General features: G+C 39.0%; 1 protein-coding gene across 1 annotated transcript; it reads left to right on the top strand.

The window, feature by feature from the left end:
- Positions 1–13,250: 13,250 nt before the first annotated feature.
- Positions 13,251–66,885, top strand: RMND5A (required for meiotic nuclear division 5 homolog A; the record flags this gene model as incomplete). Its single annotated transcript, XM_084235889.1, has 9 exons — positions 13,251–13,392; positions 40,521–40,663; positions 49,550–49,684; positions 51,335–51,435; positions 59,573–59,739; positions 60,430–60,595; positions 63,690–63,792; positions 65,587–65,741; positions 66,822–66,885. 9 exons carry the CDS (start codon positions 13,251–13,253, stop codon positions 66,883–66,885), a joined length of 1,176 nt encoding a protein of 391 aa, XP_084092015.1.
- Between the last annotated feature and the right edge of the window lie 5,204 nt (positions 66,886–72,089).

The following is a 72,089-nucleotide window of genomic DNA, read 5'->3' as shown; positions in this document are numbered from 1 at the left end:
CTGTAGCTATATATTAATTCTTAACATTGGGTAGAGTGATTCCTTCCATTGTCTTCCTTTTCACAATTATTTCTAGCTATTCTTTTTTTTTAAAGATTTATTTATTTATTTATACAAGTACTGGGTACAGTCAGAAACGTGGGAAGGTGAGAGAATTCAGAGCGGGGAGCAGAGCAGGCAGAAGGACCGAAGCACACTGCTGAGGGGAGCAGCAGGCGGCAGGAGAGGTCTGCGCGCCATGTGGAACCCTCCTCTGGTGACCGGGGAGCAGCCAGGGATCGAACCGGCACTGCAGAGGCTGCCCGCAGCTTCACAACCCAGCGCTCAACCGCTGCGCCACCAGGGAGGCCCTATTTCTAGTTATTCTAGATCCTGTGCCTTTATGTATAAATTTTATAACAAGTGGGTTTGTTATAAAATTTTCTGGTGAGATTTTCACTAGAATCCATTAAATCTATGATAATCAATTTAGGGAGAATTAACATCTTTACTGAGTCTTCCAATTCATGAACACAGTATTTTTATGCATTTATTTAGATTTTTTTCTTTCATTAACATTTTGAAAATTTCAGAATATAGATCTTATATTTGCTTTATTAGATTTATATGTAATTTTATTTGGAGCAACTGTAAATGGCATTGCATTTTTAATTTGTTTCTATGTGTTCACTATTAGTATATAGAAATGCAGTTAATTTTTATGTGCTGACCTTGCATCATACAGCCTTTCTGTACTTATTAGACCTAGGATTGATTGATTGATTGATTGAGTGTGTGTGTGTGTGTATGTGTGTGTGTGGTGTATTCCTTGGAACTTTCTGCTTGGATACTAATACCATTGGTAAATAGTTATAGTATTATTTCCTCCTTTCCAATCTGTAGGCCTTGCCTATTCTTTCTCTCTCTCTCTCTTTTATTGAACTAGCTACAATTCCAGTCATTTCATGAGAGTGGGATTAGTGAACGTCCTACCACATCTTAGGAAAGCGCATTCAGTGTTTCATCGGTGTAGTGGCAGGAAGGGCCAATGAGCAGGTTATCTATGATCCAGCAGATGGGTAAAGGAGGAGTCCTGGAGCCCTAGGTGGCTTTCTCAGGCTTTTACTGAGCTTTTGCATGTAGTGTGGCAACAGGTACATGGCAGGCAGGGGTGCCTATCCTCCTCCTGGCCCTGGCAAGTCTTCACTCTGGCTTCTCTGGCTTCTTTCTCCCCTTCTCTTTTTCCTGCTTCTCCTTCTCTTGGTGACTATCTCAATACTCCTCCCATGGCCCACAGAAGTAAACAATACAGCTTACAACAGTGTAACTACTGCAGGTGCCCCATCAGGCAGGGCAATTCTAAAGGTGGGAGCGCAGAAAAGCCTGAAAACCATTTACCCTACAATCAGTAAGTATGAGGTTAGCTGTAAGTTTTTGAATATATATATATTTTTTAAATATTTATTTATTTATACAAGAGCCAGCGGTACAGGCCAGATTCGCGGAGGGTGAAAGGATTCACCAGAGACAGAGCAGGGAACAGAACAGGCAGACTGATGAAATACACTGCTGAGGGAAGCAATGGGCATGACAGGAGAGGTCTGCCGCGCCATGTGGGATTCTCGACGGCCAGCCGGGATCAAACTGGTGCTGCAGAAGCTGTGGACAGCTTCACAGTGCTGCGCTCAACCACCTGCACCACCAGGGGAGTCCCTAAATATATTTTTTAAACAAGTTTAGGTTTCTAAGAAGGGTCCTACTTTACTGAGTGTTATGATGGTAGGTGGTGTCAAATGTCGTTTCAGCATCAATTAATATGATCATATGATTTTTCTTCTTTATCCTGTTGACATGGTGAACTACATTGTTCAGTTTTTGAATGCTGAGCCAGCCTGGAATAAACCCTATTACATCAAACCAGATTTACATGCCAGGAATAAAGCCTCCTACATCATGGTGTATAAACCTGTTCAAATACATTCGTAATCATATTATTATAATATTTTGTGTTATTTTGTAATATTCTGTATTATATTATAATATTTTGTATTATAATATTTTATAATCATATAATTATAATCATAATATTTTGTGAATATTTTTGCAATTAAATTCATGAGAGATACTTGTCTTTCAAAAGTTTTCTTCTGGCTTACTGTTGTGGGTTTTGGTATCAGGGATATACAAACTTCATAAAATGAAATGGGAAGTATTCTGTACCCTCATATTTTCTGGAAGAGACTGTATAGAGCTGGTATTAATTCTTCTTTAAAGGTTTGGCAGAATTCTCCAGTGAACCATGTGAGCTTAGAGATTTACTGTTTGAGAGTTTTAAAATTATGAATTCAATTTCCTCAATAGCTACAAGGCTATTCAGATGATGTATTTCTTATTAAGCAAGTTGTGTTTTTCAGAATTTATTTAGTTCATCTAATGTTGACTCTATATGTATATAGCTGTAGCAGTATTTCCTTATTAACCTTTTGATGTCTGCAGGTCTGTAGTGATACCCTGTTTCATTCTCAAAATTGATAGTGTTTTCTTTCTTTTACTCTGTGTCAATCTTTCTAGAAATTTATTAATTTCCTTTTCCTGATTTTCTCTTGTTTCCCCATCTCCAACTTTATTGATATCTGCTCTTATATTTATTGCTCCTTCCTTCTGCTTGTCCTGAGTTTATTTTGTGCTTCTTTTCTCAGTTTCTTGAGGTGAGACTTTTTTGACCCACGCATTATTGAAAAGTATGTTGGCTTGTTTCCAAGTGATTGGAGGATTTTTTTTTTTTATACCTAGTTTGATTCCATTGTGCTTGGACAACATACTTCGTATGACTTAAATTCTTCTAAGTTTAGTGAGATTTATTATATCCTTGCTGATTTTCTGTCAATTGTTGAGAGGGGTGTTGAAGTCTCCAACCAATATTTTAAATTTGTACACAATGTTAATTTGATATATCCATATATTATAAAATGATTACAACCTTTGCGGTGATTTTTAAAATTTTGGTCAAATACACATAAAATTTATCATTTTAGCCATTTTAAGAGTATAATTTAAAAACAAATGAAAAACAAAAAAATAAAGAGTACAATTCAGTAGCATTAAGTATATTCACAATGTTCAGTCATCATCACTACCTATTTCCAGAACTTTTTCATCAATTCAAGCAGAAACTCTGTACCTATTAAGCAATAACTCCTTCATATTCCCTATTTTTACTTTTCTTTGTATAGTTTTTCTAGTGTTTGTTCTACATTATATATTATCTATTAATTATCTATATTATCTAGTGTTTGTATTACATTATATATACTTATCACAGTTACTGATGTCATTATACCAGTTCAAGTACAGAAACTTTACCTCCATTTATATCTTTGCCTTCCCTGTTCATCACTGTTTTAACTATTTACTGTACATACATTCAGGACCACATCAAGTAATATGGTAATTTTTATTTTCATTGTTAATTTAGAAATCAGGAAACTCAAGAGAGTTTAACTTTGTAGAGATATAAACTTTGTAGAGATATAAACTTTGTATATATCCATATTTTTGCTATGTTCGTTTCTCCTAATGTTCTAAAATTCCTATTTAAATCTATTTTTTCTGTTTACTTTTTCCATTTGTTTCTTTTCAGTTTGCCTGCTGGTGAAAAATTGTTTTAGCTTTCCTTTACCTGAGAATGTCTTCATTTCCCTTTTATTACTAAAGGAAATCTTCACTGGATATAGGGTTTTGTTTTGACAATTCTTCAGTTTTAAAACTTGAAAAATGTCCCATTTCTTTCAGGCCTCCATGATATCAGGTGAAAAAAATCTACTGTAATTTGTATTGGTGTTCCGCCATTAGTAATGCATCATTTCTCTCTGGCTGTGTTTAAGATATTTTGCCTTTGATTTTCAGAAGTGTAATTGTGTCATGTGCCTTAGAGTGGATTTCTTTAAGTTTATCTTAATGGGGATTTGCTTAACTCCTTGAATCTGTGTGTTTTTTTGTCTTTAGCCAAGTTAGTAGAATTTTGAACTACTATTTCTTTGAATACTTTCTCAGTCCTTTTCTTCTGTGACAACAGCAATGTCCTACAGGTTGCTGAGACTGTTAATTTTACTCTAGACTATATTCTCTTTGTTATTCAGATTGGGTAAGTTTTATTGGTCTGTTCTTCAAGTTCACAGTTTTTACTTTGCTATCTTCTCTCTATTATTGAGCCCACACAGCAAGTTTTTAATTTTATTTATATATTTGTCATTCTCTAATTTCCATTTAGTTCTTTTTATAAATTCTATTTTCTTGTTAGAATATTTATCTTTAATTTGCTTAAAGAGAATTTGCAAATGATTGATAAAGTATTTTTGTGATGGTAGTTTTAATTATCAGATAATTCTAACATTTGATTCATCTCATTGTTGGCATGTCTTTTCTCATTTGTGTTGTGATTTTCTTGGTTCTTGGATTAGTAAAAAACCTTTTTAATTGTATCCTGGATGTTTTGGATATTATGCTATGACACTCTTGATCCTATTTATTTATTTTTTTAGCTGGCAATTCCACTGTTGATATTTAGCATCATGGGCTGTTGGGTGTATAAAATGAGCTTCTCTCTGAGTCCTGCTAACACCAACTTGGTAAAAGTGGAGCACTAACTCACATTGCATTGATGCAAATGGGTAGGCGGAAGTTTAGCGCTCCTCTTCCCAGTGAAAATGGGGGTCTCAGTTCCCACTGTCTTGTTACCTCACTGTGGAGGTATAAACTCAGTTCTCTGTTCAATCTGTTCTTATCACCTTACAGGGGAAATGAAGCATCATTCACTTTTGTCAGGCAGATGTAAGGTCAGACCCTGCTCAATCCTGCTAAAAGGAACTAAAGTGCAGCGTCCTATATCCTGCAGAGGAGCAAGAGCGCAGCGTCCTGTATCCATGGATTAAGTAAGTTGACTAGAAATTTAACTTCCTGTTCAGTTCTGTTGAAACCATGTTGGGGGGTCATGTGGATGTAATTTCTCTGTGGTTGGTTGGAGTAGAACAGATACTGCTAAGATTTTCTATTATTACACTACTCTCTTTCCCATCCTTTGATTAGGGAAAACAGACATTTCTTGGAGATTTTTATTGTGTGTGCCTGTTTGTAGTGCTGGTTTTTCAGTGACCAGATATGAGAGGAAATAAGGAAACGCAGGGAACTTAGCATTATGTCGTTCCTATGCTATCTAACTTCTATCTTTCAAAATATTTATCTACTTGTTTTTTGTTATTATGTCCAGAGACTTTTTAGGAAACAGGATTACTTCCTGGATTCTCGCCCAGGTTGTGAAAAGTCATGAATCTTGTAATTTAGCAATTTATAACCTAGACACTGCCCTGCACACAGTTCCACAATATAATACATAAACAGATGAATCAAATGCATCAGAGGAAATAACAGCACTCTGCACTTCTATAGGACTTCACAGCTTCAGGATTACATAAAAAAGTATATATTTATGACATGAAATATTTTTATATTATTTTATAAATATGTGTTTATTATGCTCTCAACAATGTGGCAAGATAGGTAGAGCAGACTTTTTTTTTTAATAAAGTGTATTTAGTTAAGACTCTTAACTAAGTTTGAAAAGCTGGGAAGTAGAAGTGTTATGATTGTTGTGAGTTTTAGCCCAGAACTCCTATTACAAACCACATTATCCTAGGGTATTCTATTATATATCTTATCACCAACATCTCATCTGTAAGGACTGTGTGTAATTTTACCTTTTGGAGGTAGAGTGGCTTATGGGTTTCGGTTGGAGTCAGATTCAAATTCAAATTCCAGCTTCACCCTTATATTAGTTGTGCAATCTTGGAGAAATTAACGTTTCTGTGCCTCAGTTTCTTGATCTGTAAAAGGGAGATCATAACATTTACTTCAAAAGTTTGCTTTGGATAATCATATTCTTAAAGCAAAGTGCCTGACATATTGTAAGAATATGTAAGCACTCACTAAATGGTAGTAGTGATTATTATTAGGGATAAGGTCCCCTTTCCCCCCAAAAAAAGGCAAACTCACTGCCTTTTCATAATGAGGAACTAATGATTCAGACTCAGTTTTCAAAAGCAGGAGGGTGCATCTGTCCATTCCTGTTTGGTTGTGTAGCACCTTACACCATGCTAAATAAACACAGGCATCTCTGTAATTTTAGAACTAGAAGGAACTTAAAGGTCATCTATTCTCATTTTATAGATAGATAAGGAAACTGGGGCCGAGAAAAGCTGACTGAGTTATTTCAGGACTATACTGTTAACACCCTTCCTGTAATACCTGATAAAGCATACAAAAGAGTGAGCAGAAAACAAAGTATAAAAGGCAACCCAGATTCCAGAAAGCAAAATGTTTGGATAAATAAATTCTTGTACCATTCTTGTACCATTGATCATCAAGGATGATCAATGCCCGCATACCATACTGAGAGATCTCTACAGATCAACCAGATTAGAAGTGTCCAATGGTGCCTCCCTGGTGGAGCAAGGGTTAAGTCTCAGCACTATGAGGCTCTCCACAGCCACTGCAGCATGAGTTCTATCCCAGGCCAGGATGCTAACCCACATGGTGCAACAGACTTCTCCTGTCTTGCCCACCGCTCCCCTCAGTGTATTTCAATCAGTTTGCCTATTCTGCTCCCTACTTTGTCTCTGGTGAATCCTCTCATCCCTCTCCCCTTGCACATCTGGTTGTACCCCAGTTCTTGTATACATAAATAAATAAATCTTTAAAAAAAAAAAGTGCCCTAGTCTCTAGAAGTGGTGAAGGCTGCTTGAAGGAAGGTTGCAAGAAGGAAGTGGTGGTTACAGAAGAAAGGCGTTATTGTTAACACTGCCTTATCTAATCTCTACTAGTAGGTCATAATGGCAGGCAAGTATCATCCAGCCAGACAGCAAACAGGCATTTAAGTGGCAGTGTGCCTCAAACCACACAAGAGATTAAAAAAAAAACACACATTTAGATTAATATTTTTTGCTAGTAGTTGAGTTTCCACTCATTTCTTAAACAGGGCTTAGTATCAATTTCCAGTATATGTGCTACTGAGCAAATAGCATCAAGAAAAATCTTGTGTAGACTTTTTTTGGCTTAAAAATGATGAAAATTGATGATATTTAACAAGATGAAATGATTATTTTGAACAATTCAGTACCATATAATAACACATTTTGTCAGTGTGCATTGCCCTACTTTGTTCGTTATCACTGTAACAGTCATTAAATGAATAAGGTCTTTACTACAAAGTCTTTTATAGTTATAGTCTTTTTTACCCTTATCTGAACGTGTATTTTGTATAAAAGTACCAAAGGCAGTTGTTTATAGTTTATCAAATTTGAAAAAAAGAAAACTTGGCTTTTTCTATCTTGCCTCAGACTGGTGTCAGGATCTTAAGAATAAATAAAAGTGAAAAGAACATATATGAAATATATTGAATAAGGGTGAGTGTTAAGCTATAGCTACGAGTACCCCATTAACCATTTCAGATTTGCTAGAGAAATGTTAAGCGGACAAAGAAGCGGTTTAAAAAAGTTATATATAGTGAGAGCTTCCTTTTACAAAAATACACATGGGTGTATGTGAACACACTGGCAAAACTCTGGAAATTCATCCCAAATGTTTAGACATATTTTTTCCCCTTAGGTCTTTGGATTTCATGGGATGATTATCTGTTTGTATTTACTGATTTTCTTACAATGACTATGTATTTTGGTCAGAATGTTAAAAGATTTTTTGCTCTTTTTGATTAATATTTACTTAAATGTTACAGAGAATCAGTCTGGAGTGAAGGGGAGGACCAGGGCAAAGTCCAGAGTGATTGTAAACGAAAGGTTCTCCAGACTGACCAGAAAATGGGTGCAGTAGCCTGTCTGATACTGGAGGAAGGTTTTTAGTTTGTGTTTGTCTCTGAATTCTTTTTTGTGTGGTAAAAATGCAATTATTGAAAAATAAGTTCTAGTTGTTCTAAAAGTGACTTTTCCCCCTTTTGCTCTTAGAGATCCTTTTCTTAGAAATCAAGGTTTAGACTTAAAGCAATTACGCACTGAGTAGGAAGGGCCAATATAAAGTAAGGAGGGAACATAAAAAGCTCTGCTTCTTACAAGTATTATGTTTCTCTCTTTGGTCAAATCTAAGACCTCTTCTTATTTATTTAATCATTTTCCTCTAAAAACATACCAACAACACTTTTTATGCTGATGAAATCATGAGAGAGAAAAAGAAAGTCAGCCTTGATCTAGAAGGGAACAACCTAGTTGGGTAAAATAAGGTATATATTGCAAAAGTTAATGAAAATACGGGGGCAGTATTTCCTTAGGCATTACATGACTTTCACAGAGAAATCCTACAGCAGTTAAAGAAATGGCAACTTAACTGTGGTCATGGTCTAGATTGGCACTGTTCAATAGAACTTCTAATAGCAATGGAAATTTTTATTCTTTGCTGATTAACACAGTTGCTACTAGACTCATATGGCTATTAAGTACTTGAAATGAAATTAGTACAACTGAGGAATTGTATTTAAAATTTTATTTAAATAGCTATATATATTCACATATAGTTCATATTATCACATTGAAGAGTGCAGGCCAATTTCTGGAAGATATCAATGGTTAAAGTAGAACATGGCATGCTTCTTCAAGAAAGGGAAGTATCAGCTGACAATTAAGAAAAGCATTCAATGAAAAGAAATTATTTCAGGAAAAAGCACAGGGAATTGTGAATTGTGCTGTTTTCACAATGGAAGTGTAGAGTGTTTAGTTGGAGATATTTGAAAGTATCCAGCTTCTGGATGGGGGTTGTGATGGGAAGCTTAGCTACACTAGGGAAATCATGTGACTGATTTGAAGCTAGGTAATGGGAAATCATTGATAACTTCTCATGAGTGAATAATAGTAACTCTTCCATGTGTTAGGCATTATGTTGAGTTACTCATATGGCTTATCTCATTTAATTACTATAACATTTTGAAATGAATGGAGATTTTTTTAACTTTTATTTTATGTATTTTTTTTACATCATTCTTCATTTTTATACAATGTATACTTTCTCATCTTGGTTATAGTCCTGGTGAAATTCCCACCACCAATTCACCCAGGTACCATCACCATAGTCCCTTGTGCTCTTCCCATCCCTGTTTTGATCCTACTCCCTTCTCTCCCCCTGCAGAATGTCTCTGTTTTATAGTTGCCTCAATTTTGATTTTTCACTTTATTATAATTACTCTCCCCCCCCATCCCTTATTTGGATCCTCTACATTCCTCCTATAAATGAAACCATCTGGTATTTTTTCTTTCTGGCTTTTTTCACTGCGCATGAGCCCTTCCAGCTCCATCCATGTTGCTGCAAATGGCATGAGTTTATCTTTTTTGATTGCTGAGTAATAGGGAATGGAGATTCATTTGTGGTGCTGGAGGGATAAGAGCTCAAAGGCAGGTAAAAGCAGCAATTATAATATTGGAAGCATATGAAAGGTAGTCATGAAGGTGAGGGATGTAGGTGTTAAAAGGTCTCATCTGTGACATTAGGACATTAAAGTCAGTAGCAGTTGATGTCTGACTATATATAGAGGGGGGATGAAAAAGGCAGTGAGACAGTCTATATCTCTAGGGATATCGATGAGGGCAAAATCCTGGGGAGCACCAACAAATCTGGGACTGATGAAGGCAGATACTTAGCAAAGAGATCTTGAGAATGCTGTAGGTAGTTGGCAATGAGAATGGTTAGAAAAGATTTTCAAGAATCCTACAGGTAAATTAAAGATGGGTATGCAGAGATGGTAAAGAAACCATTTCTTACCATCTCTTTAAGGCAATGTTGATAAAGACTGAGGATTCAAGGGGAGAAAAGTTAAATTTGGAAAGGAAATGTGGATACTGTTTGTGACATGTTGATTGGAGGTAACAAGTCCTCTGGATGATGATGTCTTACTGGCTGGGGAAAATGTGAAGCCAAAATATATGAGGCAGATCAGGGCTAGAGAGGAGAAATTGTATATGTTCTTCCAGGACAGAAGGAAAAAGGAAAAGAGAGGCTAAGGACAAAACTTGGAGCAAATGCCCACCCACAGAGTGCTAAATGAGAAAGAAGAGCCAGCAAGGGAAGAAAGGGTGAACCATACCAGGAGTCAAGGGCAAATCTTAATGGTGAAGGAGAGCCAGAATTTCCATTTGTTGCAATGAGGTCAAGGAAAAAAGCCGACTAAGAAAAGGGTGACTGAGTTTATCAAGGAGCCTCTTGGGGAAAAGGAAGGAACAAGTGTAGAGGATTTAGCTGGGCAGTTTGGCAGTGAAAGGAGTGAGAACAGGGAAACAACTTGAGGAGGGTTAAAAGAGTTTCCCCCCACATAACTGGACCCATTCATCCTAGAAGCAGGAAGGAAGAACCTAATGCAAAGGGATGGAGGAAGATCTGGAGAGGTGAGACAAAGCCAGCAGGCCCAAGCATTGACTTAGGAAGGTAGAAAGATGCCTGTTCTTTTGGGTACTTGACAACAGTTCACAAAACGGATGGTACGGATATAAATACTTTGAAAGAGTGGCAGAGGGTGCTGGAGCTGAGTGTTTTTTTTTATCTTCTCAGGGCCACCTGCCAGGAAAAAGGGGAGAAAGGGAAATGGGTTATTAGGTGGGGAGGATAAAAAAGAGATGTTACAGCAACAATTGAGGTTACCTTTGAGACTCACCAAGGAATGAATAGAAGGATGGGGCCAGATTAACATGTCATGATTTCATGACTTTAAGCTGTCATCTCTGATTTACTCCTAGAATTGACTATTGTAGCAACCACTACCATCATTTATCATGTGCTTATTATGAGTGTTTCACATACTATGTCACTTAATTTTCCCAACAATCTAATGAAGTACTATCGATCCCAGTTATTTCCAAATCATAAAACAGTAAACTGCAGCTCAAAAAGGTTTTACCTTAGTTAAAAACAAATGAACAAAAAACCCGCTTACTATATTGCCAGGTACAAGTTTAGGCACAGGAAAAGACAGGAGTTGAAGAGGTACAAATGTAACAGGGTGGTCCCCAGGAAAGGGGGAGGTTCCAGGTTCCCTACCCCACCCAAGGGAGGGTGTAGCTGAGCAGGAAGAGAAGAGGATGCAGAGGAGACTGAGGAAGGAAGGAAGCAGGATGGAGCCAGGAGACCTGGAGGAGGCACATGGAGCCTAGAGACACGTGAAGAAACTGCGCTTGTCTTTTGGTTGTGGACTGGGTGACACAGATAAGGGTGTGACCCATGGGGAGGTGACACTGGCAGCTTTTATCTTGATGTTGATTTTGCTCTTTTCCTTCCGGGCTTGTCTGGTTGTTTCTGACCCTTTTCTGGGGTCCCCACTGGAAGATGCTTTAGACTTGTGGCAGGCTTTGGGGCCTTGTTCTGGGCTGATCCCATATGGATGGGCTTTTACCCACGAGGGGACGGGTAACTGTGGGTGCTTCATTTAGAAACTAGACTCTTTGCCTTTCCTGTATTGTTTCCTAGTTTTATTAAAGTTCCTTCCCATTAAAGTCTCATATGTTTTGTGTTGATGCGGCGCATGGCAGAGCCCATTTAGAATAGGCAGGTTTGCGGGGTTTGGGCTGCCCCTCTGCCTGCCCTATAACACAAACAGAAAAACAAACGAATACACTAATCAATTGATTTCAATTCTTGGAAAGTGGTGTAAAAACAGTATAGTTGGTGATATAACAGGTATAATAAATACGGTATAGCAATGGAGGAGGGAGGGCTGGGTAGCCCTAATCTACCTTAGGGAGGTCAGGGGATGGCCCTGAGGGGACAAATGGGCTGAGACCTTTGGAATTAGAATGTGAAAGTCTTCCAGGTCAAAGAAAAGGCAAGCGCAGAGCGCCTGAGACAAGAACTTGGAAGTGTGCGAGGTTAATGCACCCTAAGTTTAGTGAGCTAAGGGGTACTGTCCAAAATTTGGAGGCGCCACGGAAAGGCAAGCAAAGGATCTACGCAAAGGAGGTAATTCAATCCGATTCCGTGGGATGAGGCACTTAGAGGCCGGGCCAGGTGGACGCGAGTCTTTTCCACTGTGTGGAGCTGCTCGCACATGGCGCGGGGGTGAGGCAACCGGCAAGGAGCGGTTTCAGGCCGAGGGGCCCAGGCTGAGGCCCGCAGTGTCGCAAGCGCCGCGACACCACCGCCCGCAGGGCCCGCTCCCCCCGCGCCGCCGTCACAGCTCCCCGCTCACGCCCCCACACTTGCCCCCGCCCAGCGCACCATCCACCCCGCCGGCCCCGGCTGGATTTTGCACCCCGGGCTTCAAACCCGTCTCCCAAAACTTCGGAGTGACAGTGGCGGGGAGACGAAATAATTCGCCGTTGGGGCGAACGCCCACGGACAATTGCTCTTTTTATTTGATTTCCGTCTCGTTTTCCCCCCAAGGCTTTTCAGAAACGACGTGCAGCCCGGGGCGATCCCCGAGTCACCCCTTCCAACAGCGAGACGCTTGGTTTGGCCCCTGGGCCCGGAGTGGCTGGAGACGGACGCCTCTGCCGGGGATTGGAGGACGCTGGTTCCGCGCGTGCTCCCGGCGCCCATTGGCTCGTTCTTCCGGGTTCTGGGCGGGGTGGGCCGGGACGGTGTCCACCCTCTTGTTTACCGAGCGCGCGTTTGTGGCGCTCCGGCCGCGCTGGGGCGGTCTCTAAAGTTCCGTACTTAGCTGCCCGGACCAATTAGGCCCTTGCTCCGCCCCGCCCTCCCCCTCGCACGCCTTGTGCGTGGTGCGGCCCGCACCTTTACAGCGGCGGCGCCAGCGCACGCCGACCGCCGGCCTCCTCCCGCGCGCCTCGCGCTGCCCCCCTCCAGGGTGCGCTTGGTACGGCCCGCGCCGCCTCCTTCGGGAGCTGGGGTGGCTGCTCCCCCCTAGAGTCGGCGGCGCTTGGTGCCGCCCGGGAGAACCAGGTCATCGGTCGGTTCCCGTGAAAACAAAAACAATCGGCGGCGCCGCCGCGGGCATCCGAACGCGGCCGGCGGCACTCAGGGAAGTGGGGCCGGGTGGGACGAGCGGGCGGGCGCGGCGGCGACGCGCCGGGGGCCGGGGCGCCATGGGGCAGGTGGGCACGGGCGGCGCGGGGCACCCTTGGCACCGCGGCTAGCGTGCCCGCCGCCTCGCCGCTTCAGCCGCCCTCGCCGTCCGCCTGGGGGACGAGGAGCAGGACGCGGCCTCGGCCGGGCCCGGGCCGAACGGCTGCGGACACCCGGGCGCCGGGGAGCCGAGCGCCGCCGCCTCCGGGATGGATCAGTGCGTGACTGTGGAGCGCGAGCTGGAGAAGGTGCTGCACAAGTTCTCGGGCTACGGGCAGCTGTGCGAGCGCGGCCTGGAGGAGCTCATCGACTACACGGGCGGCCTCAAGCACGAGATCCTGCAGAGCCACGGTAGGTCGGCCCCGGTGGGCGCGCGGGGCAGGGCCCACCCGCTCGCGCCCCGCAGGTCGTGGCGGGCCGGGCGGGGTGGCCTTCCGACGGCCGGGCTCCCGCCTCCCCCCGGGCGCGGAGACCCCTGGACCGCTGGGCTTCCGCATCTTTCCGAATTTGCCCGATCTCCCTGCTGATTAAGATATCCTTGTTAATAGGTTTCCACCTGGAAACCCAGCCCGGGACTTCGGGCCCCAGCCCGGGTAAATGTGCATGGGGGTCTACCCGGGCGGGCGCCCCCAACCCGTCGGGTCCCCTGGGTCTCTTGTGGTCCTCTCGGCGTGGTTCCGCTGGCGGGAGTTGCGTTCGACCCCAGAGTCTGGGTGCTAAGAGTCTCGGTGCAGGAAACCCCAATCTCTTCCCCTGTCCCAAATCCTCCGCAGGGGGTACTTAAGTTTTTCGGTTATTAATTAGAAAGTCGAATGTTAGCTGTGGGTTCATAGAACTCAGACAACTTCGTAATGGGATTACTGTGTGGAAGCAGCTCTTCTTCAACTCTGCAGCATCTCTGATGCTGATTTCTGGGAAACTAGACGAATCAAGCCGTTTAGCTCTTCCAGTGTGGCTGTTGATGAAACAGGAAAAACGGGCAACTCTTTCCAAAGGACATTGTGGCATAAGTTGCTCGTTAGTTGCCTTAGTGATCAAATTTTAGCTTGTTTTCCTTTCAGAAAATAGATTTTCTGCAAAAGGTATTTTACCTAGATTATTTTGGATATTTTGCCGAAGTTGATATGTGGAAACTGGTTGGAAAGTGTTTGTTTTTTATTTTGTTATTACACATAATAGTAAAGGTTTGATATCCTTGCATTGAAGTGTTCAGTTATGATTCCTGACCAAGAAGTAAAGGACTTCATTTAAATAGATTTGTTTGGGAGGTTGTGGGGAGTGCCTTCTCAACGTGCAGGGGAACTGAACTTTACATAAAGGAAGTTTTGGTAGCTGGGATGAAAAGCATATGTTTGTGGCAGAGGAGCTGGGGCCATGGCTAGTGGAACTTCTTCCTCCTTCCATCCATTTCTTTCCAGTACTGCTTTCAGTTGAGAGTATGTGCTAGTCCAAGTAAGGAAGACTTATCTCTTTTTGGATACAGCAGTCACTTTTGAATTCCAGGGAAGATAGAAACCTGCAGCGATAGTGGGGATAACTATTGAAATATTAATATGGAAAAATCAGCAGACCTAGAGTGCTGCTTGTGGAGGTGGAGTGGGGTGGGAATCCTGTGAAGCTTTGGTACATCTGGTTTGAAACCCCTTAGATCAAGCTGAAGGACTGATGAAGATAGAGTCAAAGGCTTACTGTTTACTGGTGGCTGAAGATTCATAGATAGAGTCTGGGAGAAAAGTGAAGTCTAAGATGGTTTTCTGATGTCATCTCTATAGCAGAGCATGAAGGAGAATCGCTTAGGATGTAGGGAGGCAACTATAGAGTCTAACCACAGACTTTGACTTTCTGGAGCCTGGAGGGCAACAGAATCAGCAGAAGTTGAAAATGATAGGGGTTAAGGAAAAAGAGCTGGTATGTGGCTACTCAAGTCAGGACCCTCTGTGCTTGTAGTTTCATAGCGTGAAGACAAACCAGATTACTGGGAGTTAAGTAATGATACAAACTGAGGTGTAAAGAGCCCCAAGACTGCTTAAGTACTTGGGCAGAAGGTGTCTCTTCCTCCATTACACCATAGAGGAAATTTTTGTCTTATTAAAGGCTGAAAGGATGAGAATGGGTGAAGGGTATATACTTGGAGAGGTTGCAAGGAATATTTTCTTTTTAGGGACCAGTTTAGAGATTGAGGTATTGGATGGGCAAAGTTTGAGAGAGAGAAGAGGGGAAGTAAAATAATTTTCTTCCCTGAGAGTGAAAGAAGGTATTAATTCAAGGGTGATTGATTATAAGTCTTGTTTTAGAAAATCTGGGGCCAATTTTAGATGATAATTGTGAGGCATTGTGAAAGTAGGAATTCATTTTAGATTTTTTTTGCTTGGTATCAGGGAACTTTTAAGGGAATTTATGGTCTGAAGCCTATTACCCACAGAGTATGCCACGCAGTTCAAACAGTCTGACTTGGTGAATTGTATGTGTTCCTTTTTCAGCTTTCTCTTTTTTTACCCTTCTGTCTACCAAATTGCAGTCTTATATTGTTATTTCTTTAATTATTAGTAATGGGATTAAGTGACTAGAGGCAGTTGTAAAGCATGGAAGAAAAATAAATAACCATAAGTTTCATGTCTAGTTTTCCAAAATAAAATCTCTTTTCAAAGCAGATTTCTTCTTTTTTGTTTTTAATGCTTTCTACTGAGTCCCCTCACCCCACCCCTTTAATTTTTGGACTATATGATGTCTCCCCTCAGGTGTGGTCACCATAGTTCTCTGACCACCAAAGCATCCATAGTCCACCACTATATTCTCTTGGCGCGTTCCCCGCCCCACCCCCCATGGATGTTTCATTGTCTTTGACCTTTTGTTTGGTGTTTCTATATTTCTCACATAAATGAAACCATCTGATATTTATTTTTTTCCTTCTAACTTATTTTGCTTAACATCACCCTTACCAGCTCCACCCATGTTGTCACAGATGGCATGGGTTTATCTTTTTTTGATTGCTGAGTAGTAGTATTGTGTATATTAATACACACCACATCTTCTTGATCCATTCATCTGTTTTGGGGCCTTTGGGTTTTTGCCATGTCTGTTGTAGCTATTTTAAGTAGTGCTCCAATAAACATAGGAGAACAGGTTTCCTTTTGAATGAGTGTTTTTGTGTTCTTTGGGTAAATTCCTAGGATTGGAATAGCTGGGTCATTTGGCAGATCCATTTCTAATGTTTTGAGGAACCTCCGCACAGCTTTCCATAGTGGCTGAATCAGTTTACATTCCCATTAGCAGTGTAAGAGGGCTCCTTTTCCTCCACATCCTTGCCAGCACCTGACAAAGCAGATAATTTCTAAAGTTCTCTGTATGTGATATGGGTAATATATTGAATCTTAAGTATGCCATCTCCGAAGTTAAATCTAATAAAATCTGAACTCGAAACTCCATTTTTGGTTGAAAGGGAAATTTTTAGGGCTTCTGAGTGTACCTGGTTGTGCAAGTGATCTGGCGACACTGCCAGGGCTTTGGATCTCAGTCTCTGGGGCTCTTTGTGGTAATGTTCATAGAAGAATGAAATATGGGTAAAACAGAATTTGGGAACCATACATATCCCCCAACATTGCATCATACTGGTGGTGAGTGATAGTTTCAGAACTGTCCTTTAGTGAAGGTCAGGGGAATGGTTCAGTTTTTGAGGATGAATTATACTGTTTTATATTTAAATTTCCTTTTCTGTGAGAAGACAGCTATACTGAGGGCAGTTTGAGGAGTTTGTAGTAGAAACTTTCTGTACATAATGGAGTTCAGTTAGTAAGCCCATTGACCACTCTCATCAGCCTTATTCCAGTTTGTGAACACTGCCCCAATGGGGGCTAGCTTGGCAGCTGGCCTAGAAATAGTTCTGTTGTGAGCCCTAAAATCTCATCTGCTCTAAATTAGCTATTTCTTTTACAATGCAAATCTTCTGATTCAAACACCTTAGACAAAATGATGGTGGTGCTCTGGTGTCACTCCCACCTGGTGAATTACCTTGTGCTCTTCCATTCAATCTGCCCCTAACTAATCTACCCCCAAGTCCCATCAAACCTATGGTAGAGGAATAGGGGTGTCAAGCCTTTGGTAGTGGAATAATTTGAGAGGAGAAGGCTCTGAGTGGATGGCATAGCTGAGTGGGGCTGGGGTTTGTGGTATAGGAGCAACATAGTGTTCATAGAAGTACTAAGAGGCAGTAGAAAACTAGGACAAATATTAAAAGGGAGTTCTGATCCCATTCTCCTTCCTGGAGGTTTCACTCTTTATGCCTGTGGAACTTCCCTAGAGACCTGAGGGTGGTAAATGAGAGGATGGTGAGGTGGTCCAGATCCTGCAGAGTGAGGTGTCCTATGTAAGGGGATTAGAAATAAAGTAAACATCCAGGGTTGCATGTTAGGTATAACTTTGCACTCGAAAATTTGGGCTCTCTAAATATTACATATACATACTTAAAGCTATACATATACATACTTAAATATTACATATACATACTTAAAGAGCTTTAGTAGAATTAGTATATCTAGGGAGGGAAGAGAAGAGAGGATATTCCTAGTACCAGTTTCCCAATAATGCTTTCCAAATTACCCATCATACTGTGGACAAATGCCCAGCTAAACAGGGTTGATATATATATATGTATGTATATAAAGTTCTGTGTGCTTTGCAGAACCTTTATTAATGTATTGTGTTGAATTAATGTAAAAGGATCAGGGTTTAGTGCACTAGTGGTTTACTTATTCAGCTTTATTCTTTGGTGTACTTGAAATAGACTACATAGCCTGATCTCCTGTTTGTTAGCCAAACTTTGCTAAATACCACCAAGAAACTCTTGGAGAATAATAACATTGCGTTTTGAATTGAATAAAATTTGCTATCTGTTTAACATCTAGCCTGAAAAGTAGCAGATAAGTAGATCAGAAATAAAGTTTGTGTGGATAACAGTACCTATTGTTCAAGTACTCTTTTTTATTTTTTTTTAATATAGGCATGTTTTATTTATTTGTTTGTTTGTTTGTTTTTGCTTATATATGCACTGGGTACAGTCAGAAGTGCGGGAGGGTGAGAGAATTCACCAGAGCCTGAGCGGGGAGCAGAGCAGGCAGAAGGACCAAAGTACACTGCTGAGGGGAGCAGCGGCCGGCAGGAGAGGTCTGCGTGCCATGTGAGACCCTCCTCAGGTGGCCGGGGAGCAGCTGGGGATCGAACTGGTGCCGCAGAGGCCGCAGGCAGCCTCGCAACCCAGCGCTCAACTGCTGCGCCACTGGGGAGGCCCTGTTCAAGTACTCTTAAGAGGAGTTTAGACCAGTTTAGACCAGTTCAAGTACTCTTTTTTTTTTTTTTTTATAAATTTTATTGTTATATTCCCCATACAATTGCAGCCCCCCCATTCTGACCCCAATCCCTGCCCTCCCGCCCCCGCCCCCCCTAAAAGTGTCTCTGGTTCATAGTTTTTTGTTGATTTTGATTTTCACTTTCTTATATTCATTTTCCTGGTCCCTTATTTAAGTTTTCTAGATTCCTGCTATGAGTGAGACCATCCGGTATTTTTCTTTTTCTTTTTGGCTTATTTCGCTGAGCATGATCCCTTCCAGCGCCATCCATGTTGCTGCAAATTGCATGTGTTTATCTTTTTTGAATGCTGAGTAATATTCCATGGTATATATGTACCACATCTTCTTGATCCAGTCATCTATTTTTGGGCATTTGGGCTGTTTCCAAAGCTTAGCTATTGTAAACAGTGCTGCTATAAACATAGGGGTGCAGGTGTTGTTTGGAATTGATGTTTCTGTGTCCTTTGGGTAAATACCTAGGAGTGGAATTGCTGGATCATATGGAAGCTCTATGTTTAGTAGGTCCGGAAATCTCCACACAGCTCTCCACAGTGGTTGGACCAGTTTGCACTCCCACCAACAGTGCAGAAGAGTTCCTTTTTCTCCACACCCTCGCCAACATTTGTTGTTGCTAGTTTTTTTAATATGTGCCATTCTCACTGGTGTAAGATGGTATCTCATGGTAGTTTTGATTTGCATTTCCCTGATGACAAGTGATGTTGAACATTTTTTCATATGCCTGTTGGCCATTTGCATTTCCTCTTCAGAGAAGTTTCTTTTTAGCTCTTCTGCCCATTTTTTGACTGGATTATTTTCTTTGTTGTTGTTGAGTCTCATCAGCTCTTTGCAGATTTTTGTGATCAGTCCTTTATCATTAGTGTTGGGTGCAAAAATGTTCTCCCAGTTGGTGGGGTTTCTCTTTGTTTTTGTTATTGTCTCTTTTGCTGTGCAAAAGCTCTTTAATTTGATGTAGTCCCAGCTGTTTATCTTTGCCTTCACTATCACTGCTTTGGGTGATGTGTCTGTAAAGATGTCTTTGATGTGCAAATCACGTAGTGTTTTGCCTATATTTCCTTCTATATATTTTATGGTTTCAGGTCTTATGTCTCAGTTCAAGTACTCTTAAGAGGAGTTTAGACCTGAGCGTAATAGGTCAGTTTTGGTGTTCCAGTTGGGTTTTGAAGTAGATTTCACTTTCTCAGTCATTCTTTTCCATGCTCATTTAGAAGCGTGTGTGCGCGCGCGAGCTCTTTGTGTCACCCTGTTCATTTGAACTAAAATGTTCTGGATTCTTTTGGTTGTAGGGAGCAGAATAGTTTTGATTAAAGTGGAATTTGTTCACTCACAGCTAGATAAGCTGAGGTTAGGCCAGGACAGCTCAGGGGTTCAAAGGATGTATAAGGTCTTATTCTCTTACTCTCTCTACTATGCTTCCCATGGTTGGCTTCATTCTTATAGGAGCTTTTTCCACATAGAGGTATATATGACCAATGGAGCTCATATCATCCTTTCACTTCTAGTGACCCCAAAGACCGGACATTCTCCATTTCCAACAGAATTACCAGGGAGTTTCCATATTATCTTGGTTTGGTTGGTTAAGCCTCTCCTGAGTCAGTAAATGGGGTTGGGACATGGAGTCCTTTGACTGTCTTGGGCTTTGCTTATTCTGTGTTAGGAGATGTATGACTGTATTATCAGTACATGAACAAGGGATACACAGGGAACCCCAAACTCTTAGGGAGTGCATACTCTAAGGGGATACGGCTATCCGTGCACATAAAGGAAGCAGACTTTAGTGTGAAAAATCTTTAGTAGAATTAGTATATCTAGAGAGGGAAAAGAAGAGAGGATATTCCTAGTAACAGTTTCCCAATAATGCTCTCCAAATTACCCATCATACTGTGGAAAAATGCTCCACTAAACAGGGTTGATATGAAGTGGGCCCTGAGGCCTGAAAATGTGCCACAAGTCCAAGGCACCTTCTGGCAGTGAACAGCAAGAAAGAGATAAGACAGGCCCCAGAAAGCTGGGACAAAAGAAGAAAAAGAAAATATAAATAAAAGTGGAAATTAAGATAATGACTGCTGGACCTTCCCATGGTGCAGTGGGTTGAGTGCAGCGCTGTGAAGCTGTCCGCAGCATCTGCAGTGTGAGTTCGATTCCTGGCTGGCCAGAGAGATTCCCACATGGCAGCGCAGACCTCTCCTTTCTCGCCCACTGCTCCCCTCAGCAGTGTCTTCGTCTGTCTTCCTGTTCTGCTCCCCACTCTGTCTCTGGTGAATCCTCTCACCCTCCCGCGTCTCTGGCCTGTACCCCAGCTCCTGTATAAAAATAAATAAATCTTAAAAAAAAAAAAAAGATAATGGCTGTCATTGTCTCTACCAAGGACTGGGAGCAGTCTCTCCATATGTTCCTCGCTCACATGTTTTTTCCAAATGTCTTTACATGTCTTTCCTCACATGTCTTCTTTCATGTAGGGGAAGTCCAGATCCCTGGATGCAAGTTAAAACTGAAAAAGCAAGAGCCCGGAAGCCCAACTGTTTTCAGTTTTAGGTAGATTCACTTCACTGTTCAGTCAAGTCAAGCCCCCCCAGTAGCTGCCCTGCTCAGGAAGTCTAGTTCACTGCTTAGGATGTCTAGTTCACAACACACTGGGACCTGTAGTCCAAGATGGCTGCGTGTAAGTTGAGTGGGAAAAGTGGCCCCCATTTTCTGCACTGTGATGCTTTGCCCCCTTTTATGAAGATGCATTTTGTATCATTATGATCAACTGTTGATCAGTGGAGGAGAAAGTTCTAAAAGGGAAAACTTGCACCCAGCCAAAAGTGATAGATGTCTACTGCAATTGAACAGCTGTAAGTTACATTACTAATGTTTTTTGAAGGGTTTTTTTTTTTACTAGCTTAACCTTTATTTCTGAGCTTTTGCCTTGCCTCCTAATTATAATGTCAGTATACGTCAAATACTGAGTTGTTAGTACAACTTAATCTATAGACTAGAGGTGCAACCTTTCCAAGTTACTTTTGGGAACCTGTTGGATGTGCTTGGCATAATAAAGTAATTTTGCTAAGGTTATGTTATTTCTTGAGTAGTTGGAGAGAGAAACTTGCCAGCACTTCTGTGATACTGGAACTAATAGAACAATTTCCATTACTTTTATGTCTTAGTCTCTTAGTTGTTAGGATGATGAACATGGTGTTAGCAAATTGTTTACATGGGAGATTAAAATTGATTTGCTTTTGTTTTGGGCCCTCCTTCTTTATCTGAAAAAAAAAAAATTAAAAATGACCCCAAGATGCAGCTTAGGGGAGTATTGTGGAGGACCTTGGCTCTGAACTGTACTGGGGAGTCCATGGTACTACATGTAGATCCTGGAAGTTGTTAAATGCCAGAAGATGACACTCTTTAACTGGATATTTCTTTGAAAGTTCCAGGAGTTTGTATTAGAGTGGCATAAACTTCTGCTTCAAAGAATATGAACTAGAATCTCTGGCAGAAGTTAAAGCTTTTAGAAATGTTTTCACCGACTTTGAGCTTGGTGATTGTACAGCTAAGAGCAAAATTGTTCTTTGGGAATGTAAGGGGAATCCATAAAGCTTATATTGCCAAATCTTTCTTCACTTAAGATTAAGTTCTGAATAGTAATTTCTTCATTTACTGCAGCACAGTGCCTGGCAGTGTATTATCTTTAATTATCTTTAATCTGTGGAATCTATATAGATTTACTACCTTGTTGTTGAAAAATGAGGACATTTGGGAGGAGATAAGGAGAGACTTCTTTCAAAAGAAATGCTATTACATGGCCTCAGTCTTTCAGGAAATTGGTGGCTTGTTGAGGAGATGAGTCTGTCTTTGTGGAATAGAACACAAAATTTTGTCCTTGAGCTCAGATCTGGGTTTGACTTCTTGTTCTGTCACTTTACTGATTCTGCAAACTTGCTTAGCCTGTTTCCTCTTCAGTAATTCAGTAACTGATAATTTGTGTCATAGGATTATGGGAATTAAATAGATAATAGATGTGAACTGACTGTTATTTTTAAGGCCTGTATTTTTTAAATAATGTTAAGTATTGTTTTACTGGAGTTGCTTTGACTATTTAGTTGTTTTTATTACTGGTGTACTAAATACCATTCTTTGCCCTGTGGTCTGCTTAACAGTGTAAGGAATATATTTTTTTAAAGATTTATTTTATTTATTTATGCATACAAGAGCTTGGGTGTAGGCCAGAGGTACAGGGGAAGGGGAGAGTGAGAGTATTCACCAGAGACTGAGAAGGGAGCAGAACAGGCAGATCTACTGAAATGCACTGCTGAGGGGAGATCTGCTACGCCATGTGGGTTAGCTCCCTGGCCAGGGATCGAACTGCACCGCAGTGGTTACCAATAGCTTCATAATGCTAAGACTTAACTCTCTGCTTCACCAGGGAGGCCCAACAGTGTAAGGAATATTTAAGACATAAAAGAAATAGAATCTTCAAGAAACTTCAGTTGGATGAGGCTTACCTTTTATATTTGGGGGGAGAGGAAGCAAAGCTGTAGTATAGTATCAGTAACAGCCTTCCTGGATGTTATAGGTATTAGCAGTGCAGAGAAATGGGAAGAGAAGAAATCCTTAGAAAGACCTACTCAGGTAGGAGGGCTTTATTTCAGTTGAACCTTAAAATACCAGGTCAGTAGATATTAGTCACCAGTTTTATGTCAAACTAGGCTAAATCTTATGGGATTTAGCAAGGAACAAGCAGTTATTCTCATGCTCAAAGAACTTTCTATCTAGCTAGGAGGGTGAGACTGATATGTTTTAAACAATGCTTGGTAATGCAGGCCATGTCTATAGACCTAATGCTGATTGAGTGATGCAGATATTAAGGGAGGTAGGATTAGAGATTGGGAGAAACTCTTCTAACTGGTGGGAAGTTTCAGTAACAGAGATTGAATGGAAATAGTAGAGAGAAAGGATGGGGTACTAGGAGAGGAGGCTGCCAGGAACAGATGTGCAGAGGAGTATGAGTACGAGAGGCATTCTGGGAATAGTGAAAAACCAGTGTGGAGAAAAATGGGATGAAACGATTAAAATTAAATTGGGATCAAGTGTTAAAGAGTCATAGATGCCAGGAAAAGTAGTAGACTAGGAAGATGTTATTGAATAACTTGGGGTGGGGAGGGGAGCTTTTTTTTTTTTTTTAAGATTTATTTATACAAGAGCTGGGGTACAGGTCAGAGGCGTGGGTGGGTGAGAGGATCCACCATAGACAGAGCAGGGAATAGAACAGGCAGACTGACTGAATACACTGTTGAGGGGAACAGCGGGCGAGACAGGAGAGCTCTCGAACCTGGCTGCAGAGGCTGCGGACAGCTTCACATTGTGGCACTCAACCAGCTGCGCCACCAGGGAGGTCCAGGAGGGGAGCATTTTGAACAGTGAGGACACGGAGACCTGATCTGAGATCAATTGTCAGCAGCATTTAGGTTGATTGGAGTTGGGAGAGAGGTTTATCTAGAGGTAAGAAGAATAGTTAGGGTTGTATCAACCTGGAGCTGATGAGATAGGGACCTGTGTTTGTGTAGTAGTGGTTGAGCTACAAAGGGACTCATGCAGAGGATCTCCTGAGGGAAAGAATTAATACCAGAACTTGGTACGTGGTTGGAATCTGACAGAGTTGGAGAGATGGTCTGGAAAAATTAAAGGTTAATTTAAGGTTTTGAACATAAGTGACAGGCAAACAATTATGGGCCCGGAAGAAGATAGAAAGTTTAGCATCGGGGAGGTAGAAATTTGAATTTTATTTTAAAATAATGAGAACCACATTTGATTGCTAAAAGAAACCTTATACGGTTTGTATATTCATTTCAGAAATAGATGCCTAGAGATTAATTCTCTGTATTTTGAATTTGAAGTAATTAGGCCCTCTAAAGCTGGACCCTCTTGGAGATATTTAAAAAACTTGTACCCATATCTTTCTTCTCTCTAGTTTTTACCTCATAGTCTGTTTTTTGAAGCTTTCCTTTTCTTCCCTATGCCAGTCATTTTGGTCAAGCTCTCTGCTCCAGGAGCACTAATTAGCCGGTACCATGCAATTTAATTTTTAAATATAAACTGTTTTCCCCCCTCATGCTTGGTTTTGCACTTCATGAAACTTTGATTTGGTTCAGTGGACTAGAACATGTATCTATGAGTCCACCTTTCTGTTTTGAAAGATCAGGATTGACTAACAAATGCTGTACTTTATGTTGTAAATTTGACAACTATCAGTAAACTGAATAAAGTTTGTTTTATTTTTAGTGGGAACTATTTATTAAAAAAGTATGTTCTATTTGTGCCTATTCTCTCCTTTTGTGAGTAAATCTCTGTTGAAAACAATTGCTATGTTCTAGGTGCTGAAGCCCAAAACTTAAGTAGGCCACAGTTTAGTTTACTTCTCACAGTATGAAGTATATCAACCTTACCTTTTCAGGTTTTTCTCTTGTAATACTTTGCAAGCATATCCATATTCACCTTGTCAACCACTTCTTTTTTTTTTTTTTTAGGAGTGTTTTTTTTTTTTTTTAAAGATTTATTTATTTATTTATACAAGCACTGGGTATAGTCAGAAGCACGGGAGCGTGAGAGAATTCACCAGAGCTAGAGCGGGGAACAGAACAGGCAGACTGATGAAATACACTGCTGAGGGGAGCAGTGGGCGCGGCTGGAGAGGCCTGCGTGCCATGTGGGACAAGGTATATTTTTATTTTTTGATTTCAATTACATTGGCTTAAAACACTGCATACATGCAGAAGTATAGGGTCACACCTCTTTTAGATGTATATTACCACACCACACCTACCACTGAGGCACTATAATCCTCTACTAGAGTCCATTGGGTTCTCTCGCTGCTGTACTCCCCACCCCCACCCGCCTCCTCTTACAATTTTAGTTAGATTTCTAGGGCTTATTTTGGTTAGTTTTGTCTGTTTCTTTGTTTTGTTTCTCTCTATTCCATCTATGAGTAAGATCATCTGGCATCTGTCTTCTGACTTATTTCAGTTAGCACAGTCCTGTCCAATTCCATCCATGTTGTCACAAATGGCAAGAGTTCATTTTGTTTTTAATAGCTGAGTGGTATTCTGTTCTGTTTATATACCAGATTGTCCTAATCCATTCATCTTTTTGTCGGGTGCTTAGGTTCGTTCCATAATTTGGCTATTGTAAATAGCGCTGCAGTGAAAATAAAGGTACATATATCCCTTCAAATTAGTGTTTTTGCATTCTTCAGTAAATACATAGGAGTGGAATTGCTAGATTATATGGTAGATCCATTTTCAGTATTTTGAGAACCTTCCATGCTGCGTTTTTGTTTTTTTTTTAAAGATTTATCTTTATGCATACATGAATGGGGGTGTAGGCCAGAGGTGTGGTGGGTGAGAGGACTCACCAGAGACAGAATGGGGATCAGAACAGGCAGATCTACTGAAATACACTGCTGAGGGGAGCAGCGGATGAGACAGGAGAGGTCTGCTGTGCCATGTAGGTTAACTCCCTGGCTGGGATCGAACTCATGCTGCAGTGGCTGCAGATAGCTTCATAGTGCTGAAACTTAACCACTTGTGCCACCAGGAATGTCCCCATGCTGTTTTTTGAGCATGTCTATATTCCTACCATGTATGAGGATTACTTTTTCTCCACATCCTTGTCAGCACGAGTTTCTGGTCTATTCGATATGTGCCATTCTCACAGGTGTGAGATGGTATCTCATTGTGGTTTTGATTTGCATTTTCCTGATGATCAGTGATGAACTTTTTTTTAATGTATCTGTTGTATGCCTTCTTTGGAGATGTCTGTTTAGCTTTCCTACCCATTTACTGAGTAGTTTGTTTTCTTTTTGTTGACTGGTATACAGTCTTTGTAGATATTGGATGTTAGCCATTATCAGATGTGTGATGTGCAAATATTTTCTCCCATTCAGTAGTTTCAATCATAGTTCCTCTTGCTGTGAAAGCTTTTTAGCTTGATATAGTCTCATTTATTTTTACTTTTGTTTCACTTACCATTGCAGTTAAGCATCAAAGACATCCCTGCAACCAGTGACTTGGAGTGTTTTGCCTAAGTTTTCTTCTGTGTATTTTATAGTTTCAGGTCTCACATTCCAAGTCTTTAATCCAGTTTGTATTAATTTTTGTGTATGGTGTGAGATAGTGATCTAATTTCACTTTTTGGGGGGGGTTTGGGGGTGACATATGAACATCTGCTTTTCCAATGACATTTGTGGAGGAAACTCTTTCCTCCATTGTATACTCTTTACTCCTTTGTCATAGATTAACTGTCCATAGATTATTTCTGGGCTTTGGATTGTAGTTTACTGCCCTCTATGCCTGTTTTTAGTCTGATACCATACTGTTTTGACTACAATAGTTTTGTAATATAGTTTGAGGCCTTGACATATAATACCTCCATTCTTATTTGCATCAAGATTGCTTTGACTATTATGGGATCTTTTGTAGTTACATATGAATTTCAGTAGTGTTTATTCTATTTCTTTGAAGAATATCATTGAAACTTTGATAGGTATTACATTAACTCTATATATTGCTTTGGGTAAGATGGCCATTTTAACAATGTTAATTCTTATAATTCATGAGCAGGGAATATCTTCCCATTTCTTTGTCTTCTGTTTATTTTAACAGCATCTTAAAGCTTTCATTCTGCAGATCTTTCACCTCCTTTATTTTTTCCTGGCTATTTAATTCTTTTAGGTGGAGTTGTAAAAGGGTTTGTTCTCTTGATTTTTTTTCCTTTTGTTTGGGTATAGGAACAAAACCAATTTTTGTATATTGATTTTGTAGCCTGTCACTTTATATACTGACTTATTGTTTCTAATTGTTTTTAGCGCAGTCTTTGGGGGGTTTTCTGTGTATATTTTATCATGTATATTTATCATGCTATCTGCAAATAATAGCAGTTGTACTTCTTTTGTAATTTGGCTTCCTTTTATATCTTTCTTTTCCTGATCTGATGAAAACTAATACTGTGTTGAAGAGTAGTGATGAAAGTGGTCATGGGTTATACAGTTTATGGGTTATGCACTTTATTCCTCTTGCTACCTATAACATTCTTTCTTCATCTTGAACTTGTGGTAGTTTCACAACTCCGTGTATTTGCATAGGTCTCACCATATATAGATAACCCAGTGTTCTTTGAGCTTCATGGACCTGAATGTTTAGTTTCTTCTTCATGTTTGGGCAGTTTTCCTCTGCTGTTTCTTTCAATAAGCTCTCCATTCCCTTTTCTCACTCTTCCCTTTCTGGGGTACTCCTCCTTTCGTTCCCTTTCCGTGGAGTCAGATCGTAGCCAAAGTTTTCTTTATTTGTTTTACTTCATATTTCTCTTTCTTCCACCTTGGTCCTTTGTGCATTATTGTCTTCTAGTCATAGATTAAATGCTGTTTGGTCCCTTCTCCTTCATAGCTTTCTCTAGAATTTTAAAATCTCATCTATTAGGCTTTCATCCTGAATCTCTGTTGTTTTCTTTTTTTTTTTTTTTTATAGAGGCATGTTTTATTTGTTTGTTTGTTTGTTTGTTTGTTTATACATGCACTGGGTATAGTCAGAAGCACGGGAGGGTGAGAGAATTCACCAGAGCCAGAGCAGGGAGCAGAGCAGGCAGAAGGACCGAAGTACACTGCTGAGGGGAGCAGCGGGTGGCAGGAGAGGTCTGTGTGCCATGTGGGACCCTCCTCCTGTGGCCTGGGAGCAGAGGCCGCGGGCAGCTTCGCAACCCAGTGCTCAAATGCTGCGCTCTTACTTAAAGTTTTAATTTCTTTTTCTGTTCATTGCATTTCTCCGGTCATTCATTTTTTGTTTTTAATTTGGTTGTATTTGTTTCTGGGTTTTTTGTATTGTTGTGACTTGCCTTTCTGTATTTTTTCCCATTTCTTTGATTTTCCTTCTAATGGCAGTTTTGAGCTTTATCTGATGGTGAGATGAACTCTTCCATGTCTTTGTGGTTGGGTTTTGGAGAGTTGTTTTCTCCTTCTGGTGTCATATTACCCTGAGTTCTACCCATTTTGCTGCTTTAGATTTCCTGGGGGTTTTGTTTTTTGTTTTTCTTTTTAAAGTATCTCTAGCAGTCACTTAGAGACTTGAACTACAACCTTTTCTAACAGGTGACTTTTTGGTTTTATTTGATTTTAAGTATTTGTTTTTTGGTATTTGTTGGCTTCCACAGGTAATGAGATGTATTCTTGCCTTGGCTGAGTCATAGGGTGGGTGTGGGAGGGAGGCCTGGGAAGCCTAATTGCTGGTGTAAAAATGCTGGGTGGCGCAAATCCAGTTTGTGACTGCACTCTGTGTGCTATCATTGTGTTTGACAAGGTCAGTACAAATCCCAAGGGATGGCGAAGTTCTATGTGTTGTTCTTTTTAATGGGGAGCAGCCTGACCTGTGGGGAGCACCACAGCTCCTCCACATGTATTTCCCCTCTGTCAAGGTTATGTGCCTCCATACTACAAAGCTCTCCCTCCCCAGGACCCCATGCTTATTGGCAGCCCCTTCCATCAGTTTCTCCTGCCCCAAACCACAGCTTTCTGTTCTCCCTGTCTACTTACCTGTTGTTCAGCGAAGCATGATTCTCCTTCATGCCTGTTCTGGTGTAGTCTGTGCTGGTCTCTTATGGGTGAGAGGTGTTCCAGTTTTGCCCCAAGCCATGAGACTCTCTTGGTATAGTGTCCATCTGAATAACTATTGCGGGGTCCTCTCAGGGGCAAAGCAAGGAGCCTCCTTTTAAACCATCCTCATCTAAATGCAAAAATGTATGATTCTTATATAAAATATGTGTTCCCATTTTGAGTTCATGCTGTCCTGCAGTTGAGAGTCCTATCCTAAATTTTTAAAATCTGTCTAGAACACTTATATCTGTACCTTTAACATGGCTGTAGCAAGCATTTCAGTGCTAAGTAATGTTAATTGGATCTGAATGTCATAGTTCTCCCTTTGTTTTGCCTTTAGTTCAGGATTTTTTTGTTTGTTTTGGTCTTTGGTTTACTTTTGTTTTAAAGTATAAGGATTTTTTTTTTCATGAGTGGGTTCAAGAAGAATGTTTCCTCTTAATCGCTTGACTTTTTTTTAACTTAAATTTTTCTTTTTAATGATATAACCTAGAATGAATTCTGGAGGGTAGCTTGATGAAGGTTGAGTTTTCATTTAGGTAAGGTAGGATTATGTTTACTAAAAAATGGAATTCTTTGTATTTATCTACATCAAAACTTACGTGCCATTATGCTTCCCTGTAATTCTGAGTTTAAGATTTCTGTTCATTTTATGAAAGTGGAGTTAATAGTTAATAGTCAAAAAGAGCTCAAATGAAATATATGTCATATTTATAAGCTTGGATATTTTTTAATTTTTCCTGCTTTCAGGATAGCCATAAAATTGTCAAGTCTGATGTTTGTGTTTTCTGGGAAATCCTGCTGTCTATTTCTACCAAAATATTCTAGTTCTACATGTGGAGATTTTCATCCGTTTTTGAAATCTGGATCATCATCATCATCATCACAATGCTATTCTGAATTGTTCTTCGCCATTTTTCATAGTGCGCTCTCATAGTGGTCTCATTTCTTATGTGTTTGGCTCTTGGGCAGCATGTATTTCATGGTATAATTGACACCTCTAAATTGCCTTTTATAGACAAAATTAGAATTCTGGATTAAATGCTGATGAGCCTATATATCAAGCCACAGTTGTTTGTTGCTGCCTACCAGCCAGCTGTTTATTTAACAGTGTGTGAAATTATTTGAGGGTTCCCCCCCACATCCTAAAAATAACTGACAAACAAAATTGACTGTGCAAGTACTGAGTAGGAATGGGAAACAGTTTTTAAAGTTTCAACAATATCTTTGTCTGGATTATATTAAATGGTCCAAAATGATGAATAAATCTTGTCACATAGTTGCACACATAGTTGTCTTAAGCCATTCAGTTAGTAATGACGGAAAATAATTGAGCAAATAACCTAAGCAAAATGCTGGAACTGTATGGAAGGTTTTTTATAAAGCCAAGGTAAAATTAAGACTTACATAATTATATAGTCAATATTAATTATACATTTTAAAGTTTTTAGCTTTGTGTGCACCAGACACCCCTGTTCACATGTAAGTTTGTTCTACCTTCCTGCATTCTGACTGGAATACACTTTGATAGGAACACATTATGTACTAAAGCTGAGATGTATTTCATTGAAAAACCTTGGGATGGTTTTCTTTTATAAACAAGGAAATTGACTCAAAACATCAGCCTGTGAAATCCTTATTCCAAGTCTTTACCAACATGTGAAAGGCTTTTTGTTGTTGTTTTTTCTTTTGGTATATGTGTGGATTATTATTTAGAAAAGAGAAGGCACTTATAATGGGGAGCCCTCTTGTAAATGTGTTTTAGATAATTGGTGCGTGTACTGGCTGATAATTTGATATTTGGAAATATAAGGCTACAGTGCTATTGTTTAGTATACACTAAGCATCCTATAAGAGAAAGGCATTACAGTGAGCTACTGAGTGTGAAACTGCTGGCATTTTCAGAGGATCTTGGTTTCGGGTGTCATAGTGGTGTTACCGTCTCTGATGCAGGTGTTGAAATTGAGTATAAGTAGTAACAATTTATTCATTCACTAAATAGTTATTGAATGCCTTGTGTGTTACCAGTTAACGGTACTAATTGCTGGGGATTGAAAAATCTTATTTCCTGTCTTCAAGTAATTTCATGGGGGTGATTTACAGTGAAGTGGGAAACCCTGATAGGGAACTATCAATATGTATGACAAAGTGTGAAACCCTGATAGAGAAGTGCGGGGTACTGTGGAAACATTTTTCTAAGTTATTATTTCTGTGACATAAATCCTGAGGTGGCTAGGAAGCTCAAGGACAGAGTTTGATGTTTTAGCTAGGTTCTGTAAAAACAGTTTAGGAGTTAACTTACATGTTTAATTTAGTTTGGTGAGTGTCTGATTTTTGAGGAGACCATGACTATTCCAACTTCTGAAAAAAAATCTGTTTTTAAAATGAAATATACTGTTCTATTGTATTGAAGGAAATAATATCTTTAACTTAAACCAACCATGTGTGTTGATTCTTTGCTTGGATTTAAAAATCTCTCATGGATTTGCTAATCATTTCTTCTTGAATCAAGTCAGTAAAATGACCTTTGAAAAGTACTTGTGTACACTCCCAGACTTCAAACTATACTACAAAGCCATAATCATCAAAACTGCATGGTATTGGAACAAGAACAGACATACAGACCAATGGAATCGAATAGAAAATCCAGAAATAAACCCACAGATTTATGGTCAACTAATCTTTGACAAAGGAGCAAAGACTATGCATTGGAGCAAAGAAAGTTTGTTCAATAAATGGTGCTGGGAAAACTGGGTTGCTACATGCAAAAGAATGAAGCTTGACCACTACCTCACACCATACACAAAAATCAACTCAAAATGGATTAAAGAACTAGACATAAGACCTGAAACCATAAAATACATAGAAGGAAATATGGTGAAACACTACGTGATTTGCATATCAAAGACATCTTTACAGACACATCACCCAAAGCAGTGATAGTGAAGGCAAAGATAAACAGCTGGGACTACATCAAATTAAAGAGCTTCTGCACAGCAAAAGAGACAATAACAAAAACAAAGAGAAACCCCACCAACTGGGAGAACATTTTTGCACCCAATACTAATGATAAAGGACTGATCACAAAAATCTGCAAAGAGCTGATGAGACTCAACAACAACAAAGGATATAACCCAGTCAAAAAATGGGCAGAAGAGCTAAAAAGAAACTTCTCTGAAGAGGAAATGCAAATGGCCAACAGACATATGAAAAAATGTTCAACATCACTTGTCATCAGGGAAATGCAAATCAAAACTACCATGAGATACCATCTTACACCAGTGAGAATGGCACATATTAAAAAAACTAGCAACAACAAATGTTGGCGAGGTTGTGGAGAAAAAGGAACTCTCCTGCACTGTTGGTGGGAGTGCAAACTGGTCCAACCACTATGGAGAGCTGTGTGGAGATTTCTGGACCTACTAAACATAGAGCTTCCATAGGATCCAGCAATTCCACTCCTAGGTATTTACCCAAAGGACACAGAAACATCAATTCCAAAGAACACCTGCACCCCTATGTTTATAGCAGCACTATTTACAATAGCTAAGCTTTGGAAACAGCCCAAATGCCCAAAAATAGATGACTGGATCAAGAAGATGTGGTACATATATACCATGGAATATTACTCAACATTCAAAAAAGATAAACACATGCAATTTGCAGCAACATGGATGGCGCTGGAAGGGATCATGCTCAGCGAAATAAGCCAAAAAGAAAAAGAAAAATACCGGATGGTCTCACTCATAGCAGGAATCTAGAAAACTTAAATAAGGGATCAGGAAAATAAATAACTATAAGAAAGTGAAAATCAAAATCAACAAAAAACTATGAACCAGAGACACTTTTTGGGGGTTGGGGGCCGGGAGGGGAGGGATTGGGGTCAGAATGGGGCATGTGCAGTTGTATGGGGGAATATAAAAATAAAATTTATTATTTAAAAAATAAAAAAAAAAGAAAAGTACTTGTGTACAGTACAAATTGGAAGACAGTTGTATGGTTTCTTCCAAAACTAAATATACTATCACTTAAATGAAGCAGTCTTTCTCCTTGGTATTTATCCAAAGGAGTTGAAAACCTGCATCCATATAAAAACCTACATATGGATGTTTATAGCTGCTTTATTCATTATTGCCAGATCTTGGAAGCAGCCAAGATGTCCTTCAGAGGGTGATTAATAAATTTGTACATCCAGACAATGGAATATTACTCAGTGCTAAAAAGAATTGAGCTACCAGGCCTCAAAAAGATATGAAGTAATCTTAAATGCTATTACTGAGTGAAAGCAGCCAGTCTGAAAAGGCTACATACTATATGATTCCAAGTATATGGCATTCTGAGAAAGGTGGAACTGTGGGGACAATAAAAAAAAGATCAAATGGATATCAAGGGTGGGAGGGAAAAGAGAGATGAATATGCAGAGCAGAGTATTTTTAGGGCAGTTAACACTGCCCAATAATATCACACTGCCATATGATATTATAATGGATATGTCATTATACATTTATCAAAACCCATAGAAGGTGTGACATGAGTGAAACCTAAGGTAAACTACAGACTTCAGTGATTATGATGTGTTCATCCTTGGTTTAAAATAAAATAAAACAAAATAATAGCATTCTGGTGAGTGATACTGATGTTGGTGAAGGGAAGGTTATGCCTGTGTGGGCAAGGTGTAAATGGGAGATCTTTATACCTCCCTCTCATTTTTATTATAAACCTAAAACTGCTCTAAGAAGTTTCACAGTTTTATCACTGTAAGTGATAAGCACTGCCTCAGAACTATTTCTTTCATGCTTGTGTGTGGGGTCTCAGTCCAGTGAGGCTTATTACATTGAAAAACTCAGTTGGTGCAGGACTTATGCTGGGTGAAACATGGCTTCCACAGTGACCCAACTGGATTCCAGCATTCGTCTTCAGATTTAGTGTAGATATGGGTGAAGAAGGCTGTCGTCGTAATTCCCCAGCTTTACTTCTAGGAACTGAATTCAATTAGATTTCTTTTACAAAAAGGTTCTCCTAGAAGCAGGTTTTATTTTCAGACAGAAATAAAAAGAACATTAGGACGCTCCCTTCAGGTCTTAGAAGCATGGTCTCAGTCAGTTTAGTTATTATAGTGATTTTCAAACCTGTTTTTCCTTTTGGCTGCTTTCCACTGAATCCATTTGAAAATGCATTAGTGGACTCTCTCTCTCTCTGCACAGGGCTTTCCCGGGGTTCTCTTTCAGATTATTCCATTATGCTTGTGCTTCCAAATACTTTGTAGAAATTGTTTTTCCTTGGGGTACACTGAGAACTCTCAGTGTTAATTAATTGACTGCATACTACCATTATCTGTCTTTTCTAAATTTGAAAACCAAAAAGTAGAGAGACTTGAAGATAGTAAAAGAAGAAGAGATAACAGCATCAAACTTCAGATATCTAAGTTGCTAAGATTTGAAAATATCAGTTGATTTTTAAGGCTAGGGTATGAAAAAGTTCAGTTAAATTCCAAATTCCTCCCTCTTCTGCTTGGTTTTTGCTTGTTTATTCTTTAACTTGTGTTTATTTAGTTGTCTACTAATTTGTAGAAGCAGACGTGTGTATAGTTAGGAATGATGGCTTGAGATATAATTTATATACCATATTTTAATTGAGGTATAGTTTTAATTGAGATATAGTTTATATGCTATAAAATTTACTCTTAAAGTATACAGTTCACTAGCTTTTAGTGTGTCCAGAGTTACGCAGCCATGAGCATTACTAATTTTCATCACTCCCAAAAGAAGCCTCTTATTAATACTCGTTCATTCCACCCTTATGCTAGACCCTGGCAGCCATGAAGATACTTCTGTCTATAGATTTTCCTATTGTGGACATTTAATATATTGAATAAATAGGATCACACATACATGACCTTTTATGTGTGGCTTATTTCACTTAACAAATGTTCCCAAGGTTCATCCATGTTATAGCATGTATCAGTGCATCATTGCTTTTTATGTCTGAATAAGATTCCGTCATATAGTAAGCCACATTTTGTTCATCCATTCATCATTTGGGCATTTGAATTGTTTCTCCTTTTTGGTTATTATGAATAATGCTGCTGTGAACATTCATGTGCAAGTTTGTATGTAGACATAGGTTTTCATTTCTCTTGGATATGTATCCTAGGTCATATAGTATCTGTTTAACTTTCTGAGGAACTGCCAAGCTATTTTCTGCACAGTTTTTTTTTTTGTTAAAGATTTATTTATTTATGCATATAAGAGCTGGGACATGGGCCAGAGGTGTGGGAGGTTGAGAGGATTCACTAGAGACAGAGTGGGGAACAGGACAGGCAGATCATCCAAAGTACACTGCTGAGGGGAGCAGCGGGTGAGCCAGGAGAGGTCTGCTGCGCCATGTGGGTTGCTCCCTGGCTGGCCAGGGATCGAACTGGTGCTGCAGTGGCTGCGGATTGCTTCATAGGCTGCATCTTAACCCCTTGCACCACCAGGGAGGCCCCTATTTTCTGCACGGTTTTACATTCCACCAGTAATACATGCGGATTCTAAATTCTCTCATCCTTGATATCCATCTTTTTCATTATAGCTATCCTAGTGGGCATGAAGTAGCTTCTCATCATAGTTTTGCTTTATATTTCCCTATTAACTAATGTTGAATATCCTTTCCTATGGTTATTAATTATTTATATGTCTTTGGAAAATGTCTATTCAAATCCTTCGCTCATTTTTAAGTTGGGTTATTTGTCTTGGTATCATTGAGTTGTAAGAGGTTTTTTAAAAAAATATATTCTGGACACTAGATACTTATCTGAATTATTATTTAATGATGGGGAAAATATTTCTATTTTCCTTTTCTATTCTGTGGATTGTCTTTTCACTGTAGTAGTGTTTGAAGCACAAAAATTTTAGTTTTGATGAAGTCCAATTAAATTACTTGTACTTTTGGTACATATAAAAAAACTACTGCCTGATCCATGGTGAAGAAGATAACTGTTTTCCTCTAAAATTTAACAGTTTAGTCTTTTCTATATAGGTCATTCATTTTTAGTTAATTTTGGGGTATGGCTTTTTTTTTTTTTTTTGCATGTGGATATCTAATTATCTCAGCACTATTTGTTGAATATGGTTTTCTTTTTAACTGTTTTTCCCCTTGTTTTATTTACCACTATCTAAATCTTTAATAGTGACTGCAAATGTGCAAGGCCTAAGACTGTGGGGTGTACAGTAAGACCATTTTATTCCCTTTGGGACTTACTTGAGACTAATGATGGTGCGTATACATGAAATTGTTAAATGGTATGTGATAAACAGAGAAATGAAGAAGAGGACAGAATTCATTAGGAATTGAGAAGACTGGGCCTCCCCGGTGGTGCAGCAGATTGAGCGCAGTGCTGTGAAGCTGTCCGCAGCCTCTGCAGCACGGGTTCGATTCCCGGCTGCCCAGGGACATTCGCTGCTCCCCTCAGCAGTGTATTTCAGTCATTCTGGCCTGTTCTGCTCCCTGCTCTGTCTCTGGTGAATCCTCTCACCCTCCCACACCTCTGGCCTGTACCCCAGCTATTGTATAAATAAAATAAATCTTTAAAAAAAAAAAGGAATTGAGAAGACTGAGTAAGTCTCTGGGCAGCAAGAGACTGACAACAGGAGATGGAAACTATTGAGGACAAGTAAGATTTAAGTACAGAAAGACCAGAAATGACCAGAGCAGAGCTACTGAAGCTGTTAGATTCTTTTGACCTGAAGTATGTATGGAATATCTTTTAGACTGATTTTGAAAATTTCTTGAATTATATAATTTTTTACCCTAATTACATTAGAAGTTGGTAGCACTTGACATGTACTTTGTGACATACCTGTTATATGCTCCGTGCAGTTGTATTTAGAGATTAGGCAGTACCTGTTTTGACCTCCCCATATTGGATGGTCACCTTATAGACACGCTCCTGTTTGTCCTTTTTGTAATTTCTCTCAGTGGTTATTAATGAACAAGATTCACTGTATTCCCTCTCCACAATCTCTACAACCTTATAGTGCTTTGGTAGTCTTTATTAGTTTCCTTTTCCAGTTTCTTATCTTCCTGGTCTCATAAGTCTGGAGTTCTCAGGACTCTCCATTTACCACTTTGTGTCTGCATCACTCTTGGTGATTTCATTTAGTCTCATGGCTTTAAATATTGTTGTGCTGCCAGTGACTCACATATTTGTATCTCTAGCCCTGCTCTTGCTCTTGAACTCTAGGTTAATATATCTAAATGTCTCCTCTACATGTATTCTGGGTGATTACTCAGCAACAAAACAGAGCTCTTTCTCTTTTTTCTACCTTTATACTTGCTCAGCCTTTAGTGTTTGTTAACTTAATTGAAGACAACTCCATCTTTCTAATTGGCTTAGACTAAGGACCTTGGAGTCATCTGTGGGCCCTTTTCTTTCCTCATAACCAATCAGGAAACCCTTTTAGCTTTCTCTTCAGAATACATTTGGAATCTGACCACTTCTACCACCTCCACATCTGGGCTGAGCCAGTCATTTTGAAGTATGGTGACCTGAGATAAGCAGCCTGAGGTGGGATGGGAGTTGCGGCAGGGGGGGTAGGGGGGGGGTGTCTTAGTAACAACCATTTGCTCAGTTCCTGGTATGCAACTTAGTTCCTGGTATGAATCTTGCATCATGTCACCGCCATGAGGCAGAATGGACCTGGCTACTGACTCTTTACTCCTTGGTATGCAGCTATACAACTCACCTTTTGGTATGTAGCCACGTCATATCTGACCATGTACAGCTGCCAATGCAAACCCACCCAGTCCTTGTAGAAACTGAAAATGTGTTTAAGTCCCTGACTTCCTACAAATGGGGCTCAGTCTTTGGATATGAATCCGCTGAGTTAGCACTGGTGCAAAAACCTGCCTCTTGTTAGCCCTGGTGTCTGTTTCCTTGTGCTATATAACAGTCTCATTTGGATTGCTGCCATAACTTCCTACTTTGGCTCCTTATTTCTATTGTTGTACTCCTGTCATCAGCCAGAGTGGCCATCTTAAAATTTTATGTCGGTTTATGTACTTACTCTACCTGTAATCTTCTGTTGTTTTTTTAAAATCACTTTCATTCAGAGTAAAAGCCAGTTATGCCAGAAAGGCCTTACAAGAGTAGGGCTACCCTTATCTCTTGGATATCCTTTCCTACTATTTTCCTTTTGCCAGAAACCTGTTTCAGTCACGCTTGCCTCTGCTATTCCTTGAATAGTCTACATATATTTCTCCATTAAGGCTTTTGACCCCTCTGCCTAGAATGCTTATCTCGATAGGGGAAGAAAATTTTTCCTTTACTCTTGTGAGTTCTGGACTGGAACCCCTGTAATAAAGGAAAAGGTTATTAAGAAAAAAAGAATTTTGTAATTATGTGTCCTTCATGTAAACACAGGAGATTCCCAGGGAAAAATGAGTCAATCAAAAAGGTGGCTTAGAATTCAGGTTTAAATACCATCTTCAACTAAAGACAAAAGAAAGGTATGGGGACACCAGCTATGAGGAGGTTGCCAGGGAAAGCACTGTGAACAAGAGTAGGGTTTGTTGTAAGTATCTAGATGGTCATTCATTCCTTCTCTCTCTTTTTTTTTTTTAAGTTTTTTTTTTTTTTTTAATACAAGGACTGGGCTAGAGGCACGGGAGTGTGAGTGGATTCACCAGAGACAGACTGGGGAGCACACGACCGAAAACACTGCTGAGGGGAGTAGCGAGCGAGACAGGAGAGGTCTTCTGCGCCATGTGGCTATCTTCCTGGCCGGCCGGGAATTGAACTCGCACTGCAGAGGCTGCACACAGCTTCACAGCACTGTGTTCAACCCGCTGCGCCACTGGGGAGGCCTATTCCTTCTCTTTTGATGTAAGATTGTGGTTTCTTGTCTTTCTGGTGCAGAGAGGGAGACACCCCTGAGGTTAATTCCCACACTTGTTTAAAGTCTTTGCTACAATGCAACTTTCTCAGTGAGACCAACTCATTTGCCCTGTGAGATTTCAGTGGCTCTGCTCAATACTCCCTTCCTCTTTTAGTCTGCCTGGCCCACCACTCCTGCACAGATCCTCTTTTGTTTTACTTACCTCTTTGGCTTTTTTTTTTAAATGTTTTTTTTTTTTTTATGTTGTTTACTAGAAAGTAAGTTTTAGGGCAGAGATTTTTGGTATTTTGTGTCATGGTTATCCCTACCATATAATATTGAATGCTCAATAGATATTTATTGAATGAATGGGCATCCTAGGGCTCCTGTATTTTTGGGCTTATTCTTGTTCAAATTCTTGCATGGCATTACTGTCCTCTTGAATTAGAAACTCTGGGGGAGGGTGTGTCCGTCTACTTTGTTTTACTGGATTTCCAGGTGATTCCGCTGTAAAGTGTAAGAACAATGCTATAGAATATGGAGTAGGATTTCAGAAGCTAGAGATAGGAATATTTAGATGTATGAGATAAATGGCACATATAACTGAGTTAATTCTCTCTCCCTTTTCCTCTTCCCTTTTTTCCTGAGGAAGTAGAACAGGAAAAGATATAAATCATAGTAACTCAATTGATTTATTGTGTGTGTTAAGAGTCTCCAGGACCACCCTTAGTTTTTGTGATAACTAGGAATGTGCATAACTCTGCATATAGTCACATCTGTGGCTAAGATTTATTATAGCAAAAGGATACAAGAAAAATCAGCCAAGGGAATCAGTATAGGACTTCAGTGGAACCCAGGAGAAAGCTTCTGAGAGTCCTCTCCCAGGGGAGGCACACAGGCCACACATCACACTGTAACAAGTTTAAGGATTACCTACCCAGGGAAGCTCATTAGAGACTTAGTATTCAGGGTGTTTATTAGGGACTGGTCATATAGTAGGTATCTGCTGCCTAGTACATACCAAAACGCCAGACTTGGAGAAACAAAGTGGGACATATTACAGTTAGGTCCTGTGAACTATTCTTACAGTTAGAGTGGTGAGAACCTTTCTTAAATCCAACTTTCCAGATGTCAACCAAGGCTAGCCTCGTAAACAAGGCTAATAAGGATGGCAGTCTCAGACCTGTACATTAGTGGTGTCCAAAGAAGTTTGTTCATTTTTTTTTCTTCTGCTTCTTTATATAGGATACAAAGCATTAGACTAAATGATTTCTCTTTAGGAAATCAAGTGAAATAAAAATGTTTTGAGAATGACTTGAACAGTTTAAATGGATTGAGTAAGTGAGATTTTTCACTTAGACATATTTAAAAAAAATACCCTGGCAGAATTATTTATATTCTGTGCTGATTTTAATAATTACAAAAATGGTTTATTTCATAGTAAGATATTATTTCTAGAAATAAAATTAAGATAACTTTCTTAGTATTCATTGAAATAATTTCCTACGAATATGGCCATCTGCTTCCAAGCAGACACTGATTTCTCTTTGCTTTTCTTTCACCTTTTCGTGTCCTAAGGTACCTATCTGCCATTTTTGAGGTTGCTTTGGTAAGTAATCAATCTCTCTCTCTCTTTTTTAATAGGCCAAGATGCTGAATTATCAGGGACACTCTCACTTGTTTTGACACAGTGCTGTAAAAGAATAAAGGATACTGTTCAAAAATTGGCTTCAGACCACAAAGACATCCACAGCAGTGTTTCTCGGGTTGGAAAAGCCATTGATAAGGTATGGTGTTGAAGGAAGTGTTTGGTATTTTTTAGCATCATCCTTCCTGCCTTGATAACAGCTTTCTCAAATTATTTTATGTTATTCCTTTCACCTTTGCTTTTAATAGTTTTTGCAAATCTGGTTTTACTGTGTTATTCTTAACAGTCCCTGTTGCTATTGTTTTGAAAACCAACCAAACAGAAAGTCCCAAAAAAACCTATTTTTATAGCCTTGCTTTTTTATCCTTTTGCTTATCCTTTTTATCCTTTTGCTTATATTGTAGGGTCATGATGAGTAAATTTCCAAAGAAGTTTTAATCTACTTTGAGGGAATTTGTTTACAGAAGTTAACTTCGGCTTTCTGAGTAATCCCTAGCTATGACTCTCTCTCTGTTGAGATGTTTAGGGTAACAACCCTTGCATCTGTCACCCCTTTATCATCTGTTGTCTTCCTGTGGACACACTAGTTAGTTTTCTCCAGTGTTGCTTTCTATATGAGTGAGTGGGTTTGTTCCTAGTCAGTAAGGCCAATCATCTTTATTGGGTGATTTTTCTTGTGGCATCTCTTAAATAAGCAATTTTTGACCTCGTGTTTTACTTGTAAGTGGTTTTTGTTTTTAGCACTGGACCAATAGTGCCTTTGGAGTTCATAGTCCTATTGGGGTCTAAGAGCAGTAGTAGACTAAGGTTACTATTTGATGTTCCTGACTACTTCAAGCCATTGGGGACTTTATGACTGGTTATGGACATTTTTGTTCACACATTGTAAACATCGGGGAAGGTAGGAGGAACTTTTGTGAAGAACTCTTTGTAGCAAGACATCGCCTAACCACTTTTGAGTGGTTTTTCTGTATGTACAAGAGCGATAGCTGGAATATAGATGGAAACTCATGGAATCCTGAGTGACTCCATCTGTTTGGCCCAACTGTTAGAAATATCCTGCAGAGCAGGAGTATTGAAAGACTAGACTTGAGACTGCCAAGTCAGACCTATATGCTCCTATGGAGGTATCTTTCAAGTGGTAGGTACAAAATTGTATGCCAGGGCCTCTGGGTACTCTCCGGGTAGCTCTGGCTTACAGAACTTTTAGTGACCTTTCAGAGAGTTCTCACTATTCCCATAGTGCTGAGGGTTTCAGTTTAGTAAACGAGGCCAGAGAAGCATTGTTGGCAGCTGCAGTTCCATTTTTGGATCAGTGATGGCAGTTGCCAGCAAAGTCTGGGAAGATAGTGAGTACTCTCTGAAATAGTTTTGAGGTTGTGATGCCTGTTTGAGAACTCCAGGGGAGTTAACACAGCTTTGAAAGTGGCTTTGGCATTGGACCTTTTGGAAAGCTATGGCATTGCTGAAGTGATTGTTGGTTTGTACTAGCGTAAGAACTACTACAGTGGTAATGGGGCACTTTAGGTAGCCTTAAAGCTATCACTTCAGATAGTCTTAAACCACTGTTGGTGACATCTCTTGAATAAGCTGTCTTTGACTCAGTGCTTTACTTATAAGCAGTTAACATCTTTAGCACTGAATCACTTAGCTTTTCTAGGGTGAGGTAACTACTGGTACATTTAGGAAACTTCAGATTTTAGTGGTCGACAGTCACCAAGGCATTCTGGTGATCCCTGTGGTTCAAACCTGAGAAAGTTGCCGGAGGCTGCTTCTTGATCAGAAGGTGCAGTGGTGTGAGATGAGCTCAAGCCTCCAAAGCAGCCAATCAGAGAAGGTATCTGAAAAGAGATCCCAGGTTCTAGGACTAGGTGCTGATGACCTCAATAACATCCCTCTTTGTGAACTACTGGGCCCCAAGATTGGAGCATTTGGCCAAATAATTCACCTGCTTTGCATTCTGGCACTGTTAGGATAATCATGTGTCCTTATTTGCTGGTTTTTCTACATTGTCCTACCATATTTTTCATCAGAATCATCTTTTACCCTTGTCTGCCTATCTCATGGTGACTTGCTAAGCTTGTCTTCTTCCTGATCTAGCAAATATTTACAAATATTCATAAGGTTGTCAAATATCTTGGCTAATCTTTGAGATAAAGCATTTAAATATATTTGGTGCAGAAATGGAAACATCTTTTTGAGAATGGATGTCAAGTGAACACATTTATAGTGTGTAATCTATAGTTTGACTTTTTTTTGGTAGGGATGTGTTTGAGCTGGACTGTTCCTAACTACATATTTTAATTTACTCACTACTGTCTTGGGAACATTTCTTTCATGTACTTGGAAGTTACAAGGGCTTTACAATAAATTTTAAAAATAATTTTATGTTTTTGTGAAAATAGTTAGGTTTTAAGGTGATCTAGATTCTAGATTCTTCTGATCCATCACATGAAACTACCTTATTAAATCGATACTGATAAGTATTTGTTGAATTATAGTCCAAGGCCACAGAAGAAAGCTGGAGTCTCTTTGTCTAGTTCTATAACATTTTTCAGTGTAATCTGTCCCAAATATTTTGGCATCTGTTTTGCCCTAGCTGTCGAGGAAGCTGTTAACTCACTAAAACTACCTAGACATTGTTAATCAGCTTCTCACATATTTGAGGAATTCTGTGTAGGCTGTTGTTGCATAGACTCCATTGACTTGTAAAGTCCTTACTCTCTCTCACTTTGGACTTGGAAAATTTGTACAAGCTTCCAGCCAGGTTCTTGTAAAGACTGGGTGGACTCATGAATTGGTGGTGAACAAACAGGATGAAGCTGAAGCTCTTGTGACACAAGCCATTAAGTACCACAACAAACAGACTTAACTAATGAATTGGAATGCTGTCCAGCAGCCTGTGAGCACCATATTAAGGACATATGTCCCCACCCTGTCGACCAAAGAAGCCATTGACTCCTTTATAGAGCAGGCTGTTTTTGAGTGAGGAATTTTTACATCTTTGACATGCTGAATGCTTTTTTTCCTTTAATGTTACTTGTGTTGTAATCATCACTTCTCTAGAAAACATGAGCAGAAAAGGTTTATGCATTAGTGATGATTTCTAATCATCACTTCTCTAGAAAACATGAACAGAAAAGGTTTATGCATTAGCCAGTGCATTTTCTGGCTTTTAATTATAGTGAACATAAAACATTTTTAGATATTTCTGCTTTATTTTCAGATGCCTAAAATATGACTACTTCTTAAAAATCAACCATTGGGTTCTGTGACAATTTTTAATTAAAAACAAATAATGTGTGGGGCTATTTTAAATTTCCTCCCCATGTTTAAAAAAAAAGTTAAATTCTCTTCCATTGAGGGCATTTTATTCAATGTTTTACTTAGTCTTTTGCCTTTTTTAAAAAAATTTCAGTTTCTAAGAAAAAAAGTGAAATTGACTACTGTTTTAGGTGTGTGTGTGTGTGTGTGTGTGTGTGAGAGAGAGAGAGAGAGAGAAATAAAGTAAATACTTAAAAGATTTTCAAGTATCTAAAATTTGCTCTGGGATAGGTGAAAATGAAAAATTTAGTACATGTTCTTTAGAAGATTGTGGTCTTGTGGTCTGGTTTGGTCATGTAGAGTGCTTTTTGTACACAAAAAAAACTGGAAAGATTCTGAGGTAGCTTAAAGTTTTCTGTCATAGACTGCTACCATAAGTTAAAGATTGTACTTTTGATTAATGTAATGTTAGTGGAGTTAGTATCTTAAATTTTACTTTAAGAAAATGAATAACATTCAGAGCAGCAGTCAGTGAAGTGCGTTTTTTGTGGGGCTAGGAAATGAACTGAGTATATGCTTGACTCCTGTTAACGACTCTCAGGAACTACTGACTTGATGGCAGTGGCTGCCCCTGTTAGAATCAGGCAATCAGGTGGGGAAAGGTAAAATGATAGACCTCAATTAAGCAATGGAGGGTCTGCTTGCCCTTATTAAATGGGATGAAATGAGATTGTGGAGAAGTCAGTAAGAAGATAATATCTATCACTTATTGAGTGTGGCTTTATATGCATTTTTATCACTTGTTGCAGATGCATTGTTACCATTTTACAGCTGAGAAGACTGAGACTCAGATATATTAAGTAATATAATATGCCCTAGCTATTCAGCTTGGAAGTGGTAAATCAAGGTTTGGAAAAAGATGTTAAGAGTCTGTCCTTTTAAAATTAATGCTATGCTAGGAACTCAGTAATGCCGTTGTAGGGCTGGTAATGTTTTCAGGAAGGAGAAGGTTGAAACCAGGTTGTCTAAACTGAGCTTCTGGAAGCCACTAGATGGAGCATCTTCATTAGTGAGGCAAAATGTGACTATTAAAAAGTGATTGGAGTAATGCTGTACAAAGTGAAATAGAGAATGTTTTAAGATAGTTCTGAAATACCTGTTTTGTAGTTGTTATGACTGAGATGTGACAGGTGAAAAAGATACCAGTGGGGAATATATCTTGGGAAGAAAAAGAATTAAGTTCTGAAATATGGACAAATACTATATATATGTTTTGGGTGGAATTTTTTTAATTAATGAAAAGGAATGATTAGCAAAGTTATAAAAAGACAACAGTGACCAAAGCCAGTGATATATTCCCTAGGAATACAATAAAGCATATCAAACTAATATCACCCGCATTGTCAGGTTTATACATCAAGTTTTCTTCAAAAGTAGATGGAGGGCCTCCCAGGTGGTGCAAGGGGTTAGGCACTGCATTATGAAGCAATCCGCAGCCTCTGCAGCATGAGTTTGATCCCCTGCTGGCCATGGAGAAACCCACATGGCGCAGCAGGCCTCTCCTGACTCGCCTGCTGCTCCCCTCAGCAGTGTATTTCAGTCATTCTGCCTATTCTGTTCCCCACTCTGTCTCTGGTGGATCCTCTCACCCCCTACATCTCTGGCCTATACCCCAGCTCTTGTATGCATAAATAAATCTTTAGGAAAAAAAAAAGTAGATGGAGAAGTTTAAAAAAATTAATATTATTAAAGAATTGTTACTTAGGAGTTCAAAGAAATACTGAGTTATGTACTATTACCACTATCTGCTCAATAATAATTTTGGAAATGTGTTTTGGAAATGGATGTCGTTTAGATGTTAACTATGAAAGCCAGTCATGATGTGACTGAAGAGCTAGAGTGGTCTGTTTAGATTCCATATATCATAATAATGTTTTATTAAAGTTATTTATGCCTCCTGTGACTCAGCTTCCAGATTTTAAAACTTTTTAATTCATTAAAAATGTGAATAGCACTCAAAGTATATGGGGTGGTGTGCAAATTAGTGTGTCCTGGATTTTTCTTTCAAGCTATGACATCTTCTCTAAACAGACAAAACATTTAAATGTGTTTTTTGGTGTGGTTTTTTTTTTTTTCCCTTGTGATTCTTATTTGAATCTTGCCTTCACATTTAAGAATATTTTCCCCAGTCTTTTTCTCTTTGAAAATATGAAAGGAAAAAGTATAGTAAAGCAGAAATGCTAATAATAGATATTTCTCTTCATTAGCCACTTCTTGGCTGGTTTGCAGTGCTGCTGATTTCCTGTGCAGCCTTGCAAACGGTCACCTAGCAACGGAGCTGGAACTGATCCTAGCTCTGATGCAATAGGACCAACCTGCAATTATAATAAAAGGAGTTCTGATACTATATTGCATTTCCTTGGCCTCCTGGTTTTTTTTGTTGTTGTTGGTTTGTTTTTTTTTGTTTGTTTGTTTTTACAATTTTAGCTTTAATTTTTATCACATATGAGCAGAAAATAAGCTGTGAAAGGAATTTACTTATCTACTTCAGTGGTTTAAACTGGAAAATCAGAATGGTAGAAGGGAGCTCAGAAAATTTACCTTTTACAGTGCTTATTCATATTAGTTGTTTTTTCCAAAACTAGTAAATAAGTTATAGAACTTGAATATAGTAGAGGTATTTTGAGTGTTAGAGGCCAGTTTTTCTTACCTATAGGTAGTAATCACGGACCTATGGAAATAAAGGTACTTGAAGTGCATTATTGTAATACTTTGTTTAAATACTGGACTGGTATGTTTTAAAGTTTTCTAGATGATCAAAAATTTACTTTTTGTATGTAATTAGGAAAGATTTCATGGAATTCTTTTGCTTGATCTGAGCAGTTATTGTTTAGTGGATTTAGTAAAATTCTGACTTCATATATATTGCCCAGTAGAATTTTCTATTTTGACATGGTTTGTGTTTTGAGCTGACCAGTTTTTCTTCCAAAGTTGCTTAACTTCTTTCCTGCAAAACCAATACCTGATAATTTGGTTAGGGATTGATGGGGATGGGGGATAATCATTAAGTGAATCAGCAGAAATCTGAAAGTTCTGTTTGGGTACAATGAGGTTGATAAGTCAAGAAGAAATTTTAATTAGTCTCAGTAATTTTTGTCTATAGGTGCACGTGGACATTTAAGAATTATAGGCAGATGCCTAAGTTTGTAGTAGTCTTTCATCTTCAGATACCTGGGTTTTTTTTTTTTTTTGAATGCTGAGGGTGTAAAATGTGGGAGACATTAGTCACCTTCTGGGCCTTTACTTTAGTCCAGAAGTGCCACCATCTCCACTTTGAGTATTCTGGTTTTCGTAGGCAGCATAAAGATGTAGTTAGCTTAAATGTGTGACAGACTGTTATAAAACATCTCTCAACAGGCAGAATCTTATAAGGAAATTATCAACAGATAGATAGGAAATTATAAGAGAACCTTATTCAAGCAACTGTCATTCTTCCTTTAATGCTAGGAACAGTCCATTCAGTATATGCTTGAACACAGAGAACAACCCCCACTCTATAGCAGTTAAGAAAACAGGGAACTGAGTTCTGCAGCTCATGGCACTGATTAAGTCTGGAGGGAGATTTCCTCCTAGATCCTCAAGTGAGACTAGGCACTGATAACTTGATTGCAGCTTTGTGGGACCTGGAGCAGAGAAAACACCTGACTCTTTTTGGACTTCCAGCTAATAAAACTGTGAGATAACAAAATTGTTTTAATTCTTAACAGAAAACTAATATACCTACAGAGTGCCTTGAGCTAGAGGTGCAAGAAAGTGGAGGAGGAAAGAATGTAATTTCTCCTGCATGGCAGGAAAAACCATTCCTGATCTTCATGGCTAGAAGTGGAGAACTTTTCCTGAAACACTCTGCGTGTATCCTAGGTGGCCATTTTTGGGTTTTGGATGTACTACATCCAGGCTTAGAGATATAAAAGGAGAAAAGTAGTAAACTCACCACCAGTTCTGTGACCTTCTTCCTTAATGCATGTACTGCTGTTCACTTTTTAGTGTCCTCAGATAGCTGCTCCATTCGTCCTGTCCTGGTTTTATAGCTGCATTCAGTGGAAAGACAGGATGGAATGTGCTTATTCAAACTTATTCTGAACTAAAAACTCTTTTAGGTTATTTTAAAGGGAATATTTGCTGAGAAGTGGTAATCTCTAGTAATAATGTCTGCTAATACTTTAGTGTGTATTTTTCCAGATTTTTTCCCCAAATATTTGTGAGTATTCTTTTGTTGTTCTTGTTAAACAAAAATGGGGTCATAAATTGTAGATGTTGCTGATTTTTCACTTTAGGTGTTGTCAACATTTTTCCATGTTAATAGATACGGAATGATGAACCTCACTTTTTAATTTAGAATATTTATACTAGAAGAGTAGCAACTACCAATTAAATACTGTATTTATTTGCTGGGGCTCCCTTAAAAAGCAGACTGGGTAGCTTAAACTGACATTTATCTTCCCACAGTTCTGGGAACTAGAAGTTTGAGAAAAAAGGTATCAGTTGGATTAGTGTTTTCTGAGGCTTCTCTCCTTGGCTTATATAGCTGTCTTCTTCTTCTGTGTTCTCATTTGTGTTGGCTGCCATAACAAAATACCATCAATTGGGCAGCTTAAACAATAGAAATTAATTTCTCACAGTTTTAGAAGCTAGAATGCCCAAGATCAACATGATGACCAATTCATTGCCTGAGGGTAAGACCACCTCTTTTCCTGGCTTACTGGGTGACTGCCTTCTCACTGCATCTTTAAATGACGAGAGATCTCCGGTGTTTCTTGAAACCTCCTCTTGTTAGAGTACGAGCTCTGTTGGATTAGGCCCCCACCCATATGACTTCATTTAATCTTTCTCGCTTCCTCACAGAACTCTATGTCCAGATACAGTTACACTGAGACTTTGGACTTGGAGGAACTTGGGGGCGAAGGGAAATGAACACACATTTAGTCTATAACAGATAGTCTTCTCTCTACCTGTGTTCTAATTTCCTCTTGTTGTAAGAAAACCAGTGCTGTTAGATTAAGGCCCACAGTAATGACCTGATTTCAACTTAATTATCCAGCGTTACTAGAAGTTAGGACTTCAACATAGGAATTTGGAGAGATAAAATTCAACCTGTAATAGGAAGGTGCTACTATTTTTTCCACTAAAGACAAGGAAGTTGACACTCAAAGACCTTGAGTGATTTAGCCACGATCACACCACTAGTGAGATAGAGCCAGGATTCCAATCCAGATAGATTGGCCCCAAAACTTGCTCTGTTAACCACCTGGTCATGTTCCAACTCCCATCCCCCTCATTGTCTTCTGCAGTTGTTGGGATATACTGTGTATTTTACTAATTCTGTGTCGGGCATGTGGGATTTCTCTTTTTTCCCCCTTCAAGTGCTGCATTACATGTGCTCTTAGTGGTATTGCTACATACCTCTGCAAATACTGCTGTAGTATAATGCCTAGAAATCAGTGTATTCACAGAAATCATTACATTTATTTTTCTATAATACCCTGTAAAAATGCATTTATTTACTCTCCCAGCAATGATGAGTATGATAAGTTTTAGAAAGGAGCAGGGGAAATACTACTTGCTGGTATAGGCTATAGATGATTGGAATTGGGCGCATGGTGGGGCCATCTCAGTGAAACGAAGGCCACTATTAGGTGGGGTGAAAATCATATGAAGTGATATATCCTCTTCAATTCATGATTCTTTTTCTTTTTTCCAGAATTTTGATTCTGATATTAGCAGTGTGGGAATAGATGGCTGCTGGCAGGCAGACAGCCAAAGACTTCTTAATGAGGTGATGGTGGAACACTTCTTTCGACAAGGAATGTTGGATGTAGCTGAGGAGCTCTGCCAGGTAATAGTGTGCCAACTGTGAGAAGTTGAAGCTGAGGGCCTCCCCGGTGGTGCAGCAGTTGAGTGCTGGGTTGCGAAGCTGCCCGCAGCCTCTGCAGCGCTGGTTCAATCCCCAGCTGCTCCCCGGCCACCGGAGGAGGGTCCCACATGGCGCGCAGATCTCTCCTGCCGGCCGCTGCTCCCCTCAGCAGTGTACTTCGGTCCTTCTGCCTGCTCTGCTCCCCGCTTTGGCTCTGGTGAATTCTCTCACCCTCCCATGCTTCTGACTATACCCAGTGCTTGCATTAATAAATAAATAAATCTTTAAAAAAAAAAAAAGAAGTTGAAGCTGAAATAGGGAACTCCTTGGAGTTTTGAGTTTCTGCAAGCCATAGATGATTTTTAGTATTTTAATTATCAAGGTAACCTCATTTTACTGGGAAAGCTTTTTTAAAAATTAGGCAAACATTATATTCCTAGCACTTGTTCTTTAAATTATTATTTTTTACTCCTGCCCCAGATTTTTGTCCCATGTCACAAACCAAGGGGTCAGAAGTGATAATACTTTCTCCGTTTCCTCTTTTGATAAGGGAAGGTTAGTATAGCAGAGAAGAAAAGGACAAAAAGTTTGTTTGTTCTGATCTGGCTCAACTTATAATTTTGTTTATCACATGAATTTCAAGCTAAAATTTACTTTAGGTGAGTAGCCTTTTGTCTTTTATTTCTGTTAGACATAAGCTTAAGGCTCTCAGAACATTTAACACAGTTCTAGTGGTAGCGGTTGCCATGATTGAGTATTCACCACAAGCCAAGCTCTGTCTTTATTCCTTACCACAACCCCATGAGATAGAAATCATCACTTCCATTCTGTAAATGATGAATCTGCATTCGGAGAAGTAACTTTTCCAAGGCCATGAAGATTCTTAGTGAATGTTGGTGATCTAATATTCAGTCCCAAATTTGTATGTCTTTTCAAACTCTGTTTGACTTTAAATAATTTAAAGTCAGTCTGTAAACCAAGCCTCTAATCCAAGTCTTTTTTATTTTAAACAATTCAGATAAACAGTAACTCATATCTTTCTCTATACCTTCTGAGAATTGTATGTCTGGTCCATATAAATTTACTTAACTATATTGTGTCACTCAGCATTAGATTTGTTTACAAATAACAAAGATCCAAAACAACAGTAGCTTAAACAGAAATAGGAGATAGTAAGTCATCCACAACACATATAGTAGCTGTGCTCTCTGAAGGTCCTAGAGACCTAGGCTGCTGTAACTGCTATTTCTAAGATGTCCCTATTCTTACAGTCCAGGATAGGAACCCAGAACTCAACTATATCTTTTTGTGTTCCAGGAAGGGGCAAAGAGTGCATATTTCATTGGCGAGAATTTGTATCTCACAAAGTCCTATCCAGTTTTACTCCATATATTTATGTAACCAGCTAATTTGGAGGGGAGGGCTTACTATCATGGAAAAGGGAGAAGAATGATACTGGGGCCCAGTCATCACTCTCTGCCATAGCAGTACATGTTATAAAGAAATTATCTTTGATGTCTTATCCCATATTTAATAATTTAGAAATGTTTTTATCTCCTCTTTACTCTGATTACCACTAACAAAAGTTCTGTTGTTTTGTTGTTGTTGTTGTTGTTGTTGTTTTTTTTTCAGGAATCTGGTCTATCTGTAGACCCAAGTCAGAAAGAACCATTTGTGGAGTTAAATCGAATATTGGAAGCATTAAAAGTCAGAGTTCTGAGACCAGCTCTGGAGTGAGTTACTGTGTTTGTTTTCTTTTGAATACTTTGAGAGAACTCTCTGTAAGAAACATATTAGAGATTTTGAGAGATAGCTCTCACCTGGGATAGCCCTCAGAGAAATCAAGGGATATTATTTTATTTCTTTTAGCTAAGTGAATTTGGAGAATGTGCAATATGAGAAAATGGTTAGAGTTACTTCACTTATCAGTTGGTCTTAATTCCCAGGAGAGAAAAGGGTTTTCTGTTTCAGCTCTCAAAGCACTCAAGGCTTTCCTTTCAGAATGTAGAAAATTCCCAACTCTTTTTCTTTAACTTTGTGCTTTATAAGATCTCAATTTTTTTGCAGACAACAGTATCATACTTATCAATTATTTCTGTAAATATTTTCTGTTATTTGTAATCTCAAGCACTTCTTCTCAAGCAAAGGAGGACTTAATCTTTCCACCTGGTAGTAACAGTGGAAAGTACTATACAGTAAAAATGTCCTCTTCACTTTTCTGGGAAAGTTGCCATGTTAAATATCAGCATAGGAGAATATAGTGGTAATTATCATTAATTCCTCTTAAGTGTATATTATGTGTCTAGTATTGTTCTAAGCATTTTACATGTATTAACCTATTCAGCCCTCAAGGGGGAAATATCTTTCTGTTATGTGGCATTTTCTGTGTGTGCATGCCAGGAATAACCGTCATGGAACCACCCCTGAGAGAAAAGGGAAGGTGAGGCTGCAGCAATTCCTCCAGGAAGTCTAGAATTTGGGGAAGCAGAGGACAACAGCAATCAAAAAAATTAAAATTAATATTAATAGAAGCTATGCAAGGACTAGATGAGAAGGAAATCTGGAGATTGTTAGCTGTTAATTGCAAGTAGTGAGAGACAATGGAAAGAAGGCAGAAAAGAATGGTGGTATGACAGAAGTGGCAGACACAGACCTACTCAGGGCCTGCCTACTCGTTTGTTTCTTTTATTTCTGAATTTGTATACAATTTTTTCTCCTCATCCAGATTGCTTTATTTATTTTTTGAATTCCCCTTGGCCTCTAGCGTTATGTATTCATAGTAGGTATTCAATAAATGATTGAATAGTTTAAAGGAGAACTTTGAACCAACATGACCTCCTCTTTCATGTAGCAGATAAAAGCAAAACCAGAAGATGACTTAATATAAAGAGATGGAGAAATTCTAGAAAAATAGAAACTGTCCTTGTAGCTAAGTACAGTTACCAATATTTTGAAAGAAAATGTTAGTGTTAGGGGATGCCAAAGAATAATATTACCTTGCTGGATACACAACAGTCTAGAATCTGACTTTGAACCTTGCAAATTGGAAACCCCTTTTTTTCGAAACTAAGGACTTCAGAGCACTTCTTTAAAAGAATTTGAATTCTTTTTTACAAAATCTTATTAGAATGCCGTAAGGGAACAGAAAATAACTGAATGGTTATAAGAAAGGGAGAAGTTACAGACCTTTTCATAGACGAAGAGAAAAAGTATTAGTTCAGACAGGAGACAGGTGTTAGATTGGATAGGCATGAACAGTAATACCATGCAGGCTTTGACTCACTAGGTCTAGTGATCACATGGGTCTAGAAATAACATCTACAGAGGGATGTGAGATGAGCTGGCTATTGTGGGTTCTTGGTGGTATGTGTCAGTGGTGATCCTCAGGAGAAAATGCTTGGAAGACTTAAAGAAATTTTAGTATCAGTGAGTAAAATGTTTATAAGCATAGAAAGGTTTGAGAAAATGAGACTGGAGAAAGCAAGCCAAAGCACATGGTCATACAGACTTGACTGCCACTGGAAATGAGGGTGATGGTGATGAAGCAGTTTCTGGTGTCTGTTTTCTTGTTCATGATTTTGGCTTGTACCGGGCCACTCTTATCGAGTAAAACTTTTTTTTATCATCATCACACATAACCACAGAAAAAAAATGAACTCAAGTTTTAAACAAATTGGTTTATTCTCAGTTTGAATTTTTGTCTTCTTTCTTTTTTTTTTGGGGGGGAGGGGGGTGAATATTATTTCCAAAAAACAGAAGAGATGAATTGAGGGATACATTTTTAACTCAGTCTGGTAGAGAAAGAGCTGCACTATTAAAGAGAAACTAAGTGGAAGAAAATGGAAAGAGGCGCCCAATGGCAAGGACATTGAAGAGAAAAAAGATAGTACAATGGAATATAAAGGCCAAAGGGAAAAAATATTTGAGGTGATGTCATTTTCTGTTGTCTGTTTTATGTTTGTTGCTGGCAAAAGTTTATATGATATTTCTAGATAGTGGGTATTCCTCAGGAAGAAGAATAGATGTGACCATCTCTCATCTGGCTACATCCTCACCAAAGACTTGAAAATTATTGGAGCAGGCAAGCCACAACTATAGAGAAATTGAGCATATTCTTTTTAAAAAGGGGATAATTGAAATAAACTGTTCCTGAGATTTAAGAATAAGGGGTTAAACCAGGCCAGAGGGGGAACTAAGAAGACAGACTCTGGAGTTTGTGCTTATAAAATGCTGTTATTAAGTGAGGCATATAAAACTTCATGATTTTATAGTAGGAAACTGTCCATAAATGAGGTGTCATATTTAAGTACTTTATATATTATTGCTAATTTGTGGAACTGTGCTGTCCAGTGTGGTGGCCACTTGTCACAGGTAGCTATTGGACACACCACCAAACTGCATCACTGAGACTGTCATGTAAAGTTGGAAGCGTGTGTAAGTGTGTTTTAAGTATACGCAAATGTGCAGTACTATGGTTTGTGTGGTTTCTTAGGTAGCGTACAGAAGAACAAAGAGTCATGTTATCTCTGAAATGGATTCAACCCATATCTGAGAAGTTATGATTTGAAAATATCTCTGAATTTAAATGTAAACTATCCTTTTCAGTCTCTAAAGCAAAGTTATGTGGTTCCTAACTTATTTTGACTTTGAACTTTTGATTTTTTAAGCTCTTGATTCAGTCACTAATAACATTTAGCCAAGTTCACATCTGTGAAGTGACTGTCACTCATTTTCCTGAACTTTAGCTTCTGTCCTCAAGAATATATCTTTACAGGAGACTAGAAAAAGAAGGTAACTGTAAGCCTTTAAAAATGTTCTGAAAGTTTGTAGTGAAGTGTGCTATGGGAATTGACAAGAGGCATTTTTATTTTAGTGTTACCAAAAATAGACACCAACCCAGATTGGCAAAATTGTGAGAAAGCTAGATAAACAGTCTAATGCTGTCAGTTAAGTTCCTGGGGGAGAACAGCTAACTATTAAGGTGGAGTCGTGTTTTAATTATTTTTGGAATAATACAGCAATTCTAAATATGGAGCTAACAGTGTGCCAAGTCTTTTCAGAGTCTTGACACTTAGGATAATTAATGCTTAATGTTTCTGTGGGATAATTGTGTAGATACGGGTTGCTTCTAACTTAGTTACCTAAGTGAGTGGTATTATTTTGGGGTCTTTTTATGGAAGAGAACAGAAGTTTTCATTAGGAAAATGTGAGCAGAGTGACATTACTGACCTTAATGGGATGCGTTTTTTTTTTTTTTTTTTTTTTTCTTGGTCTGCAGTGATTCTGTAAAAAGTTCTAAAGCTGACAGGGCTCTCATAATCCACACTGGAAATTTGGGAACAGAATTTTTTATTTTAAAATCACAGTGAATTTGTGATTTAACTGAATCTTTGGTTAGCTTGCTTGTTGTAGTATAATGATTCTTGGCTTTTCAAAAATTGTTGAGTCTTCTACTAAAAAGACTAGTAAGACTTGAAATAATCACAGCAAAGTAAATCCAGAATGAGAGTCCTACCTGAAGCTGTGGTACAGAGCATATTGGAAAAATCCACTGAATGTAAAAACCAAAAGATGCCTCACCATCTTTTAATTTAAATTGCACTAGAACAGAAAGCTGCTTATGGTTTAAATGGAGCATTTGCTGCTACTTCTACTTTGGATTCAAGATTGTAAAACAAACAAACCCAAAATGCCACCATTGGTTTGGCTAGCATTCAGGCAAAAGTGTTCAAGTTAGTTGCTCCATTGAAAGAAAACAGGGAACTGGGGGTGACGCTGTTGGTCAGTCTTCACCTGAGTGCTTATGATTGCAGGACACCACTCAAAAGTAGACCCACAGGGAGAAAGAGCAGTAACAGGATTTACTTACATAGGAAGTGAGAAAAGGGAGAGCAGGGGGGTTAGAGGGTGAGGAGGAAGAAAGAGTTCCATCAAGATTGAATCATTAGCATGACTCTTAAAATATTGTTGGTGTGTTTTTCCTGTTAATTTCACCAGAAAACAATTTCTGCAAATTTTAAAACTCTGAAATAACCAAAATTAAAGCTAGGGTAGTAACATAGTTGATAGGGAAATTTGTTCAACATTGTAAATCAGGACTCATGAGCAGTTATTAATCAGAACATATCATGCACTCAAGAAGTTTCACATAAGTTTTAGAACGCCAATATTAGGATTCATGTATATGCTAAGGTGAAACATTTCTTTCAAGCTATAGTGCTTCCCATTAAGTTCCAGTTTACCAGGTAAATAACAAATAAGTTGAATTCATCTATTGTCTTTAACATAAGGAAAGAGAGAAATTTTATGTAGTGTCTCAGGAGCTCTATTGAGGTTCTATAAAATTTTCTGTGATCAAACAGAAGATACCATTTTAAAAAAATTAGATTTCTGGGAAGTTTTGAAATAAGTACTGGAGAGAACATGGTTTAATTACCTAAATAACACTGACAATTTTAAGATATTAAATCTCTAACCAAACTTTGCAAGTACTGTGCTAGCAGAATTAGAACTCTTCTCATCTTCTTAAATTATCTCATTCCAAAAGTAACCACTTTTCCTCCACCAAACCTTAACTAATTCTTCAATTCCACAATTAGAATTCTTAACTTTCAAAAACCTTTGATTTCCCAACTTCCTTTTTACCTAGCATTTAAATTCTTAGCAGTTTACCTCAGGCTGCCTCTTCTGTTGAAGTGTACACCCAACACAAAAGATTCAGGGAAAAGGAGAAAAAGCAATACAGTCTGTAGCACAGCTTCACAGATAACACATGTTTCAACCTAAACCATTAAATTCCAAATTAATTCTACCAATAATTTACCCAAGATTATTCTAAACCACATTTCCTGGAAGCACCTAGACCAGTTTCCATTGTATTTCTGAGCTCAAAATTTCTATAGTCCTGTCTATACCCTTTTTTTTAAATCATCTGGATAAAAGAATAATTAGACATAAAGGGAAAGATACATACCACACATAGCTCCCTTAGTTTTTTAATTTAACCCACTTGGAATGTCTTTTTTTTTTTTTAAGATTTTTTTATTTATACAATAGTTGGGGTATAGGCCAGGGGCGCGGGAGAGTGAGAGGGTTCACCAGAGACAGAGTGGGGAGCATAACAGGAAGTCAGGCCGAAAGCACTGCTGAGGAGAGCAGCGGGCGCAATAGGAGAGGTCTGCCGCACCATGTGGAAATCTCCCTGGCCTTCCGAGAATTGAACCCGTGCTGCAGGGGCTGCGGACAGCTTCACAGCACGGTGCTCAACTCAACGCGCCACTGGGGAGTTCCACACTTGGAATCTCTTAATGAAGTTATAGATGTGCTCCTATTTGCAAAGACACAAGAGTTTTGTCACTGCTTCCTTATGAGGATAAACCTTGGTTTTCTGATGGTAGATTTTTCTCACCACTGCCTGATGGAAAGACAGTTTTATTCACATTGATGTAACCAGGCTTTTTGTTTGCTTAACCACACATTTACCTGGGAGAAAAATAACCTCCTGCAAAGAGACAAAGAGGAAAAATAAAATATCAGTCTAAAAAACCTCTCAAAAATCAAAATACTAAAACCTCTCAAAAAATCAAAATTATTAAAAATTAAAAGCCAAAATCAAAACCAACATGAAGTCAAAATTGTTTTTTTCAAACCTGTTTTTTTCAAATTCCCAGAACTGGGGAGTGCTGACAATTGAAGTCTTAAGGTTTCAGATGGCATCCTACGTACTCTACATACTCTAACTTTGGAAGAAAAAAAATAGAGCAATTACCAAGGAGGAAGGCTGTTAGCCTTATTCATCATTTCAGGGTTTCCAGTGTGCATTAGGAAGTCAATCCTGGGGTATCTTGCAACAGAAGCTGAAAGAGAATATTTAAGTTTTTTGTCTCTTTCTTAAATAGTCTCAGGTCTTCAACAGGTTTACAAGTCCAAAGGGTTTTGACTTCCAGGTCATATCTTCTGAGACTTTTCTTCACCCTGGAAGTGATGCAGTCAGGACTTTATGCCTACAAGTTTGAAAAAAGTGTGAGTGGTTAACAAAACATCATAAAGACTAGATGATCGCTCTGTCTGTTGAGCTTTAGCATCCCCACTCTGCTAGGTCTTAAGTAAGACACAGTCACCAGATCTAAAAGGATGCAGTGGTTTATCTGGAGGCATAGAGATCCTAGGGCATGCAGAGTTATGAGTTATAGCTAGAATTTCCTGGATATGTTTTACATACTATTTGATCCTACATTCAAGTTCTGTGTCTGGTGCAGTTTTCAAAATTGAGACTTGGAGTAGTCTTCCAAAGACAGTTTCCAAGGGCCTTAAATGTAGCCCTTTGCTGGGAACCACTTTTATCCGAAGGAAGGTAATGGACTACACCTGATCCTAACATACATGGGTTTCATGGTATAGTTTTGCCAAGGTTTTTTTTAAGGTGTGATTCATTTTCTGTTTGTCATGTATATTGTCTCCAGGCATTGTGTAAATTCCAAGTAATCTGTAAGGCATGACTTTCTGAGCAACTTATGAAATAAATGTGGGTCCATTATCACTCTGAATAGAATTGGGCAATTGAAAGCAAAGGATCATTTCCTTCAGCAGTTGTTTGGCAACTTCTGAAGCTTTTTCTGTCTTGGTAAAGAATGCTTTTACCCATCCTGAGGAATGCTTTTACCCATATCTACAAAGACCAAAAGTTATAAAACTTGCCAGTCTTCAGAACATTTTCCCTGATATTGAATCCCTCTACCTTTACGTAGGGTGTGATTCATTCTTGGGTTTATTCTTGGCACATAAATGGCAGCCTAACAGTTGAGCCACTCTATGTAAATTTTAGGCATCCTTTAAATATGTATATAGACTCTAGCTTGGCCTTTCTCTCATAGTGGAATCCTTCATGTAAATGTTTCACACAAGGTAGACTAGGGCCTCTGGGCTTGAGGTTTCCCCTTATGCCCTGATGTCAGCTAAAGTCCCCTTTGCTGTTCTAACAATGTCAGAACCTGGGATGGCACATATAGAGTTATGGACTGATGTAAACTTCTCTGCTTCATTTAGAAGGTTACAGGGGCAGCTACAGCCTGCAAACAGGGAGGCCATATGTTAGCGGTATGGTCCAGTTGTTTGCAGGTATGTGATGGGCTACATTTCGGATCGTAAAATTTGAAGTAACATTCCCTGGCCAACTCCTGTCTCTCATACACATAGAGCTGGGAAGGCTTCTTGGGGTGTGGCATTCATAAGGCTAGTGCTGAGATCAATCTTCCATTTTATCAATGGCTTGTAGACATTCAGGAGTCCAAAACAAAGGTTTGGAGTCCAGGCCTTTGATGCTTCATGAAGGGGCTTTACTTTTAGCCTAAAGTTGGGGATCCAAATTCTGTAAAACCCAGCCATTCCCCAAAATTCATGAACTTGCTTTCCATTGCTGGGGACTCTGAGAGCTGAAATCACCTATTTTTTATTTTAGTCCTAAGGCTTTGTTTGCCTTTTTTAATTTCAAAACCTAAGTATGTCACCTTTTTACATTCTGAAATGACACTTTATAGACACATTCTGCGAAGTGGTTTAAAACCAGTATTCTTCAAAGTGTGACCTTATAGAATTTAAAATGTCATGTAACTTGCCAGTTTTGCCTTGTCATAAAATCTTATTAAATATGTAATTGCCATCTAACTTAATTTTTTTCCCTTCCTTTCACTGAAGGACTTCCTTAGATGTAGTTAAGCTTTTTCTGGTCCTAGGGTTTCTTATTACCACCACCTTCCACAAGATGGCAGACCAAACCCTTTTCTTTCATTACTGCATTTCAAGCAATTTTTCACACACCTTGCCTTTGTTCTTAATTTCAGTTAAAATCTTTTCTGCTTTTTTTTTTTTTAGATGGGCAGTATCAAACCGAGAAATGCTCATAGCCCAAAACAGCTCCTTGGAATTTAAGTTACACAGACTGTATTTCATAAGCTTGTTAATGGGTGGAACTACAAATCAGCGAGAGGCTTTGCAATATGCTAAAAATTTTCAGCCATTTGCCCTAAATCATCAAAAAGGTGAGTCTGCAATCAGGTGTTTTTAATGTTTGGAATAGGCTGCAGCCACCATTTGGAATTTATGTTTATCTTAACTATATCTAATACATATTTGAGAATGAATTAAAACAATTGTAGATGATAATCATGAAAAAAACTTTGACTTGAGAACAGAAGTAAAACATTCAAGCCTCCTCAATGAAAAGTCAAAAAGTAACATTGCATTTTTGGGGATTCCATGTTAAACTAAGAAGAGACGCGAGAGTACTATGCACTTGCTCCTCCCTTGCCCCCTTGCTGCCAGGACGAAGCTTCTGAGGGTTGCGGGTGCATAAGGGTGGCTGCACTTAACCTCCATTGTCTTGCGTGGGAGCACTGCCTACTGCTACAGCCAGAGATACATGATGGCCCCACTTACAATGTAATTGTTACTCCTCTTCATAATGGCGACTGTACTGTGCTGTGTCTAAGAATAAAATAACTAACTTCAATATTTAGTGCTTCCTTTTTCTTCCTTTTTTTCTGTATGCTGTTTCTTTAATTTACAGAAAAGGGGGAATCAAGCTTTAGGACCAGATTTTAAAAGATGTTATTAAGAAATTCTTTTAGGCTATGTCATTTGGGAGTATTGTCTTTCTCAACTGGTTACCTGCAAGCGAAATCTATTTCATGGGTCATTCATGCCTTCAAATTGCTGCTGCTTTTGTTTAGACATTCAGGTTCTGATGGGAAGCCTTGTGTACCTGAGACAAGGGATCGAAAACTCACCGTATGTTCACCTGCTTGATGCAAACCAGTGGGCTGACATCTGTGACATCTTTACACGGGATGCCTGTGCCCTCTTGGGGCTCTCTGTGGAGTCCCCTCTCAGTGTCAGGTATGGAAGTTAGTCCTATTATTGAAATATGTACTGCACTGGTCAGTTCTGAACCTGTTATGTAGTTATTAATGTTTAAAACTAAGAGAACATTTGTCTTTCTGAAGAAAAGTGCAGTTGGTATTTCAGGAGACCATCACAGTTGGCAGTGACACAGTTATAGGGCAGGGTTCTTAAAGTATGGACTGTGAACCCCTCGGAGTCGCTGAGAACCTTTTCCATGGTATTGACATTTGCACAGATAGTCTGAAAATAATGGTGAGCTAAAGTGTTTGATCCTTAGTATAGTTTGGGCCAGTGGTCTCTCCATACTTATTTGAAATCTCCCAACCAGGTAAGGTCTTTTGAGGTTAGAGTTAATCTGCTTTTGTTAATCCTTAGTTGAAGCCATTATGTTCATCTCTGACATCCTTTTTAAAAGCCACCTCTGATTCATAGGGGCTGGACCTTCCAGGAAGAGCAGTGCCTCTTCCCTCCAAGCTCCCCCCCCTTTTTTTTACTGAAAATCTACCAGCAAGGCAGGGTTGGGGCAGTGAATCTGCTGTATTTTTCACCACCACAGACTTGCAGTTTAAGAATGTTAGTTTAAGATATTCTTTTTTTTTTTTAATAGAGGCATGTTTATTTATTTATTTGTTTGTTTGTTTGTTTTGTTTATACATGCACTGGGTACAGTCAGAAGTGCGGGAGGGTGAGAGAATTCACCAGAGCCAGAGCGGGGAGCAGAGCAGGCAGAAGGACCGAAGTACACTGCTGAGGGGAGCAGCGGGCGGCAGGAGAGGTCTGCGCGCCAAGTGGGACCCTCCTCCGGTGGCCAGGGAGCAGCCGGGGATCGAACCGGCGCTGCAGAGGCCGCGGGCAGCTTCGCAACCCAGCGCTCAACCGCTGCGCCACCGGGGAGGCCCTAAGATATTCTTGATGAAACATTAAAAGTGATTTTTATTAAATTTGAATACACATTTTCAAAATATTCTGTATGACAAAATAGGAAGTTTGCATGAAGCATTTCATCTTCATGACAAAGTATATGTCTGGAGAAAAAGCACCTACATGTTGAGCTTTGAGTAAATAATAACTTAGCTGCAACTTTTTATCTTGAAAGACTAGCTAAAGGACAAAGTTATTCATTCTCAGGTTTTTGGAGGACATTTTTTCAAATGAATGAAGTGAACTTGTCACATCAAAGAAAGCAACTGACAGCATCTTTTGCCATGATGTTAAAATTCAAGGCTTTAAACTAAATTTTGTTGAAAAATTCATATCCACCACTGTGAGCTTTACAGCTTCCCAATACTTAAAAGAATTCCGATGGGATTGGTGGTGATAATAATGAATTTGATTATTTTTGGTATTATATAATAAAATGTGTTAATACTCTTGATTATCTTAATTCAGTATGATCTTACAAAATCATGCTTGAGTAAAAAATTCCAAGTGCAAGATAGACCATTGGATGTTAATATAGCAGGGCATAAAAAATCAGTGGTAAGGATATAGATTCCATTTTGTCCCTAACCTTTTAAGAAATGCTACTCTTTGAGATGTGGTGTGATACTGAAGAAGAATGTTGCAATTTCTGAAAGGACAATTAAATGGTAATATTTGTGTGAGGCTAAAATTTTGTCATTTACTTCAACAAACAAATCAAAACAGATTGAATATAGAGTAAGATATAAGAACCCAGCTGTCTTTATTAAGCCAGGCATGAAAGAGATTTGTGACAGTGTAAAAACAGTGCCACTTTTGTAAAAACTGTTTTGGAAAACAGTTATTTTTGTAAGGACAACTTATGATAACATGTAATATTGTTTTTATTTTGTAATACTATATTTAAATGAATTAGTTTTTTAAAGCTTTAATTTCTAATGCAATAAATAATAATGGCTATAACCCACAAAAAAAAAAAATGCTCTTTGAGAGTCTAATTTAAGCATGTAAAAGGTCCTGAAACCAAAAAAAATGTAAGAACCTATTTTAAGAAAATAACTTTTTTTAAACTCTTCTGTTCTTTTAATTTGTTAAGTGTTTTTAATCCCAGCTATATGACAGACATTGTGTGGGCTACACAGATGATTAAGGTACAATCGGCATTTCCATATGGTGTTCCAACTGAAGATAGGGGATACAGTTAACCTATGATGCATGGATGGGCTGCATGTCAATTTCTCTGGAATGGGTGGAAATTGATATGCAGGAAGTTTATTGTGATCATCCCTGATAGGGAAATGAAAGCAGCAAGATTACACAAAGGGAAAAGTTGGACTCTGATGCACTCTCACCAAAGGTCTTAACCACCCCTGAGATGCTCTGGAGATATGATGGGAGTGAGTTGTCCCAAACTGGGACAACAGGGCTGGACTTCTGTGTCCTCATATGGAGCACTCATCAGGTGTGAACCTGGTTGGGTAGCTTTCTTTAACTGAGGATAGTTCTGAAGAGGGGCTCAGCTGAGATTTGACTACCAGCACTTACACATATGAGGAATGAGTACTTCTGCCCCTGGACATGGATGATCCAGGTCTGCAAGGAACCACGCAAGAAAATGTTTAAGAATCTCAATAATATTAAGTATACAGTTAATGACTGATTTGCAGAGCCCTTTAAATCTAGTAATTTTGTGGGCCTCCCCAGTGGCGCAGCGGTTGAGCGATGGGTTGCGAAGCTGCCTGCAGCCTCTGCAGCGCCGGTTTGATCCCCGGCTGCTCCCCGGCCACCGGAGGAGGGTCCCACATGGCGCGCAGACCTCTCCTGCCGCCCGCTGCTCCCCTAGCAGTGTACTTCGGTCCTTCTGCCTGCTCTGCTCCCCGCTCTGGCTCTGGTGAATTCTCTCACCCTCCCGCGCTTCTGACTGTATCCAGTGCTTGTATAAATAAATAAATAAATCTTTAAAAAAATAAAATAAAATAAATCTAGTAATTTTGTAAAATTCAGGCACTTTTGGGGGTTGTGGAAAGGACAGTGATTTAGCAAAGATGAGGGCTCTGTGCCCTGTCCCATGGCTAGGGTCTTCTGCACAGTCTAGGGGAATTGACATTTCCCGGGAACAAATTTGACACCTGGCCTGGCACTGACATTTCCTCTTCTGCTCTCCCAGTTTCTCAGCAGGTTGTGTGGCTCTGCCAGCTCTAATTAATATTAAAGCCGTCATTGAACAGAGGCAGTGCACTGGAGTTTGGAATCAGAAAGATGAATTACCTGTGAGTTCCATTTTCTCTTGTTTATTTACCTTTCCTGCCATTAAAAGAAAGTAGAAGTTAAGGGTTTTTAAAGCCTCACTTGTCTTTTAACCAGGAATTATTGTAGGCAACTGACAGAAGATACTTTTATGTATATGTGCACATGATTAAGCAATAGAAATGGGTTGGTATATTTTGGAGGCACTGCAGGAGATCTATTAAAATTATGATTTAGAGAGGTGATTAAAGCTAAGAAAGGAAAATGTCAAAGTAGGGAGTGTGGAATATGCTGTATAGCATGTAGTGTGCTCTGTAGTGCAGGTGACAAAGCCCTCATAGTATATATTCTATATAAGAGTCAGCTTATTTGAGTTTAATCATTGACATTTTTGAGATTGTGGTTTTTGTTGGTTACATTTTTGTAATACTAATTAAGTACCTGGCTGTTAAATAAAGATCACCCCTTTGATACATGTAGTTATCAGTGGCACTCTGGAGCTGTGTCCACTGCCGTTGTGCAGAAAAGGAGTTATGGTTTCACACATCAGATCCAGTCACTTGTCAACTCTACAACTACTTTAAGTAGTAGTAATTCATTTCTAAAATAGGGGCCATTCTCTTTATGAGACTACTGAAGGCTAGTGATAGCATAGGTCTGCTCAGAATAATACAGGACACATAGTAGGTCCTCAAGTTTTGATGTCATTGTAGTTATGACATGGAGTGACAAAGGTGTATGTGTTTCTGCCAGGTCTCTGACAGTAAACACTAAACTTTGCCTGAAATTATTCTGTTACAGTTGTGTCAGAGACCCAGAGGGCTAAAATATAATCTGACATTTTGCTGCTTTTCTGCCACACCTGTTCATGGGTTTATTTGCGTTTACCTTGTTCTCCCAGCTGGTAACTGTCAGTTAGTTGTCCCAGATTCTTTTCAGAGCTCTGCTTTGATTAAAGGCACAGGTGCATTCTTAGTCCTGCGTGTGGTCAGGACACGAGCAGCACCCTTGCTTGACTTCTGCTCATGAAAGACTCGAGCCTTCACTCCTTTTGCTGAGGCAGGTGCCTGCAAGAATCTGGCAGTTCCCTGTTGTGTTGTAAGCATCTCCAACACTTCCATGCTAGAACTGAGCACATTGAAATTGGAAGCCTGTGTGTCAGTGTAATAAAGCAATTGGAGGGGTGGTCTGATTATGCTTTTTCAGGATTATTTGGTTACACTTTTGTCAACTTTTTTGAAAGAATATGGGTGATAGACTTATGGCAATAACCGTTTGCATTTAGAAGGAAAGAAAACAGAACTGACGTTTTATAAAACCTCTGTCCTGTGCTTGCTAACTGCTATGCTAGATGATATCATAGGTTTTGTTTGTTCTTATTAATACAGTGGGGTGTACAGATTGTGAAAAGTCCTGCTGAAACACAAAAGTCTTGTTTCAGGTGATTTCTCTGGGCCATTACACACAAAACATGGAAAACCACATTATGTCTGTGTTTAAAGTGGTTGTACACTGAATCTTGTCACCTAGCTATGTGTGCTGCAAAACAAAATTTCAGCATCTTACACTGACTGCTCTGGTTGACTTCCAGAGCTTTGCCTTGCTTATGAGACCCTCAGGAATATGAATTTAGTTTGAAAAATAATGTTAAGTAATTTTGAGGGCTAATTTAGAATTACAAAGTAATGCTTTGAATCCTTATGCCTGTAAGAGTTACATTCAGATGAGAAGATAAGTATTCTTTACTGCATAATACATATTGATATGTGGATGGTTTTCTGAAATATAATTTGAGTCTTTTTACTTTCTTTGAACAGATTGAAGTGGACCTTGGCAAAAAGTGCTGGTATCACTCTATATTTGCCTGTCCTATTCTTCGTCAGCAAACCACAGATAACAATCCACCCATGAAACTGGTCTGTGGTCATATTATATCAAGAGATGCCCTGAATAAAATGTTCAATGGTAGCAAGTAAGTGTCTTATTTTTCAAATTTTAGAAAAAGCTTTTTTCTTTTGGAACTTAGTATGAGGTTAAGAAGTAATGAAGACAATAAATAAATAAATGTAGCTGAATAATTAGATTCCTTAATTATTCATTTGGCATAGTGGGTGGTATCTCATCTTTTGTTAGTAACTTATTTGTCATCTTTTCAAGTAGTTTATTCATGAATTTGGTGACAAGACTTGTAAACATGATCTTTAATTCTTTAACTTTTTGGCTAGGTGATACATTGTCCTTTCTCCCCTCCTTTTACACAAAAGGTAGCATACTATTCTGTATACTGTTCTGAACTCTTCTTTTTTCACTTAGTGATGTCTTGTAGATCTTTTATATGCTATAGAAAGAGCCCTCAAACTTTTTGAAAATGCAGAGTATTCTGCCATATGGAAATATGGTGATTTAACCAGTTCCCTTCATTTACCTTTTGTTAATGTAGTTAATAGATAATAAGCCCAACAGGCTTAGAAGCCAGTGTATTTTTCATTGGCATATATTTCAGACTCACTATGGTAAAGTCCTTTTATGAGAAGGACCTGACATATAAAAAATTGTGGCTGCTCTCCCCTGGCCATGCAACCTAGTAATGCCGATTGGTGATGACTAGAAGCCAGATCTTGATCTTGGTTCAGACCATGCTGATTTTGTGTGCCACTGCATTCTTCATAGGCTACGTGCCCCTTCGGTTCAGCAGCTAACATATTTGTGGCACTTAAGTGGATGGTGTGATCCATATATTTTAAATCCATTTAGAGACAGGTGCAGCCTAAATCTTGGAGAAGGAAAAATGGATTTATTTGTGAAACCATAAAAGCAATTTTTAGAAAAGTTAGTTTTCACTGATTTGGGCCTGGCTTAACTGGTATTTATTTGCAACCCTTCAAATCTTGGCTTTTACATTAAGGGAAAGCACAGTTAAGCCTCAAAGCAAAATACAGTTATCTGTTTCTGTGTATAGGTGTAACTGTTGAAGATACTCTATAACTAGATGAAAATTGAAGACTCACCACTGGTCTTTGTCCTGATTCAGTATTTTCTTCCTTGTCTTTAGATTAAAGTGTCCGTATTGTCCAATGGAACAAAGCCCAGGAGATGCCAAGCAGATATTTTTCTGAAGAAATAACTTTAGCAATTTGTAAGTGAAAACTGAATTGTGGCCGCATTTCAGAAGAGAATGTTCCATTTAATGCAGCTAACCAAGGACTCCCGTGTTTATATAAGCTAATGCTCCAGAAACTTTGCCAACATTTTAGTGTACACTGAGGGGAGTGCTCGAGATGAATATTATCATAGGGCTTTATTATATTCTTGGTCTTCATTTCTGATCAAGTCAATACACCAGCAGTTGTCATTCAATGCAGGTTTTTGTACTTAATTATATGGTGATTTTTTTACTTTTTAAGAGCAGAAACAGAAATTGACCTACCTGCCATGTGTTTAATATTTCTCCTGCTTTTACTTTTGTCATTTTCTTGATAATTGTAAGCCTTGAGAATGTTTGTGGAAAAGTTTTATTTCCCTGTTATGTATACATAATTAAATGAAAATTCTTCAGAAAAAGTTTGAAAAACTGAATTGTGGTTATAAACTAACTTGTATTTTTTTTTTTGCTTAAGAGAGAAAGCTGTGATAGATTCCAAAATTTGCTTTTTGATGTTTTCCTCTGCTCCAGTTCTCACCGAGAAGTCAGCAGACCTGCACTTGAGCCCTGCTTGTAGCCCCCGTGGGCTCCCTGTTTGAAATTCCATCCCGACTTTAGCAGGTTGTTGTGAGAAATCTTCTGCCAAAACAGAGCGGGAGTACTATTTTTGATTTGCTTTTATTGCTGAGGGGTGCTTTTTTTAAAAAGTGTGTTCAATAAAATGAAATTCTGAAGTTAGAAGTGTTCTTAAGTTGATACTTGCTTTTTTGGTTTTAGTAGCCCTATTCTCTGAAATCTGCCTTTAGGACCTGGCTATTTATTGCATTTGTATATCATTGCAGACACAGTGTTGTGTGTGTGTGTATGTGCACCAGCATCAAACATTGTGTATCTGGGAGGGAAGAAGCATGTTCCAGTCCTAAAATGCAGCTACGAGACTTATCACTTTAAATCCTTAAACTTAGCAGATAGCAAATTTTCTGTCGCGCAGAATATGTTTATTGCTGTTTTTGTATTTGAATAGTATACTGTTTAATGCCTCTCTTCTGCAAAGTGTTTCATCTCATTGACTGTGAATCTGTATATTACTCTAATGGATACAGATAATGATTTTTTTTCTCTTGTGAGGTATCTTCATTTAATGCACTGTCCAGAAATAGCCATGTGTAAGAGTCTTTCTTTGTATGATGAACTACATGGAAAAGACTTCAGTGAACATAAATTTGACTTAAACTCATGAAGTTACTTCATTATGGAAAGAATGTTATATGGAAATCACCAAATACTTCGCAACTTTATTCAACTGACATGGAACTCAACAATATAGGAAAACTTTCGTGAGACTATGAAAAAAAGAAGAAAACACAGAAGCAGAATGTGACACTTCACATTGTAAAATGCAGATTGACTTAGTTTGGTGGGGAAGGAGATAATAGTTCCAGTTTTAAGTTATTTGGAGACGGCAGCATTTGCAGTAGTACACCAGCTTGGGTGGTTTATCCTGAAATGTTTACCTGAGAGAGTTTGAGATTTGTTTGTAAAGGAAAGTGGTTCCGCAGTGAGGACCTGCTGGATTGCAGAGTGTGTGTAGTCAGGCTTGTGTTGAGGGCTTCTGTGCACTCTGTAGTTTAGCCAGGATTTATGATTGGCCTGGCTCAGAAAGCTCGCTTTATACTACTTCAGTCTTGGCCTCACAGCGAGTCTTGGCCCCACAGTGATTTTTGTTGTAAGTTTCTGCTTTCCTGTTGGAAACCTCTCTAAAGTTTTCCCTCTCTCTACTAAAGCAATTGAAGGAAGAGAACAAGAGAAACTCCTTGGACTCTAAAGTGAAAGTAGAGAATTCCAGGCAGTACTCTGGCTGAGGAAATAAAATTGGTTTATTATATATTTTTCCTTAGAACTAAAATCCAGAGTGTCATCATTTTTAAAAACTTTCTTCTTGATAGGCCAGACTTAGTTTTATTCACAACTTATTTCCACCCTAAACACCTACACAACATTTAGGCTTGACATAAAGTTCAAATAATAGAGACATTGTGCTGGAGGCTGGCATTTAATATTTTTGGTGGCCAGACCCTTCACAGAGTTGGCTCAGCCCACTAGCTAGAGCCCTGCTCGTCCCTAGTGTTGGGAATCCTGTTGAGTTTTCTGTGCAGCGCATGAAACTTTAAAAGAACATGCTTTAACTGAAGCATTTAATTTTACAGCCTTCAGTATAAGGTCCATTAAACCAGTTAGGACCAAAACCTTGAAACTCTTCATTAGTCTGACAATGTGAAAACAATGTCTTATGACCTTTCAGTACATGAACTTAAAATTCACTGGTGACTAAATGTGAAGGTGAGGTGGATTTGCAGAGGCCAGAACTTAACCAAAGATGCTGAAATGCAATGTGCTGCCCTTCGTACTCTAGAAACACCTTCACTAATGGTTTTTAGAGTGCCTCGCCATGAGGCTGTGTGTTAGCAGTGCAGAAAGGATGCTTTCCATCCACTCTTCCTCCACTCACAAGAGGTCATGATAGAGCCAAGGTTTTTTACAGTTAAACTTATAGTAATAATAGTGATATACATGGAAAACAATTACAGAGCGGTTTCTTCAGAACCATTTCCATTTATCAGTTGTGGACAAAGGCCATGGAACTATGCGAAACCAATAAAACCTTACTGTAAGATTCTGATATAGCCACAGCATCTGTGCTTTCAAGTACAATCTGAAGTGCAGTGGCTAAGGTTGTCTTTGATATTTTTTTCTCCTCTGTGTGATCATCACAGATGCCATTGCTGTTTTAGTGGTTGATTCTATGAGACTTGTAATACATAAATGAACGGGTATTGGTGCCTCTTGATTTAAAAAAATTTGAAGCAAAGAGCCACCTCATATTCATAGGGTGTGTGAATATTTTGTGAGTGTATGAGCATTTAATTGAAAATAAGAAAGTAAATCTTGTGTTTTGGTTTTTCTGTAGCAGCTGATTTATACAGAGACACTAACACCCACACCAAATTCTGTGGGAAATGAGGATCCTTTTTTTCTCTCCGGGTAGTCCCACAGGTTATGCAGTTAAAATTCAGTATTTTTCCTGCTGTGAGTTTTTTCCAACTCACTGGTTAGAGCCTTTGGGAGAGTAGATACTGCAGAAACCAAGAATTCTTGGTTGTCCTCACAAGACACGCTGCTGGTAGACATTACCCTACTGGTTTTCCAGTTCAACCTCTGGTTAAGTGGACTGGCCAGCATGCTAGTCAGACTGCTTAGTCAGCAGACTCAGGTTATTTTCAGGGAAGGCATGGAGACAAGGTTTGGTTAATTTCATCACTGGGATGTGTAAGGTGAAGACACAAACCAAAATATCTCTCATTACTTAATGTACATTATCTTTGGTAACACTAGAATGCTGTGCTCCTGAGGGAATATTCGCAAGGAACACAGAAGGTTTTGGTGCTTCATATGCCTGTCCCACTGGGACAGGTTTTATGTGGTACAATAGTGTTTACCTTAAGCAGGTAAAAACCTTCAACTGTTTTTATTGAACTATAATTGAATAGATACCAAAAATAGAATGACAAATGTATTTTAATATCGGATGAGGCAGTTAGTTTTAGAGTTGTCCACTGTTGATTTTACTTCAAGACAGAAGGAGAGAAAACAAAGTTTTGTTTTCAAAAACTTTTCCACTCGTTTTAAACTGTAGTGAGCATATGCTTCATTTACTTCTTCCAAAGAGGCAAGAGCAGCTGGAATTGGCTTATAGCACACGCTTCATTTCATGTTACGGGGTGAGGACCTACACTCTATTTTAGCAGTCGCTTCATGTTCTCTGGCAAGGCAGATGTGGGATTCACTAGGATTTAGTGCCTGATCTTTTCTTTGGGGAAGGGGTGGGAGCGAATGTATGGGGATGGGAGTGAAGCAGGAGAAGAAAATGGGAGCGAGTGTGAGTGTGCATGTGTCTAAAATTCACCATTTCTCCCACCTGTGTCTAGCAAGCACAGGTATTTAATGTATTTTGCTCATGACTGCAGTGTGCATGTATTATTTTTCTCCTCTGTTTGCTAAACTTACACTAAATGGATTCATCAAATCATCTTGTTCAGATGGCTCAGGATTGTATTTCTTTCGCTTACCCTGTGCGCTTGGGTTCTATAGTATTTCTATAATTATGTAACAAGAATAGTGTTGCACTGTAATCTATCATATAGAGCTATATGTATGGAAAATTTTGATCAGTTTTTTTAAGAAATGTATCCTGTTTGCAAAGGCACAATAAAGTTGCATCTTATAGACTATAGGCAATAAAGCTAACAATAAACCTTATTTAACACAAACCATATGCTCTGTTCATTTGACTTTGGAAAAAAATCTAGTATATCCAGTAGCTTCAGGGATTTCATTTTAACGTTAAAACGTTCTGCTATATTTAATTTATGAATTTCAGACTGCTATAATAGAATTTTGGATTACTAAGAAATGCTTTGTTAATGTGTGTATTCTGATGTAAAACACATGGCTTCTCCTGTGTATATTTTTAAAAATTAAAGAAATGCACATTTAAAAAGTATTTTGTGGGACCAGTCTGTGTAAATGTGACAGGTGACAGGCATGAGGGAGGGAGTGTGGAGGTGTCGATTGTAGAAGAGAACATTGCTACCTGTGTTTGCTTAAGGATCTGCAGAAAGAGTGTTTCCGAAAAGATTATCACCTGTTTCGGTGCCACTAGCAGTGTGAGAAGAGGCAGCTTGGCACCGTCCCTGGTTTCTGCAGGGCGTTGCAGCCTCCTGTACTCTCCTGTCCATCCTGTGGGTGGCTGGGACCCTGCCCTGTTTTCTGAGCAGAATGATGTGTGACTGGGAAGAGGAAGCCCAGAATTGCTCTGCCAGGCCGCTGCTGGAGTAGGGCTTGTATCGCATACTCAGACTGCCAGGAGGAACGGAGGCTGAATTGTCTGCTCTACCTCATGACCTACGATGGTAGGTAGAAAGCAATAATCTGTGCTGCTTTTGTGTATTTTTTAGAGGGAATAACAGTCTTAGATTTTACATTCTTAGATTTTACCTTCTAAAATTTATGTTCTTCAATTTTAGAACATTTCCTACCTGTGGAAACCACTGGGGCTCCCAGCCAGTCACATGTAGAAGTAGCGGCCCAACTGGTATAGATGAGGCCTGGTGGGCCAGG

This window comes from Talpa europaea, assembly GCF_964194135.1.
Source record: "Talpa europaea genome assembly, chromosome: 6".
NCBI lineage: Eukaryota > Metazoa > Chordata > Mammalia > Eulipotyphla > Talpidae > Talpa > Talpa europaea.
The sequence above is the reverse complement of the archived record's forward strand: the minus strand, read 5'-3'. Positions and strand labels throughout refer to the sequence as shown.